This window comes from Sitophilus oryzae, unplaced genomic scaffold (assembly GCF_002938485.1).
Source record: "Sitophilus oryzae breed Bouriz unplaced genomic scaffold, Soryzae_2.0 scaffold_111_pilon_pilon, whole genome shotgun sequence".
Lineage (NCBI taxonomy): Eukaryota > Metazoa > Arthropoda > Insecta > Coleoptera > Curculionidae > Sitophilus > Sitophilus oryzae.
Window position 1 is genome coordinate 10523384 of NW_022145749.1, and position 72089 is coordinate 10595472.

Sequence of the window (72089 nt, forward strand, 5' to 3'; positions counted from 1 at the left end):
TTTCGTCGATTTTAAAATAAACTAACTGTTTCTATCTTATTTTTTTGTTAGAATGGGCATAATCAAGAGGGCTACTGATACCGTGTTGTCAAAATAAGGTAATTAAGGGATTATTTTTTGGTATTTATTATAATTTTGCTAATATCTTCGGTTTGAAAGAAGATATCAAGATGCGGTTTTCGCTGACTTTTTAAGCTTTTACTACTCTTTACTATCAGCTAAAATTACGTATACTATTGCATTTAATTGTTTTGAAAAAACGCACAATGTTCGTTAAATTGTAAGACAACGCCCCCTAGCGTCTAGGTTCAAAAGCTTATTATTATGGTTTATATGGTACAATATAGAATAAGAAACGCTCTTTTAAACGAGCCCTCGCTTGTTGGATTCCGATCATCCAGTCCAGAGTTATTAACATTCAAATAAAAACAAATCTAACCTTCCCCCACCACTTTATTTTGGTAGATAGGAGAAAATGGCTCTAACAAAAAATATCCAAAATTTACTGAAGATTATGAAGCTATTACTTATAGTACACCTTATCTAGGCAAAATTGTGTAAAAACTCCATTTTCATATTTTTTGTTGCAGTTGCGCCCCCTAGCGGTCGTTTTACAAACTTGAAAATAATTTCCAATTTCTCATAGCCCCTTAATTTATAAATATTTTTTTCCGTAAACCCTACGGCTAATACTTTCCGAGATACAGCCGAGAGCTATTCTTAGTGGGACACCCGGTACATAAATTGAAGAATAGAAATAATGTTAAACGAAAATTCTGTAATTTCCAGACTTGCTATATATATATAGCAAGTCTGGAAAGGTATCAATCAAGGGAAAGATATCAATCTTTTGGTGGTTTTGATTGTTCCGGATTGAATATGTAGTATAATACACTGAAAATGGTAACAGAATCGTAGAATTTTCCCATTAGAGGAATCACACAAAGAAAAATTTCTCACAAAGAAATACATCTCAAACACTGGCTGATCCTCATTTTGAAGCCGACGAAACTGTCTGATAACATAATACATAACACTGATTCTGCACTAAATATGTAATTGTTTGTGAAAAAGAAAGGAGAATTTTCTTAAATTCTTAATAATAAAATATAATGCAACTGCTTTCAATTAAATACTAATGTTTTCAAAGATCACTTATACCAGAACGAGACTACCGAAGTTGGAATCCTATTTCTTATAGCTCTATATACCGGGTGCCGTGCGTCTCAAAAGTTTCTCCCCCTATAATTTGTTTATTTTTTTGGATGAAGAAACGAGATTTGGCATGTTAGTATACGATATAAATTAGGATTAATTGACGTATTCAATTGTTTTGGTTCTTCCTGTTTCACCGGAAATTACTACAACTTAAATGACACCCTCGGTATATTTCTATTTTACGCGATAGAAAATTACACTCTGAATAGGATGACATATCATATGTCAACTTTTGACCTTTTTGCATATGGTTTATTTGAAATTGTAACACATTGTAACATGCGGTTCATAACGTCGAAAAATTTGTAGCAATTTGACTCGAAAAACCAAGTGTGTGGTATCAAATTATTCGTATAAAAATGCTTTTTCCAAATATGCTAATAAGCTACCTTTGTTCCATTTAAAAAAATGAGATATGGTTAAAAATACGATTTAAGCATCTTTTAACCGGCCGGGACGAAAAAAAGACACGAAAAACATTAGACGAGCAAATCTATTTTTCCAAGTCTCCTTATTTATACTAATAAATTAGTGTATTTCATACAGTCATGGCACTATAGATTAAAAATTAAAATACGATTTTTTAAGCGAAAATGTCAAAAGTGACATAAGATATGCAATTCTACTCAGAATGTTATTTTCTTTTGGAATAAAGTAGAAATATACCGAGGGTGCATTTAAAAATCAAAAGTTTAATAAGTCATTTCCGGTCAAACAGGAAGTGACTAAAACAATTATTGAATACGTCAATCAAGCCTAATATATGCCATATAAATAATATGTCATATGTCTAACCTTAGATTAAGAATAAAAAATACTAACGTACCAAAACTCGCTTTTTATCTAAAAAAAAATAAAAAATTATAGGAATGAGTCACTTTCGCGACGCACCCGGTGTAGAAAAAAACAACAATCCCAGACTAAGACTGGGAAACAAAGAGTAGAATTTTGAAGTATATCTTTAAGTGAAAATTTATTGTTAAAGTAGCATAAATATGCTTAGTTGTAGTTAAAGTTTAATAATTGTTAGGGGGGGGGGCGCCAGAGAGGTTACTCGCCCGGTCTCAATATTTTCCTTGCCCTGCTCCCATTTTATACATCTATAAATGCTAACTTGAGAACTAATGTCAAATATTATCAAGTATCACAGTTTCCGCAAAATGGCATCGTTAAATGAAACTGGACATATCGAAATTAAATCAAATTGTTTAAGTGATATTTTCAAAAGTCAATAATTCGGAAACGGTTGGTATGAGGTGCTTTGTGTGTATTTCGATTTTCGCTTAGAATTAGGGTTCCCAATTTGAGCATCGGCGATTCCGGGTCAATTATTTTTAAGCTTTTAAATAATTGAAACAATACATTAAATATTAGAAATTAAAATATATTATGTGTAAATATGATTTTTAGGTCCCGGCCAAGGCAAAACTTTCACCGGGACAAATTTTCTGATTCCTGGTTAATACGGTTGGGAACCCTACTTAGAATTGAAGGAAGAACCGAAATATGCAATAATATACAGGGGGTGCCTTTAAAAAAAATGAAACTTTGATGTGCCACGACTTTATTACCGATCCTGTATACTTAAATTTATTACCCGCTAATAGATATTTATAAACCCTATAACTTTTATATTTAACTTTTTGCGGTACCTCCTATATTTTACCTAATAATCGACCGTTTTCATACATAACAGCGACCCTGTATAAGTATCTAACGTTTAGAAAACATTAAAAATACCAGTTTACGATATCAGACAATCAAAGAAATTCACAACGGGGCATACGACGCCTCTTTTTCCAATTAACAAGCCGACCTTCCCTCCTCCTCCTCCTCCTCCTCCTCCTCCCATGGCATTACCATTGCCTATTGCACGCACATTTCTACTTAATCAAGGGCCGCGAAATGAGCGCGCCAATTTACATAACGAAGGAACGATTCTTTTGTTCATGGTTATTAAACAATCTTCATTAAGGGCCCCGCGCGCCGGCCCTATCGCCAGGTCTTATCGCGTAACGGTCTCTCTGTGTTACTGCTGCGGCCCTTCAAAGCTATATTTACCAATGTCTCGCTTATTTAGAACACCTTAAAATTTAGTTTGTAATGGTCTTTTATGGCTGCATGGAGGTTTTTTAAACACCTGCTCATTGTAGGTATTTTTGAAGTTGTTCGGAAGGATAGTTACTGTGAAACTTGGGTGTACATATCGTCACTGAACTATACAACTTCAAAAATTGAGTCTTTTTAATGTTAAAATGAACACGATAATTAAAAAATTAGATTTTGTTCAATATAAGTCCAATATAAAGTATGTCCAACGAAAGAATATCTGACAGCACTTGCGGTGAGTGGTTCGATATCTTCAAGGAGCACAGGTCAACCTTAGGAAAAGGAAAAGGAACATGCCCACGCCCACGCCCAGAAAATGTAGTTCTAAACTGTTCAATATATCTATGTATTCAATATACAGGGTGGTCTGAACTGTTTTCCGGAAACTTCGGCGGCATATTCTGCAGATAAAAAGAATTAAAAAAGTTCGTAGAAATGTAGGTTCTAAACTTCTCAGTTTCGGAGATACAGGGTGTAGAAGTTTCAATTTAATTTCGATTTTTTCCAAATAATTTCTGAAGTACCATCAACATTTTGATGAAAATTGGTATCTGGAAGTTTGGCTTATTAGTTATTGGTTTTTGACATGATATATTTGATTTTGATGTCATTATGACTCCTACTTGTAGAAGGCACCACCTACATATTTTTTAACTGGTTTGAAGACTAATAACTTTTCGTCCGTACCTGTAGAACACAACTGAGTAAATAAATATACATTTACGACAATTTTACGTAAAAATCGGTCTTTTGGTAAAAATCGCTACGAGTAATGTTTTCCGAGATATTTGGAATCTAAATTATCATTACCTGTCATCGCATTGACACAAATTAAACAGGTTGACTAAATAGTTATTAGCAGAAATCAAAAATTTTAAATGTTTTTGTGCCAAAAGTTCAACAGAAACTGTTTTATCAACATTTTCTCGAAGAAAAATTTATGATTAATTTAAAAAAAGTTTCCAAATTTATCATATCAGTCAAATAACTACTCAACATGTTTATTTTTGTCAATAATGACATGTATTGACTATTTTTATGACTAAATATCTTGAGAACGGTTGCTCGTAGCTATTTTTACCAAGAGACCTTTTTTACGTAAAAAATGTCATGATGTATATTTTATACTCAGTAGTTTTATACATGCAGGTACGGATGAAAAGTTATTACTCTTTAAACCTGTTAAAACATATGTAGGTGGTGCCCTATACAAGTAGGAGTCATCTTGATATCAAATTTAAATTTCTTATGTCAAAAAACTCCCAGATACCAATTTTATCCAAATATTGACTTTACTTCAGAAATTATTTGAAAAAAATCGAAATAAAAATGAAACTTCTACAGCCGGTATCTTCGAAACTAAGTATTTTAGAACATACATTTATACGAACGCTTTACTTATTTTTATCTGCAGAATATGCTGCCAAAGTTTTCGAAATACAGTTCGGACCACCCTGTATATCAGATGTATCAATATTAGATATATTTGTTTTTATAATTATTATTTTAACTTGGCATCTTGCCCAGCGTGTAAAATAAATAAAAATATAAAGTGTATTGTTTAATAAGCCAATTAGTGGGCGGCATTCTCTATGAATACAACTGATTACCGCAAGCTTTTGCTAGAACATTCTATTAATATCAGTTATATATTTTTTAGACATTGTCTTCTTCTTCAGGTGCTGGTGCAGATTCCTGCGTAGGCGTTCATCTTTTTCCACTTCTATTTATAGGTTTTATTAATTGCAGCGAGTTGGAATGCTTGGAAGTCCTGTATGCCTGCCCAATGACCGGAATAATCGTAAACTCTTAAGTGTAAAGTATAATAAAATTGAAACCACTAACCACTAATTTCGAGGTTATTAATTAGGCTGTAAACGAAGTCCCACAACTCTTCGTAGTGGAAGCGCCGCAAAGCTTGACTTTTTTTATACAGGGTCCGGCAATAGTGTGTCGGGCATCTCCTACAACAAAATACTTGGGAATATTGTTTAAGTACAAACCTGAAGTATATGTAGAATGTAGAATGTTTAGGAGGGGAGTTAGTCACCGCGACCTTAAAGATCTATTGTGTGTTCCCCTTTCTTGAGTTATAACGAGTTATAACTCATCATACAGTCTCAAGGCTTTAACAAAAGCCAGTATCTGAGAAGGCTCCACAGAGGGCAGCTCTCCATCCTTGACATCAGCCGTACCAAATCAAACCAAACCAAACCTAAAGTATATACTAGGATGTATTTCGGGAAAATATTTTAACCTCTACAGGGTGGCCCAAAAAAGTGTGAGTGTATCGGGATGATTTTTTTTAAATGGAACACAATGTATATTATTGCATTTTTGGCTTCCTTTCTGATCACTTTACATAATTCTAAGAAATTTAAAAAAAAAAATTAAAAATACAAGAACTGTCCTGAAATCAAAAGTATATTAGACATTTAGTTTAGAAGGAATAAGAAGGAATTACAACCAATAAAAATTTTGATATACTCTAAATACAAAAAAATGTTCATTTTTCAATTCTCCATCTGTCTAAAAAATAATATACAGGGTGTTCCATTTAAAAAAAAACGAAGAAAAATTATTTTATATTTTAGAAAGTTTGGCGTAGAATTTTGATCACCCTGTATGATTTAATATTACGATATCTATAGCAAAGTAAGTAGAGACCATCTAAAGTAAATTCATAATATAGTTTTGATTTCAGGACAGTTCCTGTATTTTTAATAATTTTTTTAAGAAAGCTTAAAAAAAATATTTTTTTGATTTATTTATTATTATCTCTGAAACTATCAAAACAAATTTAAAAATATTTTAGGATTATGTAAAGTAATCTGGTAGGAAGCCAAAAATGCAATAATATACAGGGTGTTCCATTTAAAAAAAATCATTCCGATTCACTCATACTTTTTTGACCCACCCTGTAGAGGTTAAAATATTTTCCTGAAATACAAAAACAAAATTTGCAAATTTTTTATTCTAGGAGCTATAGATGCCCGACGCACTATTGCCGGACCCTGTATTTTATGTTTTTGATGGATTATCTTACCTAATCAGTTATCTTCAACTAAACTGAAACAATAAATTTTCAAAATTATTATAAATTCTCTGAAAATATTTGCATTCATCAAGAGATACCCTGTATATTATTACCAAATGGTTCCTATACCTGCAGACACATGAAAGTATTTTAGTTTAAGCTCATTAGGAAAAAATAATTAGCTAGTATAATTATTAAGAATTTTAAATTTGACTTTATCTCTACTTAGTAATAATTTTGTGAAATTATAGTAGATCCAACTATGTATGTATTTTCCTGGTAATTTGTACTTACAGAGAAAACTATTAGTCCGAACAAAAACAGACTAATAAAAGACAATCATCGTGTAGAAGTACTTTTATGTGAAAATTACACAAATACACGAAGTCCTTGGTCGCAGCGAACGGCATACCGAAAAGGAAATTGGATTCTTATCTTTCATCTAATTGCCATATTTACAGAGGCTTTATCATCCGACGTACATACACTTCGTTAGGTTACTGTTAATAGAAAACGTTGTCAAAAACGTCTAATATTCTAATTACTTTTTTTTAATTGGTGGGAAATGGCTTGTCGTAAAAAGCAACTAACAATACTTTTTTATAGATTTTAAGAAAAACAGTTGTCCAGTTTAGTGATCGAAGATGTTAATTAATTGACGTCAATTTTTATGCCTTTTTTTCTAAATTTACATCTCAGGTGTATCGAAGAATACTAAATTTGATATTTGAGAAATTGACATATTTTTCAATGTCATTAATTACTATTTTTCGATACTAGGTCATTACTAGATAAAGAGAAAATATGTTTCTTTTATCGAGATCTACTAGCATTGAAAATATTTGTACTTATTTAAGACCCTGTATAGTGCTCAGAATGGAAAAGAAATACTTACACAGGGTGAGTCTTAAATAAGTGCAAATATTTTCAGGGGTGGTAGATCTCGATAAAAGAAACATATTTTCTCTTTACCGTTTTTCAAATAAATTCAAAATAACTGAATTATTTTATTTTGAAAATTTCCAAAAAAAATATTTTTTGCTTAAATTTTAAGAACCACTAGATCTTTTCTGGGTTTTCCTTCTTGTAAATTTAATCTCCTACCTATGTTGCCATATTATTAAGAAATTATGATTAACAAGAAAAAGTACGGGAAGTATAAAAACTACCCCTACATACATTTTAATATAAATATTTTGAACAACTGACAACCGACTTTTTTTTTTCGCAAAACTTTCCTTCTAGTATTTGCTAAATTTTTTGTCTCTTGTAAAAAAACGCCTGTGCATAGTTTTTGACGAAAAAGATTATTTTTCATGAAGCTCATTTTCAAAAAATGTTTTTTGTCACATCACGCTATGAAGGCGCAGACGTTTTAGTATCACAAATTATATTTGACAATAAGTTTTATGAAAAGCTTAAAAAAATCAATAAATTTTAAATTAATTAACGTTCGGGTTTATTTTTTATTAATGTCCTCTAACGAACAAACGAAGCACTTTTGTATATAGTGGTAAATTATGTGCAATTAATTTATTTTGATTCAAAAATACGTAGATAGTTGTCCGTCTATGTCCTTGGAATATTGGAACTCCCTGTATATTTTGTACGTCTTCTTTAGAAAAATAAATTGTCCAAAAGATTTTTTCTCAAAAGAGATGAAAAATGTTGTAAATTCTAGAGGGACCATTTTACGAAAAGAAAATCTGTATTCGGTGAAGTTTAAAAATATTTTTATACCAAAATTTACGTAGGCGTAATGGTAGTTTTCACCCTTCCCGTACATTTTTTTGATTTTTGTAAAAGACTTTTTCACTTAGCAAAATGTCACTTAGGAAAACATAGACTCAAAATATCATTCAAATCGGTTAACGGTTCGTAAAATGTCTGAAAAAATGTGTTTATTTTTTTAAAGTTTAATGCCCTCTAGCGGATAAACGAACCAATTTTGTATAGAGGTAAATTGTGTCCAATGAACTTATTTTGATTCCAAACATACGTAGTAGTTCTCTGTAGAGGTGTGTAGTTCGTGAACGAACTAGTTCCAATGAACTATTCCGACCCCGGAATGAAAGGAACTAGTTCCTGGTTTCTCAAAAAACTAGTTCCTCAGGACCTGTTCCGGGATCGAGACTGTGACCGATATAGAATAATATGCGACGGATCGGCTAGCGCGCGTAGCCCGATGGTAGGCAGGAGTGGGGAGTGCCAGCCGTACGTTATCGGATCCGGACCTAGAGGAACTAAACTAAATAAAAGAGTAGTTTACGTACGAACGGATCGGTCCAGAGCGATCGATGCTAGGCAGGAGTGGGGAGTGCCAGCCGTATGCCGTATGTCGTATGTTATCGGATCCGGACCTAAAGGAACTAGAGGAACTAAATAAAAGACTAGTTTACGTATGGATCAGCCAGCGCGATTGATGCTAGGCAGGCGTGGGGAGTGCCAGCCGTATGTTATCGGATCCGGACATAGAGAAACTATTAAAAGACTAGTTCACGGGAATCTATTCAGTTCTACAGATCCAAGATATAATACAAGGCGACGACGATGGATTCGGCCTTGTCTATTGCCATAGCCGGCGCGGCGTAATTACCACAGAAAATTGTCGTGGATACTGTTTTTGATTTTTAGTTTGTTTTTTTAAATATTTTATGGGAATGTTTCACTTTAGGGCCCTAAAATTAAGAAATATCTTATAAAACGAAGTAGATATTCTGAATTTTTAGACAAAAACAAAAAGCAAGAAGAAAAGGAAAGTGAGGAAAAACGCAATTTTTCGTAAAATTTTTGTAGTATTAGCTCCAATTGATTTGTGATATAGTTTTTTAAATTCTAATTTGAGTTTTTTTTTATCTACAATAAAACTTACCTATCTGTTTTTAACATACACAATTACACGTCTCGTTATATCTCCGTACATTATAAAAATTATACAGATCATACTGTGAATAGTTCTGACTGACAACAAAACGCATTACAAGCAAGGGGGATGTCAATGTTAGTCGGGAACTATTGTGAACTAAAGACCTAGTTCAAGGAACTATTCCTCTGGAGGAACTAGAATTAAGGATCTAGTTCCTCCCAAGGAACTAGAAACCCCACCTCTAGTTCTCTGTCCATGGAATATGGGGACATTCTGTATTATTGCCAAGTATTTCAATCATTGTTAATCGCTTCGTATAAATGCATTGCCTAAGAATCTGTAAGTGTTTGTAAAGAATATTTTCTTCTAGAAATATTATTTTTAAGCATCATTATGGAAAAAAAAAACAATTAGTATGCTTTTTTTATAATTAATCAGTGCCAATAAATGTCCTATCATGTACTGGTCGTCAATAAAATCGTCACCAACAACACAATAAACCAAACAACAATAGGGGCAATACGTCTGACCCTATAGCCGGGTATGGATGTGACAACAAACTGCCTGATTTGCATATTCATTTGACGCCGTTATTATTTTCTACACCTCATTCTTTATTTCGATAAAAATACGAGAGAAGCGTAGGCCCGGGTCGCATTGCCAATTGCCCAGCCAGACACACCATCGACAATGAAACAATGGCTCCGTATTAAACGATGAACCATTTTTTGGCATTGTACTGTCATTTCGGATTTTAGGGATGGTCAGATGTAGGTTGACACCTTTATTTATTTTCTATAAATAAAACTGCTTGTCAGCAACAGTTCGATAAACTGTTTAGAGTAAGCACTTTACAAAAAGCAAACTTTTAAATATAAGCTAAAGAATGTATTGTATTTGTGTATCATCAGTACTATTCATTAGTATGTTTTAGTCATACCCTGCTGGCAAGCGAAACCTTGGGTCGACATTTATATGTATAGGAGTGAATCGATATGGCAATCTAATAAATCGGAGAGAGCTAAAATACGAAGTAATTATTACATAACCACTTAATCTGACGCTAGATTCCATGCGCTTAGTACAAAACTTGCCTTCTGTCTTTATTCAGTATACTCGTATTTTACTAAGCGTGTTGACGGCACTCTTCGTACCCAAGAAAATCGGCAGCCAAGGCCAGAAATGCCGACCCTAGTATAGTTATCATATTAGAAGTCAAGTCGGAACACAGCCGTAACACCCTTTTCTCGAAGCAACTTGCGGCACTTTTCATGATGAATAAAAATCTCTTTAAATTTGCGCTTTTTTCCAATGTGGACAACCCGGGCTTCCAACCATTTTATGTTGTGGTGCTTGGATCACACATGATCTGCAATGCCCGACTTCATTGTTTCACCTCTTTGCGTATGGTTTTTTATGTTCATCAAGTCGTACATGTAGAGGACGTTTTGTCTCTCCAATTACCTAGGATTCACCTCACTCGCAAGGTACCTGGTAGATGCACTCTTTCTTCTGGTTTGATGATTCAGGTTTTGTTTCTGTTAGAATACTTCTCAGAGTAGTCCCAGACTTAAAAGCAGTAGTGCTGTCAAGAATCGCAGTGAAATAAATTGTTGTTAAGTGTAGAGTTGCGGTTTTAGGTACAGCGATAAAACAACTCTCTAACCTAATTACATCTATTTGCTATCTATCGGAGTCTCGTTTTCTAATGTTAGTTAAGTTTTTTTACTTTTCATCTAAATTTTCCAAGTAGTTTTTAAATATTTCTAGTCGATGTGTTAACACTGAGCATCAAACAAGCTAAGATCTAGGTAATTGCTTGGTATTTGTAGCTGATTATCGCCATTTTTTAAAATTTTTAAAGTTAAATAACTCGGTTATAATCAATTTATTTTAAGAATGGTAAAGAGAAAATATGTTTTTTTGGCTAGATTTACCACCTCCTAAAATACTTGCACTTATTTATGCGACACGCTATATAGAAAGGCTGCAGTATATTCTTTTATAAGTACCGTATGATAGAAAAAAACGGCGTCCAGTTGGCTTGGAAATGACGGTCGATGACATACTTCATATAATTTTACATATAAATGACAGTGATCTTTGTTCGTTATGCCGTTCTATCACTGACGCCGTTTTTCTCCATATTGCATATGTTTTTAGGTCATAATTATTCAATTTTGGGTTAAAAGTGTATACAGGGTGGTGAAAATTTCGATGCTCAACATTGGCTGCTCAGAAATTACCAGAGATACGAATTCGGTTAAATGGGACAAAAGTTGTGTAATTAGAAGTTTGAGAAACACCTGTGAAGAAAATCCCGGTATCTTGATTAGTTTAGGATTTATGTAAAAAAAATGAAAGTAATACTTTTATTTTAAATGACAATATCTTCAGAACTATTTGCAACGTGATTTGGTAGTTTTATATTTTTGATCTCAGCCAATTAAATGCCATTTTCAGAAAATTTCTGAGCCTTCCAGATTTCGCACAACAACAGTCAAATTTTTGTTTTCTTATGGCCGCTATTTTGAATTTTTATTGCCTAAAATCGGGTGTGCTTTGTAAATCAAATTGACACTTTATATGTCAGCAAGTTATTTTTTGTTTACTCTATTAAGTTTCAAATCTGGACACACAAAAATTGTATAGTAGAGTTCAATACGGGTCAATACAGAACCTAAAATTTTATTGTTAATAATGCCAGCCAAGACGTTCATACACATCCACGAATATCTTATTTGTGGTCTGGTTCCTCTAATTAAATGAGGATTTTCTTTTGTTTAATAATGTATTTTTCTTCTGTTAAATGTACCAGAATTTGTAAATAAAGATTCATCTGTCCATAATATTTTTCTAGAAAAAAGGGCTTTCTTGAACACTTTGTCGGAACCAATTGCAAAATTCTAATCTTCTCTCGTGATCAGCAGCATGTAAATTTGGTACGCATTTAAATTTGAAGTGGTGATATTTATGTTTTTTGATAATTTTTCCTACATAAGAATCACTTACACAACACTCGCGACTTATTTTACGGCTAGATCTTTCCGGATTTATTTCAATCTGAGCTAGCACATTAATATCGTTAAGACTTTTAAAATATTGCCCTTGTGTGCTTGCCCTAAAATTCTCAAATGCTACCAGCTACCAGCAACTGCTAAATTCCTTGAAATCTTTGTGAAAATACTACAATGCGGCTGAATTCTTTCAGTATATAATGTTCTATAACTTGCGAATACTATATCGGAATTTTTATTATTTTATAAGTAAACATCATATATATCCCGTGTTTCCTTACTTGTGAACGTATTGCTGACTGTTAATTCACTTTACACTATCTACTATAAATTTTTGTGGGTCCAGATTTGACATTTAATAGAATAAACAAAAATTAACTTGCTGTCATAGAAAGTGTCAACTGGATTTCCAAGTCAGACTTGATCTTAAGCGATTTTTTAAAAAAACTATTTTTTTAGTGAATTTACATCATAATGAATAAAAATTAGATACCTCCGTAGAGACTTTTTTTCGCTCTATCTAATAGTATAAAAATTCAAAATGGCGACAAAACAAAAACTTGACGGTTGTTATGCGAAATCTAGAAGGCTTAGAAATTTTCTGAAAACGGTATTTAATTGGCCGAGGTCAAAAATATAAAACTACCAACTTACTTTAATAGTTCTGAAGATATTGTCATTTAAAATAAACGTATTATTTTAATTTTTTTGACATAAGTCCGAATCCGGGGTTTTCTTCATAGGTGTTTGTCAAACTTCTAATTACGTAGGTAACTTTTGTCCCATTTAATCGAATTCGTATCATTCATAGTTTCTGAGATGCCAATGTTGAGCATCGAAATTGTCACCACCCTATATAGATATTCTTAGAGAAATATAATTTCAACAAATTCCGACCGCAACGCTTCAACGGCAGAAATCAGTAATTTTCAGTATGTATTTCATGCCGCCGTACCAGTTTCAGTTCATGTTGATCGCATTAAAATAATATTGAAATCGTAAAAAGTATTTTAGTTTTTTGCTAGTGCATTTATTGAGGTTATAAAAAATCCAGCTACGAGGTTTCTGTGATGTAACTGTTTCGGGTAGTAAAAAATAAGTGAAAAAGAATTCGAAATAGGCATCGTGTTGTGTGGTGACAACTTCAAATGTTAATAAAAAAGCCAAAAAAATGTTAACGCGTAAAGGAGCGCGTAATTAGGGCGTTGTTGTGTGCAATAACATTCAATAACTCAACTTTCCCGGGTATTCAACTCTCCCGAAACATTTTATAGCTTCATAGTTTCTCACACCGATTTGATCAAAAGCAAAAATGGATTCAAGCAATTTAAGGAAACAACTGTATAAACAAACTGCTCGTTACATAATCAAAAAATTAAATAGACATATACTATGAGAGGATAAAATATAATTTGCAATATTAATGGTATACTTTTTTTAATCGACTAGTGATTAAATATTTTATGAACATCTTCTAAAATTATAATTATGGCTCCACTAGCAAAACCGGTGATTAAAACTATGCTCGCTACCGTAGTTGAACTCATCTAAAAAGTTTTTTTAGATGGAATAATAATTATAATACAAGTTAGACCTTCTGAAGATATCAAAATATTTACTTTTTTATTTTCACTTTTAGAATGTTCACTAATTATATACTTTCTAATACTTTTAGAATAATTATTATATAAGTAATAAATTTTTCGTATACTCGTGTATTTGTATACCGGGTGGTGCATCGTCGTTTGAAACATAGAAAATTTCATGCAAATTTTGAACTGCCGAAATATTGGCTCTCCTGTTGATTTTATAACGAAGTCGTAAATCGGTTTATTAAAGGCCTGCGTATGCTGAATACACATGTCAAATTTGACCAATTTTGGACAAGCCATTTTTAGCTAATTTAACAAAAAGTGCATTTATTTTGAAATTAAAATTGAACAATGCAAATAAAGCAAATGTCAACATACCCTAAGCCCTAAGTTGTCTACCTATGATTGAATGCAATTTGTTATGCTGTGTACGATACTATGTTATAGTATCTACGGTTAGTGTACCCGTTATGCATTTTTTAATTATTATTAATTAGATTATTATTCAAATTGGAGAAAAGACTGAGGTTTTAGGAAATATAATTTGATATTGACAAAATTATAAATTGACAACTTAAGGTATGTTGGCATTTATCTGGTTTTGCATTTTTATCTTTTAGTTTTAATTAAATAATTGATGCAGTCTTTCTTAAATTAGTTAAAAATAGCTTGCCCAAAATTATTCAAATATGACATGTGTTTTCAGCATACCTAGATCTATAAAAAATCAATTTACGAATTTGTTGCAAAATCAATAGGGGACCCAATGTTTGGACAGTTCAAAATTCGCATGGGATTTTCTATGTTTTCAACGCCGATGCACCACCCGGTATACTAGTTGTTTACGACATTTTTCTATGGTGGCAGCACCGGCGGAGAATGCACCAAGCCTATAAGAACAACAAAACAGACCATAAGTGAACACCGGATAGCAGATAAGAAATAAAGAAAGTAAAACACCGACCATGTTATCCACGAACTAGAAAACTGCACAAAATGTCGCCGCCACGCCATCGGGCTCTGAATTGGGCTCGACGGACCGTGCGCTTCCACAATTATAATGGAGAAATTCACACTGACTGACCGAGTTAATTAGTATTTTTATCTGACAGTTGTGCGCGGTTCGCCGAGACCATACATGTTTGTTGTGTGTGTGTGTGTTTTTTCATTTCGTTCGCAGACAATGCCGGACGTATAATTACCGCTATTGTCGTTTTTTGCCGCTGCGTGGTTTTATCGCTAGATGGCGGTGATGGTCCCTTTTAAACTTAATTAAATAATTCTATATAAGTACTGGAAATTTATTTCGATTTATTGAAAGGATGAATACGATATTCAATGATTTGTTTCTTGGTTGACAGGGCTGTTCTTAACGAAAAAAATCTGCAAAAAATTTGACTAATAAATTAGTGAAAAATATAAGGGGTTCTTCATACACTCACCGGGCACGAAAAACGGACACCTTAAAATTTAGATGTATATTAATATACAGAGTGGTCCGAACTGTATTCTGGAAACTTAATAATAATAATAATAATAAGAGTCCTCTACTGGTTTTGGCTTATGATGGTACCATTGTTCCTCTGTCGGGAGATTGTAGTATTTACAAATATTCCAATGCAAGTGACACTAGTATGGTATACTTCCGGCGAAATTTAATTAGAATATAATTGGCCGTTTTTAAACGTGATATTGTAGATAATAATAATAATAATAATAATATATCATTTATTTGTAGTATAGAAAAAATTACAAAAATATAGTAACTATTATGCAATATGTACTACAAAAGGACTAAAATCAGTAGAACTGTTGTTCATTTAGCGCTAACAATAATCATAACAAAGATAAATATAATAATAACAATATCCTTGACATGCATTAATAAATGAACGTGGAAATTCTTAGGTTTAGCAGAAATTCAACAATTATAATGAAAACAATTAAATGATAGTAGACAAAATAATGAGGTCTGGGATGAGCATTTTATTCTCAGAGTTTTTACTCCCTCTTTCTGCAGGTCAGACGCTGTTGAGGTGCCTTCCGTATGTTGACTTGAAACACAACGGATTACATGCTTTAATATGTGGTGGAATTTTATTGTAAGAGAAAAATCGCATAAAGGAGGCAGTTTTGTGAGCAGGAGACGAAACGAGACCACCAAATCGCAGATAAAGCGTGTGCACATCTGTTCTAAACTTTATTTTTTTATATAAATATGGGGGGAGTCTTTGTCAAAATTATATTATGAAACAGATAACAAGCATGCAACTCTCGACGTTGGGTCATATTAAGCCAACTAGTTTCTTTCAGTTTAAAACTCACTGGCTCATATTTTCTTATGCCATAAATGTATCTTAGACATGATTTTCGCGCTTTTTGAATGCGATTGAATCACCAAAGCATTCGTTAACATAGTCTTTTGGCTGTGTGTTAAAATATGCCTGTGTGGATATAACAATCTAAGACTGCTGGGGGTATGCTTTTTTCAAGCATTTTGTTACATGGCCTGTAAATCGAAGTTCCGTATCAAGCTCCAATCCTAAACTCCTTGCCGACCGCTTACATTCTAAAATCTGATTGTCCATAGTTAACTTTATATATTGCTCCATTTTGTGTCGGTGCTTGCCAAACATCATAATATAGGATTTTTTAGGGTTAATTGTAAGGGAATGCATGCCTGACACGTCAACCAGTTTATCCAAATCAGACTTAATTAGTTCATTAGCCGATAGACAATCTTCCGGAAAAAATGAGTACCTCAGTTGCGTATCATCCGCATAAAAATATGATTCGCAATGATTTAAAGAGCTAGTTATATTGCAAGTATATATACAATAGAGTAACGGGCCAAGCACAGACCCTTGTGTTACACCACAATGTACAGTTGACAGATCAGAATCACCCAGATCATTATGGACATATTGTTGCCTTTTACTTAGGAAGTGTCTGACAAGATTTATTGCTTCAGTATGAAATCCAATATAATGAAGGATAGAAAATAACGTGTCATGATTAATGCTATCGAAAGCCTTGGAGTAATCTAAAAGAATCAGTGTAGATGTTTTTCCCAAATCAATGTCTCTCAAAATGTCATCAACGAGATCTAGCATTGCAGTGTTACAACTATACCCGTTTCTAAAGCCTGATTGTCTAGCTGGTAAAATGTCATATTTATTTAAATAGTCCCTAATTTGATATGCCATAATTTTCTCAATAATTTACGAAAGGGGTGATAGTATAGAAATTAGTCTTATATCACAGAAATTATTTACTGTAGCTTTTTTAGGAAGTGGGGTTACTCGGGCTATTTTCTACGATCTTGGAAAGACACTATTTAACAAGCACGTGTTTACAATGTTCAATATGAAAGGTAATAAATGAGGACAACAGAGTAGCACCATTTGAATGTTTAGATCATCTGGACCCATTGCATTTGATTTAATTTCTGTTAAATATTTGATTATAGTTGATTCGTCAACTAGAGAGAATTTAAATAAATCGGAAGTTTTAATGCGAATATTATTATTATAATAATTAACCAACTCCTTGTTAGACTTTGATGGTTTAGAAGATTGTAAGAAGTGGTCATTTAATTTTGTTGGGTTATTAAATTCATCCGGAATACCCACAGACTTATGTGAATTATGAACACCCAGTAAGTTTAATTTATTCCAAATATTCATCTTTTTAGTGTTACCGATAGTTGAATAATTATTATAATACTTCGTCAGCATATTCTGCTATCTTTTTTCTAAATTAAAAATGAAAGATTCCATCTGTCAATTATACGAAAACGAAATGTTGACATTTGTTGAAAGTTTGAAACACCCTGTGAAATATGTTAACAAATCAACTATTTTGAAAATCATTTTATCATCTAGGTACGACTTTTCTCGATAGATTGTTTTTTGATTCATCGCAATAGCTTTGTTTTTATTGGAGATATTCGCTTTTGAATAAGACAGTAACGATTTATAGCAATTTTAGCATTGATTTTGGATTCTCATTATTGAAATGAATCAAAACACAAACTATTGAGGAAAGATCTCGGGAAAGATACATCTAGATGATAAAGTGATTTTTAAATTCCTTGTTTTGTTAACATATTCCACTGGGTGCTAAAAATCTAATAATTTAGCTACAAATTGCTTACAAAATCTTCAAAATGAGCCGATTTTGAACTAGAACAAAATGTATTAAACTTTAAAATACATAAACATTTTAAGGTGTCCGTTTTTCGTGCCGGCGAGTGTAGTGTCCTTTGAAATTTTATTTGTAAGGATAATTATTTGATTGATATTTCAAGGACTAGAGGAAAAGGAATGTGCTTCAATCTGAACATCCAAAAAATCGGGGAATCATTTTGAGTTACCGCCAATCGACACCATTCACTAGCATTTAATATTATTAAACCTATATAGTTAATCAACTACAATAGTTGACACTCCTCAACTGAACACCTCAGTAGATTGAATCAACAATTGAAGAAACAACGGCGAATGCAGATTATCAACTCATCACTAAGTGTGCCGAGACAACAACCATTCGTGCCATAAACTTTGGTACGACTAATATCGGCTATGGATAACTAATCTCTGTAAAAACTTTTCAGATAAACCTTATAACTAACTCATCAGGGAGACAGAATAGATCTGTAAAGTCGCGGTGATTAATCCTCCTCCCATTCATTCTACATTCTATAAATCATAATACAAAAACTTGTAATAAAAATTATAAAAGTCTTATTTTTTATTATAAGGAATCTGCTTTTGATTACATTGTTTTATCCCTTTTTTTATTGTATTCCTCGAAACCATTTACTCTTCAAATGCAAATTAATTCAAATTTTTAGCATGTACCCGACAATTTTAAGGAAACAAAGTGATAAAACCGATAGTTTAATTATTTTCCTCTGTTCACAACATTTTACATTTCTTTGACATCATCGGACATCTAACAACTGTTCGGTCGGATATGCTCTGCTCATACATATTCATGGCGGATACGTTATAGCTGCTTTTTTTCCTTTACTTCCTAAACACAACCGATATATGGCCAGGTTAGACAGGTAGTATTCTCTACTTTAAACATTAATGTAGATATGCAATTACGATAGTGAATTAGTCTATTCATAGATAGTAATTAATTTTTTGTAACATATTAGAATAGGGCCAGCTAATAATTATTGTTATTAATGATTTAATGATTTAAGGAATGGATTATGTTAAATGGTATAGGCTTGGTGCATTTCAGTCGATTTCAACAAATTCCGACCCCAGCGCACTCTACGGTAGAAATCAGAAATTATCAATATATAGTTCAAGCCGCGCCGGCGCGGCGCCGTCATGTTGATCGCATTAAGACAATATTGAACTCGGGATTTTGTCATAATATTTAAGTACCTATTTTAGATTTTTGCTAGTGCAGTTATTGAGACTATAAAACACTCAGGTACGAGGTTTGTGTGATGTAACGCTGTTTCGGGTAGTAAAAAATAAGTGAAAAAGAATTCGAACTAGAGGCGTCTTGTTGTATTGTGACAATTTCAAATGTTAATAAAATTGCCCAAAAAAATGTTAACGCGTAAAGGAGAGCGTAATTAGGACGTTGCGTTGTTGGGTGCAATAACATTCAATAACTCAACTTTCGTGGATATTCAACTCTCCCGAACCAACATTTTATAGCTTCACAATTTCTTACACCAATTTGTTCAATGGCAAAAATTGATTCAAGCAGTTCTACGAAAGAAGTGAGTAAACAAAGCGCTCGTTATATAATCAAAAAATTAAATATACATATACTATGAGAAGATGAAATAAAGTTTGTAATATTAATGGTATACTTTTTAATCAACTAGTGATTAAATGTTTTATCTATCGTTGTATCCAATTTTAAAAAAACTCAGTTTTTTATAAACTTTAGTATTTGGCATATTATGCAGCGTTAATTAATCAATATATGCCTTGGTTAATTTTTAAGAGCGAAATGAACTTGACACCAACAATTTACAATTTTTTCAATTATCATTTCTTTTTGAAGTTATTTTTCAATATGACCGCTTTGGTGGATTATTGTGAACTATATACTACTATGAACTGCCCATCATGTTCGACGTTTGGGATATGTTTGGCAGGAGGGTTGGAGATCGCAAAGCGGTAACAGCTTCATTAAATAAATTTCGGTTGGTTCTTAAAGAAGAATGGGAAAGCATAACACAACATGATATACGCAGCCTCAATGACAGTATGAATGGACGTATACAGGCATTATATCAGCCAAGGGAAGCAATGGAGAGTATTAAGGTATTTTTACAATTTTTTTTTTGTTTTTATACTTAGTTTTTATACTTAAGTGTTACAGATGCTTTCTTTAATATCGTTAGTTCTATTATCGTTATTAATGTTTATTAAAACCAGGACTGTATCGTTAGTCTTAAACGTTTTTTTTTAAATTTAGTATAAGGTATCCAATGCATCGTAATATGACTTTACGACAATAGTCACCAAAACCATCTCGTCATATTAAAAAATTACATTAAAAGTTAATGATTATTGAAAAAATTGCAAATTGTTGGTGTCAAGTTCATTTCGCTCTTAAAAATTAACCACGGCATATATTGACATGATCCAAAAAACAAAATGCTCAGGAAACATGGTTTTGAAAGTAAATTTATATTTTAAGAAAATTTAGACACGAAATTATTGCACACGGTGTTTGAAAGTTAAGGTAAAAAAATAACCCCTCGATTAATCCTGTATAATATGCCAAATACTAAAGTTTATAAAAAACTGATATACACAGTTTGCTAAAAAAATCATGAAAATAGGGCTAAAAATAACAAAATATAACACTTTAAAATTGACCAAAAATTTCTCCGTTGCGTTTTTTTTTGCATCTGAGTGTAGTTATTCATTTATTATTAGTTAGTTTATTTTTAACGTCGGTGTTGATAGATGTATCTGTTAAAAAAATGCTTCCGACGACGGGAAGAGGGGATAAACTTCCCGAAACATTAAGCATTTTTTGTCTGTTAGGTAAATTTGTTTATTAGTAAACTACTCCTGACAATTAGTCTCCATTGGATTAACGTAGCAGTGTTTACTAAAAATAACTATTTTATTTTGTAGATTTTCTTACAGTCAGTGGCGAGACGCCCATGGGATTTTTTGGAGATATGAATTCGCCACAGAAGTATAGACATTTTTTATATATTTCTAATAAAATAGATAAGTTATAATATTACTTTAATAACAAAATACTACATTAATAATTATTTTAGACAAGTAGTAAATCAATTAAATTATTGCAAATCAATTAATATTATCTATTTTATAAACAGATAACAATAATTGTATATGAACAAGTAAAACCATCTGTAGAGTCTCCACTTCCATACCTCCCCTGATGTTAACCTAGTTGTTCAATGGTATATTTAAGTATTCCATTGGTGATGCCATCAAAAAAGACATGGCTAACAACATGTACATTACTTTGAAACATAATAATGGTTTCTTTTTTAGAATTATTACTTTAAAGTGGGCTTTTTGTCTCATTTGCATTAATTTGTTGTTACCAGGTCCAACGTTGATAACAAATAACCGTTTTGTCCATAGTCTGGCCTTATCTGACCTAAAAAATAAGTAAACTAATGATTTGGAACTTGTTAAGGCACACGGTGCATCGACATTATAAGGTACAGTAATGTAACTAACAATACCAATATATATGTTCCTTTAATTAAACATTTAAATAATCGTTGTGATTAAAAGTAATTTTACTATTATTACATTTAGACAACTAATTAACAAATTTTGTAATATGTTGATTTTATCATACACTCACCGGCACGAAAAACGGGCACCTTTAAATTTTGATGTAATTTAAAGTCTAATATATTTTGTTCTGGTGCGTCGATTTTGATGAATTTTTAAGCAATTTGTAGCTAAATTATTTGACTTTTTATTATCTTTTTCTAAATTAAAAATGAAAGTTCCTGTCTGTCAATTATACGAGGGCAAACAAAATGTTGATATTATGGTGAAAGTTTGAAACACCCTGTGGAATAAAGCAAAACAATTAAAAATAATTTTATCATTTAGTTACATCTTTTCTCGATAGTTAGGTTTTGGTTCATTTCAATAGCTTTATTTTTGTTGGAGATATTCGATTTTTAAGAAGCCATTAACATTTTTTCGTAATTTTTACATTTAAACCATGCCTTTGCTTCGCGTCTCAGTCAACAGACCTATCAAATAGTGTTTATAATATATGTAATGTCCCTGCTATGAAAAATAAAATTAATATGGTCTAACGGTTGTTGGGCACTTACTCTATCAGAGATATGGTTTTAATTCCAGAAGTTGTATCCGCTATAGTTCTTTAATTTAAGTATAGACAGACAGGAAGAGATGATGACTACATGAAGAGGATAACAAATTTAGGTGTGCACGAAGTACACTGCAGTCAATTCCTCGAGACAAAAGTTCATATGCTAGACGTCCAGGAACATTCGTATAACTACTTCGAATTGAGACGATCGACTTATTGTAAATTGTAAGTTTATTGCTAAAAAAAATCCGTTTGCCAGCTTTTCAAAATTATAATGAATTGCACCTTAGAAACGTACATGTAAGTAAGAAGAAGATTAAACAAAGCAAATCTTATGTTAAGAAGGCCTTTCTAAATTCCTTGCTGCCTTAACATATTGCACAGGGTGTTTCAAACTTTCACCAAAATATCAAAGTTTTGTTTGCCTTCGTATAATTTATACAGATGGGAACTTCATTTTTATTTAGAAAGAGATACTATATTGTTTAAAAATCGTCAATATCGGCCCATTGGAACAAAATATATTAAACTTTAAAATACATAAAAATTTTATGGTGCCCGTTTTTCGTGCCGCGATGAGTGTATACATATACTACTACCGAACGCTTTGAATATGCAAAGGAGTATTTTTAATTTAGGTTGTATTCAATTTCATACCATGGTTATAGTTTTTTGTTCCGTTTCTATGCTTTGCTTGAAATTTTAATTAATATTGAACACGGTTGCTCAAAACGATTTATCATAAAATCACGGTCTTCCTGCCGAGGAGCAAGGAAAAAGATACTACCTACCTGCTGAGCCTTATCCAGGCTCAGAAATCCAATGTAAAGACATCGAATTGGCAAGTCATCAATTCGAGGGAGAAAGGCCATGGTCAGATCCTCACAATAGGAATTGACCGCAAGGAGACAATAGAGGAACAGGGATATAATATCCTCTGTATTATAGATTAGGGACGACACCGGTATTAGGTCTAAGGAGAGGCCAAGTTAAAGAGGTGGAGAAAATGGAGTCAAATCTCAGCCGGGGACAAGATCCTCGACTGCGAAGGGCACGGAGGGCCAAACTCGTATGATGTCCACTTCTCGGGAACGTGAGAATGAATATCTGTTTTCAGAGGAGGATGGAAAATACCCTGCCACCCTAGAACAGGAAGATCTCCATGTATGATGAGTTATAGACTGTATGATGAGTTATAACACAAGAAAGGGGGGCACAATAAATCTTTAAGGTCCGCTGATTAACTCCCTTCCACTCATTCTACATTCTATATCACCGAATTAAAGAGCACAAAAAGGTAGATTTTTCTGGTTCGTCTTATAGGTGAACTGCATGCGGCGGAACAAATCTTTCAAAAATAAAACCTTGCATGTATGGATGGTATAACATTGATATGGTTGACCCAAAATCTTGTAATTTTAGAAGAACTGTACCCCTAATTTTGTACTACAGAACAATCTGAACCGATATTCATGTCATTTATTCTTGGTGGTCCAGGTAACCTCGATCTCTAATGGTGTCATTTTCCAAAGTGGCAGAACTAAACATGAAATTTATAGAAAACAGAATTAATTTGACGTTAATTTGGCGTACAGGGTGTTCTAATTGGTAATATCCAAAGAGAACTCTGCATCACTGAGAGATGGTGCAGGACTGTCGGGCTGAGCATCAACTCAGACAAAACCGCGGTAGTGCCATTCACCAGAAAGCGAAGTCTGCAACACTTGAAAAGAATCCACCTAGATGGAACAGAAATATTCCATCACAGGAATTCAAATATCTGAGAATAACCATGGATAGTAAACTTCTGTGAACAGGCAGATTAAGAACATTACCAGCAAAGCCAAAAAGGCTCGAAGGTAGAGAAGCTGAACAAATCAGGCAAAGAAAACCAAGTCCTCCTACTCTGGGTTCCAGCTCACCAAGGGATAGAAGGTAACGAGAAAGTAAATGCTCTACCTAGAAAAGGAGCGAACACTCCACTAACTGGACCAGAACCGTTCTGCTTTCCAAGCGGAAACCAACTAAAAGCGGAACTTAAGAACTTGGTCTCTATCCGTAACCGGGAATGGGAATCCTCCAACGGTCTAAGACACTCAAAGAAGTTTCTCAGGACTTACGACCAAGAAAAATCAAAGACTTACCTTGATTTAAGTAAAAACAATCTTCGGATTGTCATGGGTTTTTAACAGGACACTGTCTCCTCAATGAACACCTCAGTAGATTGAAGCTAAGGAAAAACGGCGAATGCAGATTCTGTGGGGAAAATGGAGAAACACCTCATCACTGATTGAGCCGAGACGACAATCATTCGTGTCATAAACTTTGGTACAACTGATATTGGAGATGGAGAATTACCCTCTATAAAACCGTCCCAGATACTGACTCTTGTCAAGACTGTATGATGAGTTATAACTCAAAAAAGGGGGACACAATAGATCTGTAAAGTCGCAGTGATTAACCCCCCTCCCACTCATTCTACAGTCTATTAAATTTAATAAAACTAATTATGAGAACAATATACCTAGACATATAAGCTACACTGTCTGGCGGCAGCCTATCAAATACATTAAAATACTCTTATTTCCCCTTTTAGTATGCTTTAACACAATCGAACATCGTTTTATATACGATGTGAGGTCGAAACAGAAGGTATATAACAATCAAACCTCCCGCAGATGTCGCGTCGAGCGCGGCTCACGGCATTTGTATACATTATGTTAACCGAATGGCGAGCTGAATGTTGATGTCAAACCGTGGGAGAATCAAAGAGGCTACGACGACGATGATCGGACTGCGATCGTATGTCTGTATGTGTGTGTGCGTTTGTACATGGCGGCACCAGAAAAAAGCGTACAGGGTGTTCTAATTGGTTCCCAAAGGTATGCTGAGGGAAGGTGATTCTTTTTACCGCGGTACTGTGAAGCTGTAATAACATTTACTCCTAAATACTTCAAATAAATCCTCCTAGCAGTAACATATCTATTTATCTTATTATATATTTACCTCAAAACTTATTTACATTTGACATTTTTAGAGTTTTTTAAACAAAATTCACTCTCAAATTTAGGTTAATTTTACCCATAGTACTCAACCTTGCGAAATCTGGACTCTTAAAACGGACATTATAAGGAAATTGCAGGTCGAACAATGCTTAATGGAACGTGGAACGAAATATGCTAGGAATAACCACAAAGACCGTAAAAGAATAGAGTGGATACGACTAAAGACCCAGGTTCTAGATGTCATCCACAGAATCAAATCCGTCAAGTGGCAATGGGCAGGGTACCTGGCAAGAAGGACGGACAACAGATGAACAACAAAAATTACAGCATGGTACTCACGACGAATTAGGAGACCTAGAGAAGACCAAACTTGAGATGGGACCGTTATACAAGCAAATTAGCAGGGATAACATGAGCCCGGATAGCCAACAATAGACAATGGGTCCAACTACAAAGAGAGAGTATCTAAATATGTGTGGGAGGCTACATCATAATTGGAAATGGTTGAAGCTGCTAAGGATGATAATGATAATAATGAAACACTGGACCGCAGCGCTTCAACGGCAAAAATCAGAAATTATCAGTACCTAATTCACGCCGCCGCCGGCGCCGCTCCGTCATGTTGATAGCATTAAAATTATATTGAAATCGTTGTTTTGTCATAAAATTTAAGTATTTTAGTTTTTTGCTAGTGCAGTTATTGAGACTATAAAACACTCAGGTACGAGGTTTGCCTGATGTAACGCTGTTTCGGGTAGTAAAAAATAAGTATTCATATTATTGTGTTGTAACTATATGAAATGTTAATAAAATTTCCGAAAAAATGTTAACGCGTAAATGAGAGCGTAATTAGGTCGTTGTTGGGTGCATTAACATTCAATAACTCAACTTTCTCGGATATTCAACTCTCCCGAACCAACATTTTATACCTTCATAGATTCTCACACCGATTTGACCAAAAGCAAAAATGGATTCAAGCAGTTCGACGAAACAAGTGAGCAAACAAAGTGCTCGTGATATAATCAAAAAAAATAAATAGACATACTATGAGAAGATAAAATATAATTTGGAGTATTAATGGTATACTTTTTTTTATAACTAGTGATTAGATGTTTTATGAACATCTAAAATTATAAATATATAGTTTTAGAAAATTTCGTTATAATCGAAATAGTCCTAATTATTCCGCACTAGCAAAACCGGTGATTTAAACTATGCTCGCTACCGTAGTTGAATTCATCTAAAAAGTATTTTTAACTGGAATAATAAATTATAATACAAGTTAGACCTTCTGAAGATATCAAAATATTTATATTTTTATTTTTATTTTTAGAATTTTCACAAATTATACTTCCTAACACTTTTAGAATAATTAAATAATATATTTTTCGTATTCTCGCTATTTAAACCCGTGTATTCGTAATTACTAGTTTTTTACGATATTCTTCGATGGTGGCAGTACCGATATAATTATCCACCAGATAATTAACTAGATTTATTTTGCGGTTGTAAAGCCAAAGCAGATTCCAAATCAATAGCCGCATAAAATGTTATCATTTATTATAAATCATTATTTATAGATAGTAATTTTGAATTATATACGGAATGCAAAATGAATAGGTCATAAAAATATATATTACTAACAAACGTATATATTGTTGACTAATTATATGTGATGACGAAATAACACCCTGTAGGTAACTAAATGTACGTGTATCCCCCAATTCAAGGTGTGCTGACTGACTAAAGGTGGAACGTCGAAAAACCTAATTTATTATCGTTTGTGACTAAAAAAGTACGCTTTATGAATATTTAAAAGGTACGACAACCGTTCCGCCGGGTTAAAAGGTTTTTAACTTGGTACCACTAACGACAAATCCACGGCCAATTACAGACAATGACAAAATATAAAATAATGCTATAGGTTTTTAATATATTCTTTTAAATTCAATAGCTGTCTTTAATTTTTCAACACTTTACTTTGAAAATTAAAAAAAATATATATATACTTTTTGCTGAAATTTTGAGAACCATTGGACCTTTTCTGGGGTTTCTTTTTTGTAAAAATTAATCACCTATGTTGCCATAATATCAAGATGTTATGTTGTAGCTAACAACCTAAAATTTTAAAAAAATCCAACAAATTTTTCAAAAAATTCAAATTTTCAAAAAAAAAAAATCCACAAAAAACCTCATATAAAGGTGTTTCTGGGACGAAAATATACCATTCTTAATAATATTTTCACTTATTTAAGATTCACCCTGTATAATAATAATTTAATGTTCCATTTAAAACAGTTTTTTTTTATTTAAAAAAAAAACGAAGAAATCGTATTCAATTATATCATCATAACTCTTAGTTTCGAATCCCTACTGAAAAAGACCATGCAGAAATACTTAGATAATGAATAAAAATACTAAATACTATAATTGAGTATTATAATAATAATATTAGATATACATGTTTGTATTCAGTAATAACTGTATAAGTAATTTTAGGTTTTATTGGTAATTTTTGTACTTAATTTTGGGATACCAGGTAGGGTACAGATGCCTACAGAATCTTGAAGTATGGCAGTACCCCCGCCAAGTTGAGCACAGCCGTACCATCCCGTTTTCGACTCACGGCACTTTTGACCCCTCTGTAACTTCGTTGTGGCTAAAAAAGTAAAAATCTTAATTTTTAGGATGTACGCGTGGCTATATTGCGTATCAATAAATTATCGCTACTCACAGTACTAGTAATTTTGACAGTGATTCTGACTCATTCACCGTTCATGAAAATTCTAAGGTACTTCTAAAGATTTCACACTTCAAATTTAGAATTTTAGTTAACTTTTAGCCTATGAAAGAGGAAAAAATTAAAAATCTTTATTTTCGTTAATCATTAAATGCAAAATAATGAGTATCAAAAGTCAAGCATGTAGAACAGATTAATCCACCCGACACGAATGAGTTTTGGCCTACAAAATGAAACGAAATTCCGTCAAAAATGGAAAATGTTAATGTTAATGCATAACTATAAAAGAATAATCTACTATTTTGATTACTAAGTAAATCTAAACAGTGCACTTAGTGATATGTTGTGGTGCAGTTGAAAAGTCATTATAATTATTATAGAAATAAAGATGCCGAATGTTGATACAGTTATAAATGTTGATAGATATTTGATTAGATAACAAGTTATAATAAAGTTGTTGAGTATGTGCTTCCATAGACACTAACTAAAATAACTGAGTCGGTTTTACATCGAAACTCACAACTTTTTGTAGTGGATTTGGTTTGGTTTGGCTTAGTCAACAAACCTATTTTATAGGTCTGTTGACTAGAACCAAAAAAAAGCTAAGGCATGGTTTTAATATAAAAAATACGAAAAAAATATTAGTGTCTTCTCTAAAAGCGAATATCTCCAAGAAAAATAAAGCTATTGAGATGAACCAAAAAGCAAACTATGGAGAAAAGATACACCTAGATGACAAACTTTTTATATTCCTTGTTTTATTAATGTACTCTACAGGGTGTTTCAAATTTTCACTAAAATATCAACATTTTGTTTTCCCTTTTTATAGTTGACAGATGGCAACTTTCGTTTTTAATTTAGAAAAAGACACTAAAAATTCAAATAATTTAGCTAAAAATTGCTTAAAAAATCATCAAAATCGGTCCACTAAACCACAATATATAAAACTTTAAAATATATGTAATTATTAAGGTGTCCGTTTTTCCTGCTTTTAAGTGTATTTAACTACACATTTCTTGACCAACTACAATCATGTCTCTATTTATATTGCCAAAGCTTCTTTTCCAAACATGTCGTCAAAATAAATCCAGTTGCATCACTTACATCGTTTCTCCCTTACTTGTCATACATATTCCCAGCTACCACGTCTTCTTGTCAATGATGCATGATCCTGCGTGTCTTACCGTCTCTCCGCAAGCCCCATTCACACGGCGTTGTCCTTGCGGCACGTAGCCCGTGCGTGGTCCAAGGACCTGCTCGGAATATAGCCATTATCGGGGACCTATCAGTCGCCGAGGCTAAGGCAGCGGCATATTTGATACAAGCCCGTTCATTTTTTCTTCTTTGCTGCTGTCGTCGAGACCACAACAACGGTTCAGATACGTGAACGCGTTTTGCAATTAGAATTAGGGGATATGGTCGGTAGAAAAAAACGCAGACTGGGCAAAAAAATATGGAGAGATTCATAATTTATTGAATCGCGGTAGGTGACATGGTGTATGTAGAATGGAAGAATGCTATGGATGGTATTAAGATATTAGTTAGAGATGGGATCCATCGAGTGAAAAATACTCTGTATCGAGACATACTCTGTATACTCTGTATGTCTCGAGCATTGCCTGGAAACTTATATGGTGAAAATTTGATAAAATAATTTAGTACTCACTAAAAACACGGTATGTCGCTAGTGGTAGCAAAAATAATTTTTAGAGGTTACTAGTTTATTTGGTTGCCTGTGATATGTATATACAGGGTGTTTCCTAATTAATCTAATAAATAAAAAATCGTTAGAAAACGGCTTAAGGCGGGCTCTTAATAAGTATATTTATTTTTTTCTCGGCAACATTTTGATGAACAAGAAAAACTCAAAAGATCAATTTAGTTGAAAAAGGATGGCCAGTCAAGAAAAAAATATATTTTCTTTAAAAAAGCAGTAGTGTACCATTTATGTTCAGCAAAAAAATTGATTTTTTTAAATTTTTAACACCCTGTAGATCAGAAAGGAAGTACTTTAGACCTAATGGTTATATAAAAATTGTTTTAAGAACACGTGAGGAATCACACCATAATTTTTTTAGACTAATTCGAAAACACCCTGTATATTGTCAATTTGACAATGACTGCTGATAAATCAACAAATACCTTTTCAGTGAAAAAAGCCTGATTTTCGCAGGAAAAATTTTGATTTTTATTGAATTTGGGCCTGCGTTTGCAAATACTCGTTTGTTTTTTAATTTTCTATCTATCTAAATTTTAAATATCATAGTTAGAAATCGTTTTATTATTTATTAACTGTAAAAATGGTGTTTTCTTGTTGTGTTGCATCTTGCAAGGAAACTAACAAAACTGCAAAAATGTACGTGTTTCCAAAAGACGATAAGGTATGTATCTTAGATAAAAGAAAATATATGGTATGTATTCGTTCTTTGATTTTTTTTGTTCGCTTTAAAATCTATAAATCTCGGTCTATTCATTAGACAGCCAGTCGACTTACGATCATTTACATGAAAGTCTGTAAAATAAATAAAAAAATAAATTGTAAAATATATATTTTCTTATGTTTTATTAAAGTTACTCTGATATATACTAATATATCAGTGTAACTTTAAAAATAAATTCTTTGAATTCAAATATAAACATAAAAAACATTTACAGCAGAAAAGGCGAAGGCGCTGGGTTAAACGTAGTCTCCACTAAAAACACGGAGGGGCGCTTTGGCCCAAAATTTTACTATTAAGTTTCATATCTATCTTAATAGTAGATTATTTTCTTTTATCTATGGTCTCGAGAATTGCTGACGGTTCTCCAAGATTACTCGGCACTAACACGGTGGTTCTACAGTAGATATTAAAATCTATTTACCTATATATTTTGCAGCTACTCCAGTTTTAAGTACCATATACGACATGTATATACTTACTTATTTACATATACTTTATTGGTCGTTAAGACAATTTTCTGGGCACCGAATATAAATTATGCTCTGCGTCTACACTTAATTTTCCCTCGATTTTTCCTCCTCTTAACTTTAAAATCACAAAACACGCGTAATAACACGAACCAAAAGGTAGAGGCAAGTCGGAAATGTTTACTTCTTTCCAGAACGTAAGTTATTTGACATAATTTGACACAAATTATAACCTATAATTTGTCAAAAGTTTGACAAGTCTTAAAAATCTTAAGTGGAGTTCATATGTATCTGCGTGTTCATCGTTCCGTAACTCTAATCATGTTAAATATGATCTGTCCTTTTTTAAATAAACCATTAAGACTGGTTATAAAGAACAAGAGACGACGCTTGTCGGATTTATACAGGGTGTTTCAAAACAAATGCGAAAAACTTCAGGGGGTGATTCCTTGTTCAAAATAAAGGGTAGTTTGCTTCATAAACGTTGGGTCAAAAGTCAACCATTAGGGAGATATCGCGGTACAAAGATGGCGGAAAAATAATGTTCTTATTTTTTATCTTGAAAACGAAAAGAGATTAATGAAATTTTATAGAAGCATTACATTTTATGAAAACATACTTTCTGGTAATTTTTTCACTTTTTTAAAATGAGTGGAAGGGGTTGAAATAAACAACCCCTATCATTCTTGTTAACGAAATTTAAAGAAAAATCTTATCAAACACATGCAAAAAAATTTGGATAGTTTAGTTTGTGTAGAAACTTTTTTATCTCTTGTATTTTTTTTATAAAACTTACCGATTTGAAATTAAAAAATAAAATGTCAAGCATTACATGTCAGGACTAAAAATATTTTTAGATTAAGAATCTAGTGATAATAATGATAATAATAATAATCTAGATAATAACGTATTGCAGTAGGGTAATGTCAAATAAAACAATATTAGAAACATCCTAAAAAGTGACAGCGGCCGACTAGATTTTTTCCTAAAAAAATTACAGCTGCCCACTAGATTCTTTATCTAAAAATGTTTTTTGTCCTGACATGTAATGCTTTACATTTTATTTTTTAATTTCAAATCGGTGAGTTTTATCAAAAAAACACAAGAGATAAAAAAGTTTTTAAATAAACTAAACTATCAAAATTATTTTCTTTTGCATGTGTTTGATAAGATTTTTCTTTAAATTTCATTAACAGGAATGATAGGGGTAGTTTATTTCAACCCCTTCCACTTGTTTTCAAAAAGTGAAAAAATTACCAGAAAGTGTGTTTTCATAACAGTAATGCTTCCGTAAAATTTCATTAGTCTATCTCTTTTCGTTTTCAAGATAAAAAATAAAAACATTATTTTTCCGCTATCTTTGTACCGCTATATCTCCCTAATGGTTGACTTTTGACCCAACGTTTATAAAGCAAACTACCCTTTATTTTGAACAAGGAATCACCCCCTGAAGTTTTTCGCATTTGTTTTGAAACACATATAAAACTTTTTATAGTTAACTTAAAAAATATATTAGAAACTTTTGTTAGTGAAATAAATGGATTGGTATGGACGTCACCTGCCTTTGTTCTGTCATCGTCTGTCGAAATCTTAGCTAAGTCGAGTATAGGCAATACTGTGTTAGAGAATTTTAGGATTAGTGATTGGTACTGATGCTATAACAAATTATCGAAAAATTTAAAACAAGGGTAGAAATTGACTTTTTTTAGATATTTTAAAAACCCTTATCCCGATTTGAATGATATTTTAGGTGTCTATGTTTTGCTGATTGCTTTAACATTTGACTTTCATAAAAATCAAGAAAAAGTACAGGAAGGGTGAAAACCGCTCCCACCCCTACATAAATGTTACTATAAATATTTTCCAACTCAACCAACAACCGATATTTTTTCGTATAGTGGTCCTTATAGTATTTACTACATTTTTTATCCCTTGTAAAAGACGCCACAGTGCATACCTTTTGAGGAAAAAAATATTATTTCGAAGATGACTTCAAAAAAAAGTTTTTTTCCTATGGAGGCAAATCAAATTTATAATGCTCTAATAATCTAGTTGGCGATAATATGGAATTTTATGTTAGTACCACAAATTATATTTAACAATAACTTCATAAAAAGCTTAAAAAAATTAACAAATTTTAAATTAATTAACGTTTAACGTTTGGGTTTATTTTTTATTGATGCCCTCTAACGGACAAATGAAGCACTTTTGTATAAAGGTAAATTATGTGCTTATTTTGATTAAAAAATACGTACTTGTTCTATGTCTACCGAATATTGTAGCTCCCTGTATATTTTGTAGGTCTGCTTTGGAAAAATTAATTCTCCGAATTTTTTTTTCTCAAAAACTATGCGATGTGGTGTTTTTTTACAAGAGACAAAAAAATTTGTAAATACTAGAGAGACTATATTTAGAAGAAAAAATCGGTCGTCAGTGGGTTGGAAAATATTTATATTAAAATTAAGGTAAGGGTGGGGGTAGTTTCCACCCTTTTCGTAGTTTTTCTTGATTTTTGCGAAAGTCAAGTGTTAAAGCAGTTAGAAAAACATAGGCATCCTAAATCTAATTCAAATCGCTCTAATGGTTATTGAAATATTTTACAAATGTGTTTAATTTTTTTAAAGTTTGATGCCCTCTAGTGGACAAACGAAGCACTTTTGTATATAGGTAAATTGTGCCCAATGAGCTTATTCTGATTCCAAAAATACGTAGTAGTTTTATGTCCACGGAATATTGGGATAGCCTGTATAAGAAAACTTCAACATACAACAAACTTCAGATTAGATCCATGTATTTTTCATCTCGTTTTGATTAGTCTCACAATATTATGGAAAACGAATTTAAATATCGATCAATTTATTGACAATCGGAGTAAAATCAGAATAGCCAACTTTTAATCATTGTTGATCGTTCCGTTGGTATACTTATTAAAAAATATATATTAAGAAAGATTCTATTAAAACCCCAAAATTACGTAGTGCTTCCATGTCTCCTTTGAGTTTCATTGTGAATGCAGGAGTACGTTCAAAAGATCTCAATTATAACAGATTTCATTCAGAAACAGGAAACATAAAGATCATAGTAAAGAGATAGCGACTCATTGTATAATCTTTTTACATTACACGACATTTTTATTCCGACTTTCGTTCCTCTCGAAAATTGCAAAGGACATGATGCCTTTTGTTCGTTCACGTCACGTTTCATTGTTTATGGTTTTATTTTTAGTTTTTGTCATAGTTGGGTATAAAGCAAAAAAAATTGAATGTTCTGTATGGTTAGAGAATTTTTAAAAGACCTGGCGCTTAGTTCTATAAGATATTGCAAATATGTCATAACAAAAAAAAATAATATCCTACACTTTTTAAAACCCTTTCTACAGTATGTTCCTGCATGGTTTGTCTTTACAAGAGGAAAAACGTTTTTAATATTGAAATGTTAAGGAAAATGCATTCTGCATAAACAAATCCTTGTTCGAAAATAGTTAATCCCGTTTTTACTTTTTCAAATTTCCATACCGTCTTAGAGAAAGCTAAAAAAAACATGGAAATATGGTTGAATTTCGAAGTTCTAAAAATTAAAACGCGTTTCTATGGCAATATAATTTCGTTTTCATTCTTTTATTGATTGTTATTGGTGGGATATTAATTAATGTTATATTTTTTTGCTCTTTTAAACGTTAAAGAAGCACAAAATTAATTTAGTTCAAAAGGTGATAATAATTACCGAAAAATGTGATAACTTTAACAATAGCAAGAAATATGACCATAATCAAAATTAATAATACTTATCTATCTAAGAATGAAGTCTAAATTATATTACCATAAAAAAGTCTTTTGATTTTTAGGATTTAGAAAAAAATCAACCATATATTCATGTTTCTTTCTTTAATTTTCTCTAAAACGGTATGGAAATTTGGAAAAGTATAAACGGGATTGACCATTCTACAATAATCAAAAAATTTCATGAAGAATGCATTTTTCTCAAGATATCAATATTAAAAAAGTTTTTTCTCTTGTAAAGACAATCCGGTGAGATACTGTATACTATATTTGAGAATTAATTAAGATTAATTTTAGGAGACTTTAAAATAATGGACTAGAGGATTTTATATTTAATAAAAAAAACATTTATTTTGGCAACTCAATAAAAAATTAACGAAAAAATCAATTTTGAATGCAACAAAAAGGTAGAAAAAATGGCAAAAAGGCTTATTAATGCCATTCATGGGTCCATAATCCTTCTGTGGTACTGCAAAAGCAATTACAAAAATGGCTACAAAATAGTGGGCCTACCAATCTTTAAAATGATAAAAATATTAAGCAGAAACAGGGGAAAAGTTTATAGTATTATATAAAATGTATGGCTGACTTAATAAACAAAAACAGGAAGACTGTCAAAATGGTAGTGGGTCTACTAACAGGGGATTGCAAGACCAATAGGTATTCTAAAGTTGATGGAATTGGCGGATAAAGCTATGTGTAGATTCCCAATCTTCTCATTTTTGCATTTTGTTCTTCTGATTGAAATCAGGAACAAACGGAAGAACGCATTTTATGATATTGCGATAGCCTAGAAAATGTGCAGTTCCTGGTATTAGAAAATTGACAAAGATCTATATGAAGGGTTTAGTCTCCAAGTTATTAGACTTTATGAAAAGAATAAGATTGGAGAATGTAATCTAGAGATCATAAGAGGACAAAAATTGATATTTAAAGGTCGTAGTGGAATATATCAATAGCCATCTCAAACAATCTGATCTAGTCTAATAATTTTTGACTCACACTTCAGGGAGTGGTTTGGCATGATTATTGATAAGCTTCAAAATACCAAAATATTGAATTAAAACCACTCCCAGCTGTCATTCTGAAAACAAAAACGCACGAGCGCCAAATTATTATTTTTATACAAGTCTGGATAGCAAAGAAACAGCAATTTGTGCCTTCTTGAATATTGCGGGGGCGTTTGACAATATACCACATAAGGTGGTCAGGCGATCTCTAGAAACAAGAGGGTGAACAGAACTATTATTCGCTGGTTTTGGGAAATGCTGTCAACACGAACAGCAGAGGCTCAGATGGGCACCAAAACTGTAGCTGTTAAAACCACGCAAGGAACTCCACAAGGTGGAGTAACCTCCCCTTTGCTGTGGAGCTTGGTGGTGGATGAACTACTAGATGAATTAACTCTAGCGGGAATACACTGCATTGGGTATGCAGATGACATAGTCATGATCGCTCGGGGGAAACATGAAGGCACCTTGTGTGATATTATCCAAAGAGGACTCCGTATTACTGAGAGATGGTGTAGGACTGTCGGGCTGAGTATCAACTCAGACAAAACCGCGATAGTGCCATTCACCAGAAGGCGAAGTCTGAAAAACTTGAAAAGAATCCAACTAGATGGAAAGGAAATACTGCCAACACAGGAAGTTAAATACCTGGGAATAACTCTGGACAGTAAACTCCTGTGGAACAGGCATATTAAGAACACTACCAGCAAAGCCATAAAGGCTCTCATGATATGCAGAAGACTGGCCGGAAATAGATGGGGCTGCTTCCCTAACATTTTGCGCTGGATGTATACCATGATAGTAAGACCCATGATTACTTATGGAGCAGTTGCCTGGTACACAAAACTAGAGCAACGGACGGCAAGGCTAAACCTATGCAAAGTCCAGAGACTAACATGCGTTTGCATCACAGGAGCCATGAGAACCTGTCCAACAGCAGCAATGGAGGTCATTCTAGATCTAACACCACTGCACATTGTCATTGGTAGATATGCCAATGCGACATTGATTAGAATGGTCACTAACGGAATTAGTACTGGGAGAATTGTCAGATCAGGGGCTTGGAACACCCTCATAAAGGAAATACCACTCCTGCAACTCCCAGTGGACGATATGCTAAGAACGTACAACTTTGAGAAACATCTCCATGTAGTATTGAGCAATAAAAAGGATTGGAAGAGCGAAACGCTTGCCCAGCAGTTAAAAGACCATACCATAACTTGGTATACTGATGCTTCCAAAACCAATACGGGAACAGGGATCGGAGTGTTTGGACCGAGAGCTAAATACTCCGAACCAATGGGCACTTACCCTAGTATCCTACAGGCAGAAATCTACGCTATCGAAAGATGCGTACAACTTATCTTAGATAGCAACTATCGGAAACAAGAAACAGCCATCTTGTCTGATAGTCAAGCAGCGTTAAAAGCGATCAACTCAGTATCGATCAATTCGAAATTGGTCAAAGAATGCATAGAGAAGCTGAATAAATTAGGCAAAGAAAACAAAGTCCTCCTACACTGGGTGCCTGCTCACCAAGGGATAGAAGGCAATGAAAAAGCAAATAATCTAGCTAGGAAAGGAGCGAACACTCCACTAACTGGACCAGAACCGTTCTGCTTTCCAAGTGGTAACCAACTCAAGGCGGAACTCAAGGACTTGGAAGATTCCATCCGCTACCTGGAATGGAAATCTTGCAATGGTCTAAGACACTCGAAGAAGTTTCTGAGGGCTTATGATCAAGAAAAATCACAGATCTTCCTGGGTCTGAGTAAGAACAATCTTCGGATTGTCACGGGGTTTTTAACAGGACACTGGCTACTCAATGAATACCTCAATGGATTGAAGCTAATGGTGCGTATCCAAACAGCGAATGCAGATTCTGTGGGGAAGATGGGGAAACACCAGTACACCTCATCACTGAGTGCGCCGAGACGACAACCATTCGTGCCATGAATTTTGGTACGACTGATATTGGAGATGGAGAACTACCCTCTATAAAACCGTCCCAGATACTGGCTTTTGTCAAAACCCTGGGACTGTATGATGAATAAATAAATAAATAAATAAATAAATGCCTTTATTGTCAAAAAATTTTTCAATTTGTGGACAAAGGTAAACTAACAAACATAGTAAAAAAAACAAGGTACACAAACAAACAAACAAAAGATAATACAAAACATTATACAAATAATATTGTCAGTCTTACAGCTTAAAATAAACATTTATAAATGTTTACAATGTCAAAGAACAAAAAATAAAAATAATATTCAAAAATATTTAGTTAGTTTATAGTAAATATCAATGACCTCTAAATAAATCTATTTCGATGTCATTAGTAAATATAGCAATAGCAAACATTAGACCAGTGTTTACAAGATCAAATTCGATTTTCAAAATATAATTCATTTACGGCGTAGAAAGCCTTGTCTAGTAAATAAGAGTTCAATGCTTTGCGATATGAAAAAAAAATGATGTTATGGATTTGATTTCAAATGGCACGTGATTGTGCATTTTTTTCGAGTTGTATAATATTGAACTTTTAACTATCTCTGAGAGTGGGGTCGGTAGATAAAGATCTTGCTCCGCGTTCCTGAGTGGATAAGTGTGAGATGGCCTTTCTTGAGAAGCTGATACATGTTTACGTATTAGGCAAATGGATTCAAATATAAATAAGGAAGGGAGAATCAATATTTTTAATTCTTTAAAAAAGCCCCGGCAATGAGTTAAGCTGTTTAGTTCCAGTGAATATCGAACAGTTCTCTTCTGGAGCTTGAAAATACGGTCAAATTGAGTCGCACAACACGTACCCCAGAATGGAAGGGCATACCTGAGGTGCGACTCAAAAAGTGCATAATAAACAGTTCTAGCCATCTAACACTGACAAGTTAAGCTCCTTAGAAACAGACCTTAATGCAAAACAGGCAGAGCTCAATTTTTTCGACAAAGCTTCGATATTTATGTCCCATTTCAGAGAATTGTCCACAACAAGCCCTAAGAATTTTACAGATTTTTCGACGTCAATGGTGGTGTTGTTAAGTACAAAAGGCTGCAATGAGTTTTTATACGACAAAGCTTTAGTTTTAGAAATGTTGAGACTCAGGAGGTTCGAATCGCACCAAGATTTAATAGCGATTAAGTCATTTGATATAATCCTATGAAGTGCCGTGATGTCCTTGTTGCTCTAAGTGAAGCTAGTGTCGTCCGCAAAAAGACATATTTTGCCACTGATGTTTATGTTAGCAATGTCGTTAATAAAAAGAAGAAACAAAATAGGGCCTAGTACTGAGCCTTGTGGTACTCACATTCTATTGGCTTTCTAGAAGACAACGTGGTATCCACCCTCACAAGTTGACTTCTGTTGCTCAGATACGACTTAAACTATCCGAGAGATGATCCCCTGAACCCATAGTGCTGCAGTTTATTAATTAAGATCTTATGATTAACAATCGAACGCCTTAGAAAAATCACAGAAAATTGTTGCTGTAGAATGATGGTTGTTTAGGCTGGAGTAAACTTTATTAAGGAGGGAAAACATAGCGTCATTTGTGGACTTGTTGCTTAGAAATCCAAATTGATATTCAGTAAGTATTTTGTACTTAAACAGAAAAGATACCAGCCTTCTTTTAACCAACCTTTCTATGATCTTAGATAGCGTTGGAAGGAGTGCAATTGGGCGATAGTTAGACGCTTCATCTTTGTCTTCTCCTTTAATCAGAGGAATGATTATTGCCGTCTTAAGGCATTCTGGAAAAATACCATTTTGGAACGACATGTTTATTAAAATTGTTAGGTGATTCAAAGTGCTTTCTGGCAGATTCGTAAACATTTTTAAAGTTAGCCCGTCGGTCCCAGAAAAGGATTTATTTTTGATGTTATTAATTGTACTGCGAAGTTCTTCTAAAACTACGGGCGAAAAAAAGAAACTGTGTAAGTTTACATTATCATTAGAGAGATATGAAAGTGGATCATGAGAAGGACATATGGTATTAGTTAAGTTTTTCGCTACATTTACAAAGTAATTGTTAAGGTTCTCAGGTGAGGTAGAGATATTGCTAGACGAAGAAGCTTTGTTTCTCAATTCATTCACAATAGACCATGTTTCTTTAGCAACATTACCAGAATTGACTATTCTCCTATTATAATAAAGGTTCTTAGCGGCTTTTATAGTCTTATGATACATTTTTCTGTATAGTTTTACGTAATTGTGGAAGAAGACACTGTCTAAGAATTTTTTTAAACGAGATAATGAACACATGTTTTTAGAAGATATCCGTAGACCTTTAGTGGTCCAAGGTTTATTATGCTTATTTTTGATAGGCCTAAGAGGAAAGGATTTGAACGCTAGACTGGTTAATGTTTTTACGAAAATAGAAAATTCGGTGTCGACATCATAAGAGCTAGTATCCCAGTTGGTTGTTTTACATAAGTGCCGAACTTTTTGAGCATTCTTTCTGAAAAAATACGGCATAATTTACGAGGGGCATTTTTGATTTTGGACTTTATCGAAAATTCAGTTAAAACTGCTTCATGATCAGAGAGACCCGAGCTAAAGACGTTGCAGGCGATGGAGTTAGGATCAAAAGATGACACAACATAGTCTATAGTACTAGAACTGGTATTGGATATTCTGGTAGGTGAGACTACAGATGAGTTATGATTCAAGAAAGGGGGACACAATGGATCTGTAAGGTCGAAGTGATTAATCCCCCTCCCACTCATTCTAAATTCTAAAAAATTCTAATAGAAATAAAGAATTCTAATGTTGATACGGTTACGACATATGTTGATAGGTCATTGATTAGACAACAATCCTTCCCTAGACACTAATAACTGACTTTTATTTTTTTTTTACATGAGCTTTCTCAACTTTTTGCGATGGAAGAACTATACATGGTAAAACTGTCATTTTTTAAAATTTTATCATTTTGATAGAATCTTGTTTCTTTTTGTAGGCCATCCTTTATTCAATTTTAAAATAGATACCTTCAAAGCAGTAAATAACAAAGAATTACTAAAAAATGTTGAGACCATAGGAATCAAAACTCATTTGTGTAATTTCGTGTCAACTGGATAGTCAGTTACCAATAGCAGCTAGATGCGATCGAAAAATGCATTCGTAGCCCTCTCGTTTTCAAAAAGCAAATTTGTTCAAGTTCAAAATCAAAATTGAATAAGTATTGAATTAACAAACTATTTTTCCGCTAATTATTTAGGAAATATAATTTCTGACATACAGGGTACATCTTAAATAAGTGCAAATATTTTTAGGAGTGATATATTTCGACCCCAGAAACACACAAGGTTTTTTTTCTGCAAAAAAAATGAAAATTAAAAAAAAATATATTTTTTTTTCTTAGAAAACATAATATCTTGATAATGTGGCAACGTAGGTTGTAGATAAAATATAAAAGAACAAAAACCCAGAAAAAACATTTTGGCTCTCAAAATTCAAGCAAACATTCATTTTTTTTATTGTCGTATGTAAAATAACTGGGATGTTTTGAACTTTGAAAAACGATAAAGAGAAAATATATTTTTTATGGAGATCTACCAGTGGGCCCTGAAAATAATTTGTAATAATATGTACCAGCATTTACCCTATAATTTCAATCCAAATTACGAATTTATTCGATAGAAACACTCAAAAGACGATTTCACCAAAAATGTTGCTGTCGCAATGTTTTCTAAACAATACAATACACCGTTCAAACATCAAACTTTTACAGAATAGGACCACCCCGATTCGCGACGAATCACAATGGCAATCAAAAACTTTTTGCGAAAAATGCCACTTTGGCATCGGCCTTGTCACACGCAGTCTTACAATTTGTTTTAACAAGACCTCGTTCGAGCCCGTTTTTATCGCTAACAAGGACTCCATTCTTCGGTGGCAAGAAGGGCCTCCGTCGTCGCGGAGAAAGCTCCACATACATAAGCGATGAGCTTCGGTTAAGAAAAGCGGTCTGCGATTCTGCAGGAAGTCGCCTAAAAGTGTCTGACGACGATGGGAGGAGGTTTTGTGTTTTATTGTCTGCGAATAAAAATAATGAGTTGATTCAGTGAAATATTGTCGTAAAAGATTTTATTGAGATAAAGTTTTAATTTACTTTCTTTTCTATAGTAATCATGTCGTTATTGAATAATATAGTACTTGTTTGCAAGGGGTAGATAATAAAAGTTGTTTTCTCACTTGACAGTTCCATCTGAAAGAATCATCGGGAAAGATCAGGTGAATAGCCAAATGTATATCAAGAGTTTATCATTAAAACTGGTTTTAAGTTTGGAACTATTTTAGGATTCTTACCCCAAGAAGCTTCTTACCAAGAAGAAAACATCAAATCAAAAGAAAGAGTGCATCAACTAGAAACCTTGTAAATGCGGTGAGTCTTATAATCATGTTTAAAACACCATCTAAATATAGGACTTAATGAGCATAAAACCATACACAAAGATAAAATAGGTATTTTCACTTGGTTAAACCATGTGGGTAAAAAAGCCTTATAGCAAACATCCATAACATTTTTAGCAGAGCCTATAGTGGCTCAGTACTACAAACTTTAAATTTCACCCTGAATTCCCAACCGGTCTGATAAGTCCAGCATAGTTTTGCCAAACAACTTAAACCTGATTCTGCTGCCAGCGCAGTGGGGCAGATACACATAATTTGCTCGATATCACTTTCCATACAGAATCAGAATGTAGAATGTATGGGAGAGAGGTTAATGACCGCGACCTTACAGATCTATTGTGTGCCCCCTTCCTTGAGTTATAACGAGTTATAACTAATAATACAGTCTTTCTAATACAGTAGTTTTTGTTAACTAACCATTATTGCCATTGTTTCTTAGCTTCAATCCACTGAGGAGACTGTCCTATATAGAGTCGTGGCATTCGACGTCTTTCACCAATCGCATTTTCTGCAGATGTGATCTCCTATACAGTGGCCCATGTCTACTGCAGTGAATGTACGCGTACCATTTGTGTCAGCTTTTAAGGGTTCTGCGGTTTTGCGTTTGGATGGTTCTGCCATGATTCTCTTGGCATGTTCCATCTCAGGATTGTCGTTCCAATCCTGAAACATCATTGAAAAAACCGGCTCTTTAAATGGGTCCCATTCAACGAGCCAGCTTTTTACAAAATTTTTTGGAACGTTAAGTGTCGCTTCTAGGCTTACGAATGTTGTATCCTGTTTAAGCGAGGGAGTTGACACGTTCGTTTCCCTCTAGGCCGACGTGCCACTCGTATGGTGTCAATAGCAATTAATGACACGTTGTTCCTATCTTCTAGTAAATTGAGTGGTTTGTTACAGTGAAGAGTATAGGACGGGTATTTCCTTGCTTCAACGGCTTTCAGTGAGTATCTGAAAATATCTGGCTATCCGAAAATATAAGAGATCCGTAAGATTATATCCGTAAGAAGAATCTCCGGATTTTCACGGCATTTTTAACAGGACACTGTCTCCTTAATAAACGCTCAGTAGATTAAAGCTAAGAAACAACGGCGAATGCAGATTCTGTGACGAAAATGGGGAAACACCAGAACACCTCTCATTACCGAGTGCGACGAGCCGACAACCATTCGTGCCGTAAACTTAGGTTTACGACTGATATTGGAGATGGAGAACTTTTTTTTTTGAGAGGGGTAAAAAATCTTTTAAAGATCTTTCCGACCTGGTGTTCTGGTGGTCGGCGTGTGTCGGATTCGAATTTCCTGGAGTTCGCCTACCGACTAAAAACTTCCCCTCCTCCGTTTCCTACACCTCTTATTACGGAACTGCTCTCGCATTACTTCATTATAAGGGTTGTCTAGAATCACTCGTCCCTAATCTTCTCTTCCAAGATATTTTTAACCTCAGGTGACTCCATTAACACATCCATCATGCTTCGGGCGTTGAAAGTTTTGCCGGTTTTATTCATAAAAGCTAATCGATAATCTTCCCATCTCGGACACTCAAACATTGTATGGTCTCGATCGTCAGGCTGATTACAGTATTTGCACTTAGCAGATTCTCTCCTGCGAAACTTGAATAAGTAGGCATTGAAACATCCGTGACCGGTGAGTGCCTGCGTAAGAAAGTAGTCCGGTTCTCCATGGGTCCTCTCTGACCATCTTCTCAGGTCCGGGATTAGTTTCCTCAACTGTTCTCCTTTTACTCTATTCTCCAATCTGATTTTCCACTGCCTCATAACCTCATTCTAGACTTCCTTGTCCTACGTATCTAGAGGAGATGGAGCGTCTCTGGAGATGGAGAACTACCCTCTGTAAAACTGACTTACATACTGACTTTTGTCAAATTTCTGAGACTGTATAATAAGTTATAACTCAAAAAAGGGAGACAACACATATCTATAAGGTCTCAGTGATTAACTTCCCATACAATCTGCAACTATACAATCTACAATCCGAAAAAATGTTTATTATTTTTCGGATGTACCATACAAGACCGATTCTTGATTTTTATCGCTTTTTATTTTCGGACTTCCTTCCGTTCTTAAATAGGAAACTTGTTGGGGAAATTGAGTAAAACTCTTAAGAGTCTATTACGCTCTACTGTTCAGGGGTTGGATAAAGCGGGTGTGTGGCCGAAGGAAATATTTTTTGCTTTATCATCACCATTACAAATGACTAATTCGACGCGAACGAAGTCGCTGGTACACGCTAGTATAATAATATATTATATTTCAGAAATCTGCATAAGGCTTAGCCCGATCCTGTCGTCTTAAGCCACACCCAAAATTCCAAACACACGTGCTTTGATTAAGGCTTGATTAAGGTTTGCAAAGCTTCAGCATTTGCCATAAAATAGCGAGCAACTTGTATACAAACCCATATAAATTATATATCACTGTAATCACAAAACTTCAATCTATTTCCGTATTGTAACGGAATTTTAAATTATGTCTATATTTTTGAAAAAAATTAGTCCAAACATAAGAAATTTTGTTGATGTTCGACCATCAAAATCTTAAAAATAAAGAAGTTCTACAAATGTGCTACAATCGGATATATGTAGTATAATCCTTTATCATTAAGTTTTTTCTTTATTTGTGGTAAAAATACCTAGCCAGTTTTACATAAAACGTGAAATGCCGAACGCTTATTTTGCTACTTTTTCAGACTAGTGAAATGGGCTCTTAAGACTGAAGTCTTTTTAAAACTGACTTGTTGCAAATCTGCCAGCAAATCCATACATTCATCAATAGCTTATAACTCAGCCTGAAAAACTGTAGTGTTTTTAAGGCTGTGGTTTATATATCGTAGCTATACACATACATATAATTCTCCTGGAACTTTATATTCCATTTTACCATTACATTTTAAAGTGCATTAGCCAAAAGGGGCGCTGGCTGGCTGGCGGCAGACTCCCCCCAATAGACAAACACTCGGTAAAAACGGAAAATACAAAACAAACAACCTTCGAAAACCGTTTTTATTCGGCAATTTAGGTGCGGAGACGACGACGGCACCGTTGGCAGGGAAGCGAACAGTTCGACCGTTGCTCGTCTTCATTAAAAAACATTTATGCGGACTGCTTATAATAATGAAATGTGTTTTAAATTCAGCCGTTAGAGCCAAATATTTACGGTAAACTTATTGTATAAATTGCGAGTCTCCGCCGAGAAGGTAGATGGATGTATTACATACGCCTTTTCAGGGATGGACTAGCTATTGAATTGTTTTCTATAGAGATCAAAACCGCCCAGTGCAAGACTTCCGCAAGACCAAGACCAGGCATGATAGCATTTTTTTCACTTTCGTATAGAAAGGTACCTAATATCACAGCCACCTAAGCTTGATTTTCATGCGTCCGTTATCCGTTGATACGATGGTCCGACGGCGGCGCTCTGATTGGTCATACCGTTTTTGCGCCACTTTTCATCCGTGAATTTTTTACTCCAGCCCGTTAACCGTATGATAACGGATGTTTTGTCACTTTTTTGAGAAATTTAATCTATACTAATATACAGGGCGGCCCATCGAAAACGTTCCGCAAGGCATAACGGCCAGGGTATTTTTTTTTTCAAAAAATCCAAAAACACGTCAATTTTGTTTGTGAGGGGACAACTTTTACCTCAAAAATGATTGCAAAATCTTCAACTCTTTAAGCGGGGCTGTCATCCCCAAACTTTTTTTTAATGTGAAGGAGGGTCAAGTGGCGTCGCAATGAAAAGAGCTTTTTATTTTCTACATTTCCCCGCTTTGTTTTTGAAAATCGGTCGAGTCATTGAGAAAATATGAAGAATTGAAATTTAAAAAGTTTATTTAAACATTTATCAGAGTAAATGATAAGGATAAATTCCTTCGACCAATTTGGGGTTTTTCCTTATTATTTCTAGATGTTTACGCATTTTTTCACTTGCCACAAGGTTGAACGATCAGGTGCGGTAGTTGCTAGATAGCTGTTCTGTGACTTGTGCGTTGAAGTTCTTCTCAATATCGTTAAACTGACCTACAATAGAATTTCCAAAAATACCAGCCCACACGTTCAATTTCTGAAAAATTATTATCATTCGCCACTCGTTCACTCATAGTTTCACAAAATTGCAGGCGACGATCAAAATCGTCTTCGTTGAGTTCCACCCGTACCAACTAAATTTTATACGGGTGGAACTTATGTTTTTTTAATATCCTTTGGACACTTGTAGGATTCACGCCAGTCTCATTGACTAATTTTCTTGTACTCAGCGTACTATCTATGACAACTTGGCCCAATACGTATACCTCCACAGCTTCATTTACTACAGGATTTTCCCTCTGCCTCTTTTTATTCATAACGGAACCAGTTTCGCGAAATTTTGCTACTAACTAGCGAACAATTTTGCCATAAAGGTGTTTGTCAGGATGGCATTCATTGAATACCTGCGAGCAACCCGATACATTCATTATTTTTAAAATAAAGTTCGATTATTTCCACTTTTTATGCAAGTGAGTACACCATAATTGTTAAAAAGTTTAACGATATTGAGAAGAACTTCAACGCACAAGTCACAGAACAGCTACCTATCTAGCAACTACCGCACCTGATCGTTCAACCTTGTGGTAAGTGAAAAAAAAAAGAAACATCTATAAATAATAAGAAAAAACAGCAAATTAGTCGAAGGAATTTATCCTTATCATTTACTCTGATGAATGTTTAAATAAACTTTTCAAATTTCAATCCTTCATATTTTCTCAATGACTCGACCGATTTTCAAAAACGAGACCGGAAAGTATAGAGAATAGAAAGCCCTTTTCATTGCGGTACCACTTGACCCCTCTTTCCATTTAAAAAAAAAATGGGGATGACACCCCCGCTTAGAGGGTTGAAGATTTTACAATCATTTTCGGGGCAAAAGTTGTCCCCCTCACAAATAAAATTGACGTGTTTTTGAATTTTCTGAAAAAAAATTACCCTGGCCGTTATGCCTTGCGGAACGTTTTCGATGGGCCACCCCGTATAAAATCCTTAAGTGACTCACTGATTAATCACGATCCTGCTCAAACCACCCAACGTTAGAAGATCAATTTTGGCATACAGGTTGATTCTAGGGGGTAGAGGTTCGATAAGAAGGGATTTTTTGAAATACCAGTTCCAAGGGGGTGAAACCACCCTTCAAATGTTACAATGTTTTTTATTTAAAAAACGTTCAAGTTTCCGAAAAAACGCTTAAACTTGTATATTTTATTTTGTTTTTTTACATATTTTAAGATTTTTAAAAAATGTATACAGGGTGTTTCGAAAAACCTGGTCATTGATTAATCACGATCCTGCTTAAAGCGCTTGGCGTAAACAGCTGATTATTGGAAAACTGGTTGACTTTAGGGTGTAGAGGTTCGATAAGACGGGATTTTTCGAAAATCGAATTCTAAGGGGGTAAAACTATCCCTCAAATATAAGAATATTTTTTATTTAAAAACCGGTGATTTTTTCGGAAAAAACTCTTAAACACGTATATTTTATTTTGTTGTTTTACATATTTTAAGATTTTTTAAAAATTTATACAAGGTGTTTCATAAAATATGACCATTGAGTAATCACGATTCTGCTTAAACTGATTGACGTTTAAAGCTGATTTTTGGCAAACGTATTGACTGTGGGGTATAGAGGTTCGATAAGAAGGGGTTTCTCGACACAAATTCCAAGAGGGTGAAAACGCGCCCCTCAAATATTACAATATTTGTTATTTAAAAGACGGTTAGTCTTTCGGGAAAACGCTTGGACATGCATAATTTATATTTTTTTGACATATCTTGAAATTTTTTAAAAAATCATACAGGGTGTTCCAAAAAGTAGGGTAATTGATTAACCACGATTCTGCTTAACGTAAAAAGCTTATTTTAGGAAAACGGATTTTTCGAAAGTCAAATTTCAACGAGATGAAACTACCCCTGAAATATTACCAAGTTATATAATAATATCGCCATATTGTTTTTTCTCATGCTGACATAAATGTGAGAAAATTTTATCCAGTTTGTATGTTAATGGAAATTCTTGCTTTGCTTTATTATCACCATTACAAATGATTAATTCGACGTGAACGAAGTCGCGGGTACACGCTAGTAAAAATATAATAGTACAAGAGTAGCACTAGCATCGTCGCGTCGGGGAAAACGATAATTTTAATAAAGCTGGTTCTTTAATATAGGTATCTTTTGCTATATGCTCTCCTGCCCTCTCCTGACCAAAGTTCAGGTCGTCTGGCTGCCGGTAGACGACTACGGTTCACTACTGCGCATCACATCTGAACAGCGTATCCCATTTTCGTGTATTTTATGGGATTTCTCGTTTGTCAGTAGAGATACAATGATGAGATTTTCACATTACTTTACTACTTTTTTGTGAAACTAAATATGATACACATAAGTTAGTCCTAACCTCCTTAGTTCCTGAAATACAGGGCGAATTTGTGATGCGCAGTAGTGAACAGATGTTGAATACAGATACGATGCGCAGTAGTGAACGCGACGTCTATACCGGTAGCCAGACGGTCCGCACTCTGTTTAGGAGTGTATAGCAAAAGATATATTAAAGAACCAGCTTTCTTAAAAATCTCTCTCGAAAACATTGCTAGCTCTTAGACTATGAGTAACAATCGAAGACTTTATATTCAACCAATAAAATTAATATCGTATTATCGTATCGTCGGACAACGGATGCATGAAAATCAAGCTTTAGACGACTCGTGTACTTGACAAACATTTGTTATTTGCATATTCTTACCATGTCGTGTGAGTGGTTTACTTATGCAATTATTTGTCACTCATCGCGCCACGTGAGCGCCAATCTTGTTGTTCATTACAATTGAAAAAAATGTTGTTTACAAAGATGCCAAATATGCAAATATTGGTGTACTTGCCAAGTACACGAGTCGTTAGAGCCCGGCTTCAGTAGGGTTGCCAACTTTTAAATTAAAAAATAGGATAAAAAAGAGCCACGTTCGAAACATTTTTTCAGACCTCGCCCTAAATGTCTAGAATTTACCAAAACGTTTAGTCAATGGTATGAGATTGATGGTCTTTCTTACTTTCCTAAAAATATTTATACTCAAAAATTGTTGAAATAAAACAAACCATTTTCAACAAAACTTTGTTTTCAAAACATACATAAGCTAACAATAAGTAAACATAAAATAGTTAAATATGTTTAACGCTTCCATTAATATTTCTTGTACATACAAATATCTGCATTTTCTTTTCTGTACAAACGAGTGGGAGTAGCGAAAGACACAGAATAACAATTTGTTAAAGCATTGTGGCGATAGACGAATATTTTTGAGTTTGGTATGTAAAAAAGAGGACTTTTTCAATACGTGAGAGAAGAGGACAGTGAGAGAGTGAGATCAAGAAAAGGACTGTTCTCTGGAATAGAGGACGGTTGGCAACCCTTGTTGGAAATAATAAGCTGAACAAGTTAGGCAAAAAAAATAAGTCCTCCTACTCTGGGTGCCCGTTCACCAAGTGATAGAAGGCAAAGGAAAAGCAAACGATCTAGTTAGAAAAGGAGCGAACACTCCACTAACTGGACTAGAACCGTATTGCTTTCCAAGCGGAAACCAACTTAAAGCGGAACTCAAGAACTTGGAAAACACAATCCGCAACCTGGAATGGGAATTCTTCAACGGTCTAAGACACGAAAGAAACGAAACGCGAAAAATGAAAGATATTCCTTGATTTAAGTAAGAACAATCTTCGGATTTTCTCCACGGGGTTTCTAACAGGACACTGTCTCTCAACGAACACCTTATAAATTAAAGATCATTGTCTTTTGCGATTTGGCGTATTCTTTTCCAAGAATTGGCGGTATTTTATTTTTTGTTATTCAATATTTGGTTACTTCTATATTATTGTTATTCAATATTTGGTTACTCTAGTCAATAAATACCTCAGTAGATTGAAATTGAGAAACAACGGCGAATGCAGATTCTGTGGGAAAAATGGGGAAACACCAGGTCACCTCATCACTGAGTGTATCGAGACGACAACCGTTCGTGCCTTAAGCTGGCATCTGTGGATGCGTCTCAGATACTGCTAGCTTTGTGAAACCCCAGGGACTGTATGATGAGTTATAACTCGTTATAGCTGAAGAAATAGGAACATACAATAGATCTGTAAGGTCACGGTGATTAATTCCCCTTCTAAACATTTTCTAAGAGTTTGATTTCCGTAAATGCCCACCGTTCTTGTAAAAAAATAGGTAGTATAGAATTATAAGAGAGCAAAATGTAAATAACACTACGTTACTTCTATACAATATCTTAACCTTAATATCATAACAGGCTAAAAATACCTATTCCAGACCTGTACAGACATCCTACTTTGTTAAAAAGGTTTGGACAAGTCCCCCGGCCCAATCGGCTCTGAATATGCGATTAGGTTGTGTTTGTCTTTTTAAAGTAAATCTCCAGGACTGGCATTTTCTAAATGAAAACGCCGAAGACATCGTTCCATGCAAATCTAGATAAATATTTATCCAAATTGGAATAAGCCAGACGAGCGACATTACGGCTGTTCTTTTCCCGTAAATTGTATTTTTGCATCAGCTATTTTAAACTGGATAAGCTCAACCTACTGATTGCTTCTTTCAACAGTGCAGATATAAGTAATATTAAGTAAAAAAAATATATTTATTTTTAGTTCGTTTCAGATCATGTTTTATTATTTAATTTAAGTAAGAATTTACTTTGGCATTATGCCGGGTGCGTTTCGAAAGTGGCTCACCCCTATAACCTTTTTGCTTTTTGAGATAAAAAAAACGAGATTTGTTATTTGAGCTAGTATTTGACATAAATCAGGATTGATTGACGTATTCAATTGTTTTCGTCACTTCCTGTTTCAACGGAAATTACTACAACTTTTGATTTTTAAATGGCACCCTCTATATATTTCTACATTATTCGATAGAAAATGACACTCTGAATAGAATGACCTATTATCATATGTAAACTTTGGCATTTTCGCATAAGGTTTATTTGAAACTGTAACATGCGATTCATAACAACAATTTGACTCAAAATACCAAGTGTGTGGAACTAAATTACTCGTAAAAAATGCTTTTTCCAAGTATGCTAATGAGCAACCCTTGTTGCATTGGAAAAAATTGGGATATGATTAAAACTACGATTTGGGCATCTTTTAATCAGTTAGGACAAGACATGGAAAACTTCAGACGATCAACATTATTTTTCCAAAACTTCTTGATTAAAAATTAGTGTTTTTTAATATAATATGTCATTCTATTTAGAGTGTCATTTTTTTATCGAATAAAGCAGAAATATACCGAGGGTGCCATTTAAAAATCAAAAGATTTAATAATTTCCCCGTTAAACAAAAAGTGAATAAAAAAATACTCATTAAAATAAAAAAGATATAAGGGTGAGCCACTTTCGAGACACACCCGGTATATGTGCTTCTAATTAGGGAGATACAGTTTTAATAAGTAATTTATAGGAAAGGACACTATAGTTACTAAAAAGAAAGCTTATGTGCTCTATAATTTTTAGCCAGTTCAGAAACGACATTAGGGACATGTGAAAGTCCCTGATTGCCGGCCTATAGTTTTTGTGTAACTACCCAGACTTACTTTGTTTTATTTATATTTACTGTATAATAATATATTTTAATTATTATAATTTTTGTTGGTTAGGTAAATTTGTTTCACTAGTAAAAAGCCACTGATAAACTGCTACTGGAATTCAATGCATAGGTGTTTCGTTTGGTTTGGTTTAAAAATATTTTGTTTATTTAGTAGAAATTTTCCTCCGGTGGTGAAAAGCCCAAATTTTTTTCAACATATTTATTGGCATTGAAACAACAGACAAATAAAATATCCATACATTATGATTTTATTTTCATATTCATAATCATTATCATTTTCAGCTTATTCAACCATTTCCAATTATTGTGTAGACTCCCTCAGATATTTAGATAATCTCTTTGTAGTTGGGCACATTGTTGTTTATTGTTGGCTATGCGAGCCCAAGTTATCCCTGTTAATTTCCTAATATCATGGTCCCATCTCAGGTTCGGTCTTCTTTTAGGTCTCTTAATTCCTTGTGGGTACCATGCTGTAATTTTTGTAGTCCATTTGTTGTGCGTTCTTCTTGCCAGGTGTCCTGCCCATTGCCATTTGAGGGATTTCACTCTGTGGATGACATCTATTACCTGGGTCTTGTGTCGTATCCACTCTACTTTTTACGGTCTCTCTTGATTATTTCCGGCATATTTTGTTCCATTGAGAGTTGTACGACCTGCAGGTTTCTCATGATGTCCGTTTTAAGTGTCCAGGTTTCGCATGCATTGATCATCACTGATGGTAGTACACATTGGTCGGATGTTTCCTTTTTCAGATAAAGTGGCATTCTAGATTTCAATATGATTGAGTTTCTTCCATAAGTACTCCATACTAACTTAAGTGTTCTGTTGATTTCTGGTAGTAGAGATCCCGAGCTGTGTATTAGTTTGTAATTCTAAGAATTCTTCTATTTCCAGTGTTGTGTTATCTATTAGAATGTCTTTACTTTCCACAAGTTCGTTGCACATCACTTTAGTTTTTGTTAAATTCATTTTGAGACCCACTTTATTGCTGGCTGTATTTAATTCATAAATTTGCGCTTGTAGTTCTTCAGGCCTATTGGCAATTAGGACTGTCATCAGCGAATCTTAGATTGTTAAAATAATCCACATCTATTTTTAATCCTTTGTTAGTCCAGTCTAGTTGACGGAAGATTCTTTCTAATGTTGCTGTAAACATCTTTGGGGATATCGCGTCTCCCTGTCGTACTCTAGATTTTTTTATATTATAAAATAATAAATATAATCAATAACAGCAATCGTTCTAATTCTAAAGAGTTTTACTCGCACTTGTTAATATTTCTTTATTGAAATAATATAATGCAATGCCAGATTTATTACAAAAATTAATACCAACCAAACGATAAAACCTGCAACGGTCAAGCGAGCTGAACCTTAAACGATATTAAATAAACGTCTCGTATTTCGGACTATACAGGGCCCTAGCTCCTTCCTCCGCCCATCAATCCAGTTTACCATGACAAAAGTCCCCATTTCGGCGCAAAATATTTCAATTACTCGACCAGAAACCAACAATAAATTACGATTTTTGACCGGCCACCCGCTTTTTCTCTTTTCCTTCCCGGCCAGGACCGACGCCACGCTCGTAAAAAGATATCAACGATATGAAATATTTTTGTTGCAACTTTCTGAGCTCCGTGCTCACTCAATATATCCTTATTTTTGGCCATTTTATTACTTTATTATACGGCAGCTTAAGTTCATAACGGTCGGCGGGATTTGCCAGACTGTAAATTCCGTCGCAGGGGAGTTGCGATGCCTCTTTTCAGTTTGTCTCTCCGGCTATATCGCTTTTTTATGTGGTGTCGTTTCGAATTTTATTAAAAGACTTTGACAATATCGTGGAAACCTCAGACGATCCGCTGGGGGATTTCGTATCGGCAACATGCTGCTAGCGATAATGACCTTTAATGTCCTATATGAGTTTTGTTTTTATTGTCTTTTTAACAAGTCCATTATTTTATATTATTATTTTCCGATACATTTGTACACTATAGACAGATTATTATTTGAGGATTTATGGATAGCGGACATTTAGTATATGCTTGGCTTGACTCTTTTTTTTATAATGCACTAATAGCTATTTAATGAATAGTTTTATATTTGTATTGTCTTTGTACTTTATATAGGTGTATTTAGTAGATTTTCATCCGGTGATGAAAAGCCCAATTTTTTTTCAACATATTTATTGGCATTGAAAGAAGTCTCAAGTGCTGTACGGTGGAGGCTTCAATCGTTCTGCGGTCAACGCATAAAACACACATTTTCTCTAATTCGACCAGCGAAGGCATATCGAAGACGGTGTGGATATGAAAGCGACAGTGTTGTCATATTAAAATGTGTAATATCTGTAACACGTTTGACGAAAATATTTTTGTATTGAAAATTTATTCGTGTTAAACTTAGAATATAAAACAAAAATAAAAATTCTTTTATAGGAAGGATTGTCAGTTTTTAGTTCTCGTCTGACAATATTCTTTCTTAACCTGGTGGACAGACTTTATAGGGAAAATTAAAGATATCTGAAGAAGTGTTAAGTTCTCTTTTGCTTCTAAGAGCAAACTAAACCCTGTATTGTATACTTTATAAATGACATTGGAATTAGGTTTTTGTTTAATAGAGTAGAACATTTTAAGCATTTTATGTTTTACTACATTTTATTAATAAATGTTTAATCCTTTTAGTCAGATTAAATATTGCAGGTTATACAGGGTGGTCCGAATTGTATTCCTGAATCTTCGGCAGCATATTCTGCAGATAAAAATAAGTAAAAAAGTTCGTATGTATGTCCTAAAATGCTTAGTTTCGGAGATACAGGCTGTAGAAGTTGCATTTTTATTTCGATTTTTTCCAAATAATTTATGAAGTAACATCAATAGTTAGATGAAAATTTGTCTCTGGGATTTTTTTGACATGAAAAATTTGATTTTGATGTCAATATGACTCCGATTTGCAGGGGGCGCCACCTACATGCGTTTTGACTGTTTTGAAGAGTAATAACTTTTCGTCCGTACATAAAACTACTGAGTGCAAATATTTACATCTCCGTGACTTTTTGCGTAAAAAAATGTCTTTTGGCAAAAATCGCTACGGGCAACCGTTCTCAAGATATTTACAATGGAAATAGTCAATATATTATCTGTAGTATAGTCAGTACATGTTATTATTGACAATAATAAACACGTTAAGTAGATAGACTGGAAAAATAAATTTGAGAAATTTTTACTTTTTTAAATTAATCATAAATTTTTCCGCGAAAAAATGGAGATGAAACAGTTTCTGTTGAATTTTTGACACAAAAACATTTCAAATTTATGATTTCAGTATAATAACTATTTAGTCAACATGTTTCATTTATGTCAATGATGACAGGTATTGATACTTTCGATTCCAAATATCTCGAAAACCATTACTCGTAACGATTTTCACCAAGAGACCTTTTCTACGCAAAAAACGTCGTACATGTATATTCTTTTACTCAGTACTTTTATACAGGGCCGGACGAAAAGTTATTAGTCTTTAGTCTTCATACCAGTTAAAAAATATGTAGGTGGCACCGAAGAACGGTAAACTAATAGGATTGCTCATCCTCATAAGACGTACGTTCGCCTCTTCCCGCGCTTCAGCTGACAGTTGTGACGTCATTGTAGCCCTTGTCTAAGCCTTCGTGGCCTTGTCATGACAGTGTGTATTATTAGTTGCCTATGGTAAACTTATAAAAATAACAGCTGAGAAATTTTGAGTTAATTATTTTGCCAATATTAAATGTGAAAAAGGTGTCTTTAAAGTTGTTAGAGCTATAGAGTGTATAAATACGTTCATTTTGTGTTGTGGATTGTGACAAAGTGCATACTAAGTGCCCACGATTTTGTTTATTAATTATTTTAAAGCAAAATATGGAAGTACTTTAAAAAGAATGCTTGCAAAAGGTGATGCTGGGAACTGCTGTTCTTAAAAATGCATTATCCGAGTATTTAATACGATTTATACAGTTAATTTTCTATACTGCATACATATAAGGTGTTTAAATAAATATACTAAATAATGAACGTTTTGCATTCGGTAACCAATAATGCACGTGTATGTATTATTGGTTGCCGGATAAGGACTAATAAACATGACAAAGGCTACAATGACGTCACAAAGCGAGTAGTTTCCGCATGCACCTGGCGGACACTTTTGGCTGAATGAGCAGTCCTATTAGGTTAACTGTTCTTGGGTGGCACCCTCTAAAAGTAGGAGTTATATTGACATCAAAATAAAATTTATCATGCCAAAAAACTTCCAGATACCAATTTTCATCCAAATATTGATGTTACTACAGAAATTATTTGGAAAAAATCGAAATAAAAATAAAATTTCTACACCCTGTATCTCCGAAACTAAGCATTTTAGGACATACATTTATATACACTTTTTTACTTCTTTTTATTTGCAGAATATGCTGCCGAAGTTTCCAGAATACGGTTCGGACCACCCTTGCAAACCTCCAGTATACAATTAATATCAACTATCTATGGCGCACGTGATTATACCAAAATAAAGACAAAATGAAATCATAATCCACATCAACGAGTGCGCCTAAAATAAAAAATTTGACTATATATACAGGGTGAGTTTTAAATAAGAGCAAATATTTTTAGGGGTAGTTTATACTGGCCGCGGGAAATGTGTTTGAATGAAAATTTGAAATTTAAAAAAAAATTGAATTCTTTTTAATTTTTAGTTTAAAAACATTTCTTTTCATCGTATGGGAACTAGGGTGTTCAGAACTGGATCTGTTTTTCGGAACCGGGATTTCCGTTTTTTTGTTCGGTATTTTCGGTAGGTACTAACTAATTTTTGTTCAATAATGGGGGGTACAGTTCATCAATCAGAAAGCAAGGGAAGATTTTCCAGAGTAAAATCCAGAGAAAATTGAGATTTTTAATAGACAGCTAGAAAGTGTCAATGGAACAAAAAACATGTTATTTTAATTATTGTTACCGAGTCCCGAAAGTAAAGAACCGGGAATTAATCATTTGGAGTCCCGGTTTTTTGATGTCTCAAAAGAACCGGGAATTCTCGTTATTTTCGGTACCGGGATTTCCCGGTTCTGAACCCTAATGGGGAACATAGGTAGTAAATTAAATTTCCAAGAAAAAAAAACAGAAAAGATTCAGCGGTTCTCAAAATGTAGGTAAGCAAAAATCAATTTTTCAGAAATTTTCAAATTAAAATATCTCGGTTATTTTGGACTTATTTGAATTAAGACTCACTCTGTATATCTGAACTTTGTCGGTTTATCAGATATGTCGCAATCGTAGCAATAAAAATATTCAACAAAATTAAACTGTTCTGTATGAATCTTTTAAAGTTCCAGCTGGGTACCTATTCTTGAGTTTCAGGGAGTAGAACTCCCGAGAGAAGTGGGCGTGGTAATCATAAAACTGGTAGTTTCCGTATTCTTGAAAAATATTGTAGGAGGGAGTAAGAAACTGGGGAGTTGGTAGGGAGTTAAAAGTTCTCCTACTATAAAGCGAGGGAGAGAGCAAACCTAACCCAACTTACCGTATTTATTTACGATGTTTTTTGTTTACTTGGCTGTTACAGACTTAATATTTATAGACAAAAATGTTTTTTTAAATGTGTGTAAAAAATGTTTTATACAGGGTGGATCGAAATTTAAACATGTCATTTTTAAAATTAGTAAATGTGCATTTGTTTGAGAACCAAAATTAAGGTATAAAAAGAGAACATTTATCTTCTCTTAATAAAAAATCAATTAAGTTTTATTATGTATAAATTACGGTTATAGTGGAATATATGGCTTTGAATATGGATAAAAACTCCAAAAAGTATATATATTTTTTGAACAATTTTAAATTTAGATATTAGTCGTTTTTGTTTGCACCCGCTGTACTAATGTCCTTAATTTGAAAATAATACGTCTCTGAATAAAGTTTCTGTATTGACTAAAGTGCAAGACAAGCAAAAAAGCCCTTTTGTTGATCTTACGGGAGGCGCAAAGACTTGGGACACAAACAAATCAACCTACATTTGCAATCGTTCGAAATTTTACGTTTTAAAGTAAATTATATCTCTAGACGCGATGTACGCAAGCCGAAGTCGCTGACCATAGAATAAGTAAGCCGCTGTCTGTCAAGATTTACTGTAATTCTATTGGTTGTACAAACCGGCAACGCTGTTCTCTGATTCTACTTCCTCCCTTATACTCCTCGGTGCGTCCGGTACTTCAAGAATACGACATTTCGTTTTCAGGGAGGTCGAGGGAGGGAGCATTCCCCGGGAGCTCCCAGGGACCACTCCCTTCTCTCGCTTTCAAGAATAGGTACCCTGGACTCTCCTGGACCGATTAAAAACCTAAACATATCCGGGTATAAATTCGGACGTATGGAAACCCTAATAGTTTGTACCTATTTATAGATTCACACTCATTCCGAAGCAGTTCTTTCCAATTTGACCTCTTTTTTACTTTAAATTCTGACTCTGAGTATTAAACTTATACCTATAAACGAACACACAATGTTGCTTGCGAGATTGTTCCTAATAGAGTAAATAACCGCAAAAGCCAAATGTCACAACTAATAAAGGTGAAGCGGCGACGCACGCCGTGTTTTTTTTACCGTGTGAATATCGTTGGCCGGCCGGCTTTTTTTAAGTTATGCAAAATTATTGTAATATATGTATCTCTGATACATCTCCGGACGGGTTTTTAGTCGTAGTTCCTTCCGGCCCGTAATTGCCGGGACGGAGGCCACCGCGACGGATAACGGTATGTCGCCAAAGGGTAAGAGAAGGGTATTGGTACCTACAATGACCACCAGGGTTGGGAAAATATATAGGTACTTGTTATTTTTAAACAATTTTCTATATTTTTTAATTATTCTCCATGAACAACTGACTAAATATGTGTTTATTTGACCATATGTTGTCTGCGATTCCTAATTTTAGGTCTGCTCTATTTTGTTGGTATCGGAGGGTGAAAGTGAAATAGCAAAATTGTTTCTAAAAAATTGGCGCCGGGAGGCACGTATAGCCGCCCATACTAAAATATGTTAATAAAAAGTTTGTAGGCAGTTTTTTTGTAGTTTCAAAGTAAAGGAATTTTTTCAATTTTTTTATCTCAAAAACTGCGACTTTGACTGATTTTGATGTTATTACAAATTTTGTTGCAAATATTATTCCTAATCTTAAATTGAAAACCAGACAGACAGACATACACCATGAAAATATTTTGTATTTAGGGTATTTATGACCCAAATAACTCATTTTGAGTGAAATAAAAAAAAATTGCCGATCAATAGCCTACCATACCTGTTGGTATGGTAGGCTATTGATCGCGGCTGTATCGCGGCTGTATCGCAGAAATTACTTATCGTAGAACTTTGGGATGAAAATTCTAATAATAATAAGTAAATCGGCCAAGAGAAATTTCTGTAAATTATTTTTAAGTTTGAAAAATGTCCGCTAGGGAGCGCATTTGTTAAAACCAATCAGAAAACGGGAATTTTCTCAAAAATATACACCTGAAAAGGTATTTTAAATATTGCCGTTGTAAAGAAAGGAAAGTCTGTAATTTTTTGGTGCAGAGTATTTTGCTCTATCTAATAAAATAAAGTGGTGGGGGAAGATTAAAGCTGCTTTTATTAAATTAAGGAAAACTAGGAATTAAAAAAGTTAGTTCTTTCTTAATAATCTGGCAATATAAATTTTGTTTCCATAGATTTTGCCGTGGCATCTGGAGTGAGCTACATCATAAGGTATATTGCGCTTTTGCATAAAAAAAGTTAAATAGCAGACTATATATCTTTTTGCAAAGTTAAATAGAGCACAAAATTTCCAAAAAGTTAAACGCTACTTTCCATCTTTTCTCTAACGGGAGATCTTAAGAAAACAAATCATGTTAGGCTACCGCTTAGGCCTATTATAATGGTTTAGAAACTATAGTAGTAGGCTGGGAAACAAACATTTACGTCAAAATATTAAAATGTTTAAGGCTAATTTTCAGATATTTGAATTTTGGATGTCAATTTTCAAACATTTTTATGTAACATTTTCATGTATCCAAATAATTTTTTTAAAAGTCATAAAAGTATTAATTTTTGCGACGTGATTGACAATATAAAATATAAAAACGTCATTTTAACGCCTAGACATAACAGTGAAGCACTTTTACGCCTAAGCTAAGCCTAAGCACAAAAGTACGAAAATCATAGACGAAAATATATTATTAAACTGACATAAAGTTTCTCGATATATAATTATTACTTACAAGGTATTACTTTTAAATATTTTTATATAATTCGCAACGTTTGTAATTGTTTAAAAAAATTATCTGTGAACGTTTGAAAAAATAGCATGTTCTATTTGGAGTAAAAATTACTTTTTGTGCCTCGCCTGTAATGTCAAACGTACAGCCTCGCCACGCAAAGTGTCATTTTTCATCCTAATCAAACAATATACCGAGCAATATACTATTACGAATTCCTTGGTTATTTTTATGTACGTAGTTGTTAGACTCATTGTCACATCAGAAATTTGGACAATCAATATATTTTTTTAACTTTTACGAAGTTCCTGAATTTCTAAGGAACGAATTGAAATTGCAACGAATGTCATTTAATCCTGATAGTTCCTATAACAAAATTGGCAATTACTCTCTTAGAAAATGTGAATAGTTCCTTCCATTCAAACGGTTAAAAAGTCCAATAATTCGTACGTATTTGTACGTCAAAAAAAAAATGCAGATTTCTACAAAGTGTTTTGCACGAAAAAAGCTAGATACTGAAATATAATAATCCCTTCCATAGACTCTTTCCTTGCATCTATATTCATCGAAAAAAAGTTAAACAATAAAAAAAATGATTTGCTTAAATCTCGAAGCCGATTATTGTTTTATTATCGCCCAGTCTTTCAGTTCTTATTTCGAGATTCGATTAAAAACTTTACCAGAAGTGGAGAGAAGTTCTTCCCTCCGAGAGTCTCTCCGAGAACCGGCACACTCGCCAATGGAATCTCTTTGCCGAAGTACAGTAGCGAAAACCTGACGGAAAAGTCCGTTAAGTAGCCTGATTTAACTTGTAAATGTCCGCATATTCGTCTCCGACGGCTTTCCAGCTTAAGGATTATGCAGATTTCGAATAACTTTTCTTTTAATGCTCCTCACTTTTGAGTGCTTCTTTTCGCTATATACTATATCTATAAATATATTTAAAAGTGAGGCTTCTGAGAAGATGAAAAGGTTTAGTTTGAAAAAAAGAATATTTTTTAACGTTAAAATTAATCAATTTTTGTTTATAGAATTCTTAAGAATTTGTCGACATCGGTAATACCTCATTTGATATTCGTTTATTAGGTTTATTTATAGTAAAGTTTTCCAAGCTGTTGGTGTTTCAATGGTTGGTCGGCTTAAAATATTATCGTTGTCAAGAATAAAAAAAAAATAAAATTCCGCTTCTTACAATGTAGTTCCCTGCGGACTAGTAGATTAGATTAGATTTTATCCAAGGTGGCTATGGATCTGTTCCACTGAGACCTTCTCAGATCTAGTGTATTCCTCTTCTGATCCTTATGTTACATTCTCCAGTCCTGTCCTGTTTAAAGGGTCTAGAAACTTGAATACTGAACTCTCCATACAGCTCTTTTTCAATGGCTTATCATTGTCAATGGTTTATCAAACCTGTCATACCGATATGTCAGACCTATCATACAAACCTGTCATACCGTGTTCTGTCGTTTCTTCCTCAAATTGACAAAAGCTGCACATGACTTCTTCTGTCAATGCTATCAGATGCAAATTCAACTTACAATGTCCTATTAGAAGACCTACTACATCTTTGACTGTCTTTCTGTCTTTGCTTATCAGGTCTGCCGTGATTTTTGGCTACGTAAATATATTCTACTATGAAAATTTTCGTTCTTTGTGAATCTCCACCATTCTAAAGATTTGTTGGACACTCACCGTTTTCTGGCCATTTTTGTAACTGCTTTTGCAACACCGCAAAAGTGTTCTGGGCCTATAAATGGCATCGATGAGCCTTGTTTGGCCAATTTGGTTGCCTGCTTTTTGGTTGAAAGTCGTAATTATGTGATACCCTTAAATCACTTATATTAAAAAATCCCGGGTTCAGTTAACAATGTGATTTAAAAATCAGACCCTCATTGCTAATGCGAATTAATTTAGCTTCTACCCACTGAATATAATGTTAATTTGACTAAGAATTATTTACGATTGTTGATTATTAGTTCATTCCTTTTATTTTAGTGTGATATACAGTTTAGTTAATAGACAGTTGATGATAATTTTTGAGGCTAGCTTATGCAGTTATCTTGAAGTTCGGTTACGATTCACTGTCGTAGTTTCATATCAATTAGGATAGTGTTTCTCTTAAATATCATGTCAAAAGAAGACCATTGTATAGCGACAGTTCCGTGTTTATTTTCAACAATAACAACAAATGCATAATAATTATGCCTGTCTTGGAAGACCGTATTTATATAGGTTCAAGAACGTCAAAGGGCGTAGGAGCTGGAAGAGTAGCACTGAAACAAGAAATAACTTGCCCTGTTAGCTTATCCATAGATGTTTTCCAGGCTGAGATAACGGCAATCCATTATTGTGTGGAAAAAATAATTAGGAAAGGACACACAGTTTATTTGCCATCTTCATATATAGCCAAACAGATACCACAGAGGTCAATTCTAGACTAGTATGGAATTGCTATGTGGCCATTCTCTAAATACCTACATCGTGAGAACGTAGCAATGTTACGATAGTCTGGATACCAGTGTGCACAAGTTACAAGAGCAACGAAAAAGCCGATGAAATCGCCAATCACAAGTCCAGATATCTTCTCTTGCACTGCAAAATGTAAGCAGTTTATATAACAAGATTGGAGTCAAAATAGTGGGTGGCTAACAAATCTTTGAGATGGTGAAAAAATTCAATAGGAGAGAGACAGGTAAAAAAGTGCTTTCGGTAAAATTTACGGCAGACTTGCTAAAAGAGACTCGATAAAAGAGTGGGCTTACTAACAGATAATTGCAAGCTCAATAGGCATCAATAAAGGTATCAAGAAAGCATTATCAGTTGATGAGATTGACGGACGAAGCCATGAGCAGAATTTGTTAATTAGAAGAAGTACGGTTCTTTGTATGGTAATGGTAACCCATTGGCAAAGAGCTATTCCGAAGATTCAATCTGCAAATCATTAGAGTTTTGAATAGGATCGAACTAGAGAATGTAACCTAGAGATAACAAAAGGACCATAATAGATATGTAAAAGTCGAATTGGAACAGATCTAATCTAATCTAAATCAGAATTTTTCATCCAACTTAATAATACATAAAATTGTATCATTCTTTTTTACAGTTGCCTACATTGAGATATATAAGTCCATTTTTATTTGTTATTATTAGACTTATAATTATACAGAACAGCTATCCGTTCTGCAGCTACGGGGTATCCGTGAGAGGGGAAACGATATTCTCTGGATGTTTTTCGTAAAAAAATAGACAACGCGTCCCATCGATAAAAATTCGACAAATTTGCAAATAGCCAATAAAATGAGTGGGCGGAGCGATTTATGGTGACATACTCGTAAAGTCGACGTATAAAATATATTGCTGTTTATTTAAATGTTTTTTGTCCGCATTCCTTTCATAGACACAGATCCAGTAGACGTATTTTACAGAGTCAGTCTTAGATAAGTGCAAATATTTTAGGGTATATAATTTAAATATTTTTTGGAATATTTCAACCCCACAAAAAAGTTATTCTTGCAAAACTAAAATAAAAATTTTAAATTTTTTGAATATATTTTTTAATTTTTATTCAAAAAACATAATATCTTGATAATACGGCAGCATGGGTTGTAGATTAAATTTAGAGCAACGACAATGCACACTGATAAAAAAGATAGACTTGAACTAAAGTCGTCATCGTTCTTGAAAAAAAAAATTAGTGGCAAGAGAATTTATTTTAGCGTAAAAAAAAATATTTTGCCTGAAGAAAAACTCTCTTAACTCAAGAAAACTGGTTCTCTTGAAAAATTCGAAAATTTCTCTTGAATCTATTTTCATTCAATCAAGTGCAAGTTACTTTGTTTTAAGATAATAAGAAAAATACGCTAGGAAGTACTTCATTCAAGAAACATGGTCATTTTTCCAATAGCTAAATACTCTTTTGATGAAAAATAATAACAACACGCAAAGACGATGACGAAGGACGGTATATACAATCAGTCGGCATCCGATCAGTCGTACATCATAGTACGCACGGGTTTTGTTGCTTGGAATTTTTCACTTGGAATTTTGCATAATTTGTTTTTTAAACGCATATCGTATAACAAATTAGTGATCGTTATTAACATGCATTTGTCATTTTTTATGGACAAATTTTAGGATATATGGATTCTTTAAAGAAGTTTCTGAAAAAATGGAAATTAGAGCATTTATTTGCTATATTTGAAGGTAAGAGACATTTACCTAATGCACCTGTTTAGATAATGCATGTGTGACTATAGATAGAATAAGAATATAGGTATCGATTTTTTTATGCAAATAATTACAAAAATTTTAGAATTTCAAGTCGTCGTATTAAAAAATTCAAAATGTGACCAAAGCTTATAATTTTAATAATTTATTTGCTTTACTTTGAAATCATCATTTCTTTGTAATTTGTAGAGTGATGAACCACCCCAAAAAATACCAAGGAGTGAAGAAGCAGAAATAACTACTATCGAGGAAAATAATATCACTTTACTTATTACAGACCAGGAAAACCTAAATTCTATCAGAAAATAATATTGTAACAGTAGATATTTGTCACTCGTAATATGCCTGTATATGATGTATAGACTTCTCTTAGATCAAAATAAATTTTATTTGAGTCAATAGTATTCGCTATTGGTTTAAGAAAAGTGTCTCTTTAATCAAGAAATGTCTCTTTTCAATCAAGAGTTTTTGCATGAGTCAAAGAGACTATTGTTCTGTAGCAAGAACTTCTTTGCATATTAATTTTGGGTCAAGAGTGAAATACTTTGGACAGATAGATTCTTCTATTCTCTAAAGTAATTTTTTAAAGCTTATGAAAAGTTAATGCTTTGGGCAAAGAAACATCGTTCTTGGCCCTATTGAAAAGCGCCAATCTTTTGGGTCAAAGTCATATTCATTTCGACTGAGAGATCCTTTATTTCAGTGCAGAAAAAGATCAATGGTTCTCAAAATTTAAACAATTTTTTTTTTAATTTTTAAAGTAAAATGACAGGGTTATTTTGAACTTATTTAAAAAAAACGGAAAGAGAAAATATGTTTCTTCTATCGAAACCTATCAGGCTTGAAAATATTTGCACTTATTTAAGACTCACCCCGCAGATTAGTTTAATCAGTTCGAATCACAAAATTTTTCTTCATTCTGCTAACTTTCTGTCATTATTTAATAAATAGTATTTATTCATCATTTATCAAGTAAATTGTAGGCTTTTGATATAAAACCAGTCAATCATTTCTGATTTATTTTCCTTTTTCTACGTGTGTACACATTCCTTCCCTACAGTGAATCGACGTGCTTCGCTTTATGTACCTACCGTTTCTGTGGGGATTATTTGGGATTTGCTGCTGTATATTATTTGATCTTATCGGAATGATGTAATATGGTCGTTATAGGCGTTATAGCCCACTGAAATTGGATGAAACTGCTTGATTCCTCTCTTTGCGATCGCCAAGGAATAATAATACTATAAATTATACCTTCATTTTTCTTTTTCTCCGTCTTCAAGAGATATTATTCACCCTAATGAAATTATTGTATTGTTTTCCTAGTTATCAGGGATATTTTTTGGTTTATTGATAGTTAAAGTTTTATAGTTGCAGCACTGATTGCAGTATATGTCTATATCCCGTCAAAAATACCGGGTGCGTCTCAAAAGTGGTTCACCACTATAACTTTTCTATTTTTTCAGATAAAAAAACGTATATATATGTTAGTATATGACATAAATTAGGATTGATTGACGTATTCAATTGTTTTCGGTTTCCTGTTTCACCGGAAATGACTACAATTTTTGATTTTTAAATGGCACCCCCGGTATTTTTTTACTTCATTCGATAGAAAATGACATTCTGAATAGAATGACATATCATATGTCAACTTTTGACATATTTGTTCAAAACCAAATTGTATTTTAAATTTCAATCTAGAGTGCTGTGTTAAAAATACTAATTTTTAATCAAGGAGCCTTGGAAAAATAGATTTGATTGTCCAATATTTTTAGTGTCTTGTCCGGGCCGGTTAAAAAAAGCCCAAATCGTATTTTTAATCATATTTCATTTTTTTCAAATGGAACGAGAGTTGCTTATTGGCATATTTGGAAAAAGCATTTTTTTACGAATAATTTGATACCACACACTTGGTATTCCGAGTCAAATTGTCGTTATGAACCGCAGGTTACAACTTCAAATAAACCATATACGAAAATGTCAAAAGTTTACATATGATATGTCATTCTATTCAGAGTGTCATTTTTTATCGAATAAAGTAAAAAAATACCGAGGGTGCTATTTCAAAATCAAAAGTTGTAGTCATTTCCAGTAAAACCGAAAGTGACAAGTGACAAAGACAATTGAATATGTCAATCAATCCTAATTCATGTCATATACTAACATACCAAATCTCGTTGTTTTATCTCAAAAAATAAAAAAGTTATAGGTGTGAGCCACTTTTGTGACACATCCAGTATAAAATGTAAAAAATGCCCACAAAGTCTCACAACGCAGTTTTTCCACTAGAAAAAATTGTCAGACATTCCTATTAATTAAAATACTTTATTCTTAAGTGCACTGTATATATTTATTTAGTAATCGAAATATTAAATTACTCTTTTAAAATTATGGTGCCGTGTAAGAACTAAGTCATTATTAGAAACAAAGATGTCCAATATTGTATATGGTCACTATAAATGTGGATAATTAACTAAGTAACAATTTATAACAAAGTTACTTCCATAGATACTAACTCAAATAAATGACTTGGTTTTACATGAGATCTCACAACTATTTGTAGTGGAAGCACTGAGTTAAGGGATTTGGTATATTTTTCACATTTTATATTTTTGATGGAATCTCATTTATTTTTGTATCCTCCTTTTTTTCTCGGGTAATATTATATCTTTCAAAATAACATCAGTAAGTAAATAAATACCTAAGTCTTTCAATCATAAAATTCGCCTTGAAGCATCATAACTTTACATCGATCTGATTTTAATTGTTTTAATTAATAATGTTTACCATAAGAACATGTCTAGGTCTAAGTATACGTGAACGATTCTCTTGGGTCATGTTGGTTTATTGAAATATATAACTATAGGTCAATTTACAGTTACATATTTCAACAAGTATTTCTTTTAAGTTTTGGCAATATCAATAAATAATGTCATTAAACGTCAGAACATCAAGTGTTTTTAAAAGACATCTACGCTTAATACTAAAGTGTTCTCTGAATAATTATACCTAGATATTACAAATACTGTTTTCTTTTTTCTTTAGCTTCTGACGACGGGAGGAGATATACCTCCTGAAATGTTAAGCATTTTTGTCGGTTGTTTTCGTTTGGATTCTACGCGGTGGTGTTTTCAAAAATAACTTTTTTATTTTTCATATTGTTCCTTCAGTGCTGGTGAAATACCCAGGTTTTGTTCAAGAAACAAACCCGCCACAATGATACAGATATTTTTTAATAAAAAATAGCACATTCCTCATCATATTGAACTTCTACCTGTAGAACCTACACACTTAAATTTATCAATTTAATTGAGAGTTTAACAATGAAGTTGAATCTAAAATGAATAATAATAATAGTAAGTATATTAATACTATAGTAAAAAAATCTTTTTAATTTTAAACTGTACTATTATGAAAAGAATTACCGTTTTATCTTTTCTATATCTGTATGTTGTTAAACGAATATCACTTTAACCAAGAAAACAGCAATTGGATGCACAACAGCGATTTCTAATTAAACCTTAACTAAGAAACCGGAAAGACACATTATTATTGTTACGTGCTGTGTACAGTTCCATTAAGATAATGATATATATTAACAAATTGTTGTAATTATCAGATTTAGAATATCATTCATAAATATAGAAACTTTATCTTAAAATAGATGGGATTATGAATATTTCAATCCGAGATAAACTCAGAATACAAAGTTAAATAAAAACTCAAAATACAGTTAATATTAATTTGAATTGTAATTATTTTTTTAATTCTCCTGTGTTTGAAGTTTGACTTATTTTCTAATATCTTTGTTTAAAATTGAATACTCATTAAAGGACTAATAAAATTCATAGTAAAAAGTAACTTTCCAAGATGGTTTTTAATAAACTTAGGTAGCCTAAACAGTGCTTCTTTGCACAATAGTTAAAGTTTTGCCACATTTTTCGTACTCGATGGTTGTGATTAATGCGAATATTTAGTTTGATCTCTTCCATACCTTATATGTTTTTTTTTCAGATATTTATTAACATTATTTCAACAGAAATATCAATTGTTCAAAATCCTTGAAAATGGTACGATTCAGGAAAACGATTGCCGAAGCCTATAGGCTACATACCTCTAAAATATATCTGAAGCCACTGTATTTTTTGCCAATATATACGCATGTAGCCATAATTTTAGTATGATTTAAATATCATATGAAACATTAACTAATTAATAAATATAATAAATCAATTTTCCGAACCACTACTTCTACTTCTATGATGTAGGATGTAGATACCTTTATGACCACTATTCTTATTTCAGTTTGTAGATAATCTTGTATCTCAAATCAGCATCTGTTCCAACATTTCTGTCTACATACCAAATGCTACACCTCTAAAATCCATCTCTAGCATTTGATATACTTAAAGCCTAAGAGTCCATTTCATTAGTCCGAAAAACTAGCAAAAAAAGCGTTCGGCATTTAACGTTCTATGTAAAACTGGCTAGGTATTTTTACACAAATAAAGAAGGAAATTAAAGGTAAAGGATTTTCCTATATTCTTATTGTAGCACATTTTTAGACAACTTCTTTATTTTTAATATTTTGATGCTCAAACATCAACAAAATAGTCCTTATGTTTGGACTAAATGTTCTCGAACATAAAGACATAATTTAAAATTCCGTTACAATACAGAAATAAATTGAAGTTTTGTGATTATAGTGATATATAATTTATATGGTTTTGTAACAAATTGTTCGCTATTTCATGGCAAATTCTGAAGCTTTGCAAACCTTAATCAAGCCTTAATCAAAGCACGTGTGTTTGGAATTTTGGTTATGGTTAGGTTTCTGAAATATAATATATATATTGATGATAACACTAATACTTATTTACAAACTTATATGAGCTCTAAATTTCTGGATGATTCCAATTTGTTAAATTTTTTGGAGGTTGATGACAAAAGTATTTTGAGGGTAGTTAGGGAAATTAAGTCTAATGCCCAGGGATGTGACGGGATAGATAAAGGAATGATTGATTTAATACTTCCTCATTTATTGCGTCACATCACTTTCATTATTAATACTTGTATTAAAAATAATCATTTTCCAGCTGCCTGGAAAATTGCTAATATTATTCCCACAGCAAAGAACTCTCTCATCCATCTCTTCCCACAGCAAAGAACTTTAGGTCTCACCATAGTACGGCAACTGCTTTACTGAAAGTCAGTGATGATCTTTTCAGAATATGTGACAAAGGTGATACTGGTTGCCTACTTCTCCTGGACTACTCAAAGACCTTTGATACGTTAAACCATAGGATACTTTTGAAGAAATTGCAATATTTTGGTTTCAGTGACTGTTCACTGAAACTCATGGCGTGTTACTTCGCTGGTCGACAACAGAGAGTTTTTATCAGAGAATCTCCTTCGACTTTATTGCCTGTAGATTGTGGTGTTTCTCAGGGCAGTATTCTTTGTCCACTTCTGTTCTCTATTTATACGGCAGATTTTAAAACGTATTTAAAAAAATTATCTTCACATCAGTATGCTGATGATTTTCAAGTCTACTGTTCCTTGAGTAAAGATTTCAAAGCCTCCGAAATCAAAATAAATGAAGATCTGAGAATAATTTACGACATTTCACACCATCATGGTCTTTTCTTAAACCCTAATAAGATTCAACTAATTTTTGTGGGTGAGAACTCGCCAGATGTTTCTCAAAAATTAAATATCGTACTTGACAATATCACCATTACACCTGCTAAAAACTGCAAAAATCTTGGGGTTTATTTTGGTTCTAAACTGAGATTTGAAAAGCATGTATCATATATTTTGCAGAAATCGTATTGTAAGTTAAAGACACTATATTTATATAAAGATTTTCTTAACAGAGATGTTAAATTGACCTTGTGTAAAAGCCTAATTCTTCCATTGGTCTTCTACTGCGACACTGTCTACTGGCCAGCTCTACTTAACAAGGACAAACAAAGCTTAACAAAACTTGTCAACTCTTGCTTAAGGTATTCATTGGTACTCCTAAATTTGATCATGTTTCTCCTCTTTATAAAGAATCGGGCTGTTTAGGACTTGAACAGTATGCTTTTATACATACGTGTATACTAGTTTATAAAATAGAAAAATTTCGAGAACCTCATTATTTGTTCGACATACTTGTCAAGGCAGCTGACCTCCACTACCTTAATACCAGAAAACGCAGCAGTTATGTTGTGCCTAAACACCGGACAGCCTTGTTTGAAAAATCGTTTTCGTATTATGCTTCGAAATGCTACAACTCACTTCCTCCGTACATTAAAAGCTGTCCGTCCATTGCAGGTTTCAGGAAATCTCTTGTTGATTTCAATTTAACTTTATAAAAGTATTATTGATGTCTTTTTTTTGTTCGTTTATATCATTTAGATTTATATTATACTAAAATTGTTATATTGTTGTATTAGTATTGCATGTGTATTTTGTATTTTTTTAAGGTGGTTAGATTGAGTAGCGTATGCTAGACCTCGCCACCTACATAAATAAAGTCAAATTATTATTATTATTTCAATTATGTAATTCTTTTTCTCGGAACAGGTCCGGTGCGGTTTACCTGACTAACTGAAAAAGCTTTTGGCTCCTCCCAGCTAGTTCAAGAATTTTCGGACAATGTGACAAGTCTTCAACAATACAGCTCGTTGTGCTACTTTTGCAGTTGAGCATGGTAAATTAATCTCTTTTAGATTTTTTTTGGAATTCTATGCTAATAATTCCCTCCACCGAAATTACGAACGGTAAGATCTTTAGGGTATCAAGATTCCACACGTTTTTTAAATCATATGATAAATTTTCGTATTTTGTTATTTTATCTTTTGTTTCCGTCTGTTTTATCCTGCGGGATAATGGTACTGCTATGTCAATTATAATGCCCGTTTTATTGATCTTATCGATAAAAATGTCGGGTCTATTGTGGTCCACTGTTCGATCGGTTATAATTGCTCTGTCCCAATATAAAACAGCATCCCTAGATTCCAGGACGGGTTGCGGGGAGTACTTGTAGTAGGGAGGTGATGTTTTGCTCAAGAGTTCTGATTTTATGGCAAGTTGTTGATGAATAATTTTGGCAAGTTGATTATGACGTCCAAGATACGCATTATGTTCTAAGGTAGAGCAACCAGACGTGATATGTTCTATTGTCTCCCCTATCATAGAGCATTTTCTACATACATCAACTACGTCTTGTTCATTGCCAGACAAAACGAGAGTGGTGAAAGTGAATCCCCGTGGAAAATGCCCCTTTTGATTCGTACTGCACCGATATGTCGGCTTGGCAGCTTAAGGTCAGTTCGCCACTGTCGCATTAGGTGTCCGAGCGTATTTATAATACGGGGGCACACTTTATAGATGTTCAGAATTCTAAGTAACCAGTCATGAGGGACCGAGTCAAAGGCCATGCTGTAGTCAATATATGAGATGTTAAGGTTCTTTTACTTTTTTTGCACTTGTTTTAGTATAACAGAATCTATAGTCAATCGTTCTTTGCAGCCCAAGGCTGCTCTGATACACCCTTTTTGTTCTGCTTCAAATATTTGGTGTATTTGGCAATGTTGATAAAGTCTCTCGTTTATTACAGCCGTAAATAACTTATAAATTACAGACAGACATATGATAGGTCTGTAATTTTTTGGGTCCTTGGGATCGCCCTTCTTGAATAACAAGACGGTGTTTCCATTGGACAGAAATTCTGGGATTATTATTATTATTATTATTATTATTATATTTCTTTCGGCCATACACCCGCTTTACCGGACCCCTGAGAGCGACCCGAACAGTATAGCGTAATAGACTCTTAAATTTAATTCACATAAAAATATAAATAGGAATATCCTTTTTCCATTTTGAATAAATCAACGTACTCATACATCTTT